General features: G+C 39.6%; 1 long non-coding RNA gene across 1 annotated transcript; it reads right to left on the bottom strand.

The window, feature by feature from the left end:
• Positions 1 to 20,371: 20,371 nt before the first annotated feature.
• On the bottom strand, positions 20,372 to 42,747 carry LOC122108736. Its single transcript, XR_006147620.1, has 3 exons — positions 42,564 to 42,747; positions 41,016 to 41,089; positions 20,372 to 20,519 (listed from the first exon to the last, which is right to left on the bottom strand). It is a non-coding gene; the product is annotated as an uncharacterized LOC122108736 (long non-coding RNA).
• Between the last annotated feature and the right edge of the window lie 29,342 nt (positions 42,748 to 72,089).

The raw sequence follows: 72,089 nt of genomic DNA, 5'->3' as shown, positions 1-72,089 counted from the left end.
TCCGGGCCTAGAAGGCCCACTTCATGAATGGGTTAATGTTAGTACACCAGTCTGATGCCAGTGGAGTTGTCGGGAAATTTGAGGACTTGAGATCAAGCCCTAGGAGTGGCCAATATATAAACAGATAGATGTGTAGATTGCAGTGTGTGTGTATGTGTATTTACATATGTATATGCATCTATAAATAAATTTATAGATTTTTCCTATAGATAGGAATGAGTAGGTGGCAGTCCCAGGATCGAACTCAGGGCCTAGGTTTCTGGTTTGGGCTCAGGCTTCACTGACAGCCCACCATCCTTCTGCTCTGCAAGGTCACATACAATTTTCAAGCCGATTCATTGAGGCCCAGGATGGTCACAGTACAAAGGAAACAAAGTAAAACTGTTGTGTAAAACTTCCTGGTTTAGTTTTTCCTCCCCCGTCTTGTTTTTTTTTTTGCCAGAGCTGGGAGTTGAACTCAGGTCCTAGGATTCCCGGATAAAAGCTGCACCCCAGCCTAGGGTAATGAAGGCTGAGGCAGAGTTGTGACGACCTGAGTTCAAGCCCTGTGCCTACCCCCGCAAAATGTTAAAGTCCTGGCTAGGAATTTGGGCCATTTTATCAGCCATACCTGGGATTTTAACTCAGGGACTGGATAACTCTATTGTGCTCTGGGTGAAGTGGAAGCTAACCTCCTGGAAGAAAAAAAATTCAGGGTCAATTCCCAGGGCGTGAATTCCAGCCCCAGACCTGGCAAAAATAATATTCATATACATGTATATTATGTATCATATATATGTATTTGTATAGATATTACGCATTTTACCTAGGACACAATATTTCCACAGAAAGGAAAACAAAAAATTGGCTTCTTACTCTACCTATTGCTTTCGGCATTGCTGAGATTTGAACTATGGGCCTGGAATGCCCAATTCATCAAGGGGTCAGTGTAAGCAAAGCAGCCTCAAACAAATTCACTGCCAGGCAGTTCCCAGGACCTTAATTCTAGCCCCAGGAGTGGCCAATATATAAATAGATAGGTGTGGAAATTGCTAAAATACATATACATCTATATATATATATGTATATTCCACTGTATATATAACTATTTACTTGCACTCTAAATGTTCTTAGAGTTCCTGAGCTATAGAAGAAGGAAAGAAACATCATTGACCCATCCTGGGTTCAAATGAAGTTCACAAGATCCAAGCCCTAGCCCTGTTAGCAGGATGAACTCCAGTGTAACCCTGTATTTGAAGGACAGAAAACAGTTTCAAAAGCCAGGCTAGGTAAGGAGACCAAGGCCTGCAGGATTAGGAGGCAGAATGTACACACTCAACAGGGAAATGAGTTGCAAAACCACTTCATTCATTCCAGGCACAGTCAGCAATGAAGGGAAACCTGAAATATTTGTTAGAGTTACACCAGGGTCAGGCTTTTCTCAGACTCTTCAAACAATGACTAATTAACCTTCCTTCCTCAGGTGAAAGGAACCTCAGGCTATCTTTAGGTTACCAATAGAGAGCCAGTATAGTGGGGGAGAGGGGAGGAACAGAATAGAAAATCCCTGATCTCTGGTCTTAGGGAGTAGTTTTTTGACTCTCCATCTGTCAGATATGAAGGCTCTTCTTTTAACTTTGCCAGTCTATTCTCCTTCCTTCATTCTCCACATCATTAATGCAAATCCCCAGTTCAAGGAGAGGCACGGTTATTTCTCTTCTGTCTCCAAGCAGCTGAATTAGAGCTTGGCTCTGCCCTCTTGTCTCTGGGGCCTTTGGCTACCTGAAAATTGAGAAAAAGACAGTTTTCCTCCTCTGTGGTTGTGTGAAGGCGATGCTGGTGGTCTGGCACATTGCAGAAGGCTTCGTTACTGGGAATTGTTCCCTTCTTTCCTGCTGATGTCCTAGACCAGATACATCTACCATTTTTCTATCTATCTATCTATCTATCTATCTATCTATCTATCTATCTATCTATCTATCTATCTATCTATCTATCTATCTATCTATCTATCTATCTATCTATCTATCTACCTATCTATCTATCTATCTATCCGTCTGTCTGTCTGTCTGTCTGTCTATCTATCTATCTATGTATCGATGTATGTATGTATGTATGTATGTATGTATGTATGTATCTATCTATCTATCTATCTATCTATCTGTATCTCTCTCTCTCTCTATCTCTCTATCTCTCTATCTATGTATCTCTCTCTATATCTATCTATCTATCTATCTATGTATCTCTCTCTCTCTCTCTCTCTATCTATCTATCTAATCTATCTATGCATCTATGTATCTATGTATCTATGTGTCTATGTATCTATGTATCTATGCATCTATGTATCTATCTATGTATCTATGTATCTATCTCTCTCTCTCTCTCTCTATCTATCTATCTAATCTATGTATCTATGTTTCTATGTTTCTATGTATCTATGTATCTATGTATCTATGTATCTATGTATCTAACTATCTATCTATCTATCTATCTATCTATCTATCTATCTATCTATCTATCTATCTATCTATCTATCTATCTATCTATCTATCTCTCTCTCTCTCTCTCTATCTATCTATCTATCTATCTATCTATCTATCTATCTATCTATCTATCTATCTATCTATCTATCTATCTATCTATCTATCTATCTATCTACCTACCTATCTATCTATCTATCTATCTGCCTATCTGCCTACCTACCTGCCTAAATAACTACCTACCTACCTACCTACCCACCTACCTACCAACATACCTACCTACCACCTTAGCTATCTCTTTGACAATTCTTAGGCTGAACTCAAGGCCTGAGCACTGTCTCTAACACTCTACTACTTGAGCCACAGGACCAATTCTGGCTTTTATCTGTGTATGTGCTACTGAGGAATCGAACCCAGGGCTTCTTGCATGCTAGGCAAACACTCTCTCACTAATCCACATTGCCCCCTCATCTTTTTTCTTAAAGGTAGTTTTACATAAGTATGCTAGCATTTTGCATAACACAGGTTATTCCTATGAACCCTGATCTTCTCTTCCCCTGCCTGATTTGTGACGGTTCCTGCATTGGCCTCAATAAAATGTAAATAAAGGCTGCTGAGAGCTTTAGTATGCATCATATAAGGACACAGGCCTGGAATCTGGGAAGAGAAAAATGATGAGGTTGAAAAGAACAGAATGATGCAGTACGCGCAATGAGCATGTCTGAAAAATAAATCAGTAAATAAAAGCAGAAGCATTGCATACAGCCTGTTTGCACTCAGGGAGGTAGTATACACATGTAAGTAGGATATTAATACATAAACTTGGCCTTTGCTTTTGGAAATTTTTTTGGTGGCCATCCCATGGCTTAAACTCAGGGAGTGATACTTTCTTCAGCTATTTTGCTCAAGGCTGAGGCTCTACCACTGCCACAGCTCCACTGCCAGCCATCAGGTCGTTCACTGAACAAAAGCGCCTCCCAGGCTTTCCTGACTGATCTGGCCTGTATCTCTTATTTGGCCTTCTCTTTCAAAGCTGGAGCTCTACCCTCTAGGCCACTGCTCCACTTCTGGTTTTCTGGTGGTTTATTGGAGACAAGAGTCTCACAGACTTTCCTGGTAGGGCTGGCTTTCAATCATGATCTCCTGAGGAGGCTTCAAGTGGTTTTCCTCAGGGATTCACCTAGGAGCCACTCCACACAAATCTTTCATCTAAATCTCGAGAGGTACTAGAAAAAAACGGAAACAGGAAGATGCTTCTAGTGTGTTCTAGATACTTAAGTTTGGAGACACAAAACACTCATAATTATTAGATCACTTTCTAGGCAAAAGGAGCAATGCAGACAGTATGAGGATTGTTCCAGCTTTCGGTCCTCATACCCTGAGACAGTAAATTAAGTGCATCACAATGCTAAGTGACAGAACTGGTATGTCTTGTGGACATTTTCTCATGAGTCTTGTGACACTCAATTCTCACTTTTGGTTTCAAACTTGTGACCAGAGGGGATGATGAGTAGAGAAAATCCTTTTCAGAGAACGTAGCTATAAAGAACATTGGGTAGTTGACTTATAAGTCCAAACCATTGGAATGACCCTATTAAGAAGTCAGATTGTCCAGATTATAAAACAAAGAAGAAAAGAAAGAAGGTGCCAGTGTCTGCTGACTGTAATCCGTGCTCCTCAGGAGGCTAATATGTAGAGAATCTGAGTTTGAATCCAGCCAGCATAAGAAAGTCCATGGCACTGTTATTTCAAAGAGATCACAGAAAAATCCAGAAGTGGAATTGTGACTCCACCTTAATGCACTACCCTTGAGCAAAAAGAGCTCAGAGACAAGGCCTAGGCTCATAGTTCAACCCTTGGACCTGTCCCCTCAAAAAGAACCTGCACACCTCCATGTCTTTGTGTATGTATAGATACATTCCTATAAGTGAAGCTCCTGAGTAGCTATGATAAATGGCACCCAAGGTAGGAAACTTGTATTCAATACAATGAGTTCATAACACAGAGATTGCTTTTATGACATTACATGTTCCAGGTCTCCCCTCATTGCTCCCAGTGTAGCCTGAGGGTTTCTCTGCATCCCAGGCCAACTGGGAGAAGTCTCTTTCATTGCCTGGACAGGCACACAAAAGGCCTCACTCCTGTAGAGCTGTGTATCAAACAACTCCATCTGGGCCAATTAGTGAGGAGGAGTGTGGGAGGGCTCTGAAGGTAAGGAGAAAAAGTCCTCTTTGTACAACAAGCTATCTCTCTACCCAGTGCTTTTTTTTGACAGGAAGCCTTCATTTGTGCCAACTCCCATGGCAGGCCAAGTTCTGTGCACTCATCTTGTCTTTGTGAGACTATATTCCAGGGCTCATATACAGTGCTCAATATAATTCAGGAGTCTTTCTGGCAGACAACTAGGGCACTGAACCTAATGAAATGTTCCACGGAGGGCAATGATGGGTCTATGATGCCTTTTCTAGTTTTCTGGAAGCTTTGGAAATCCAAGCACATGTTGTATATCACAAAGCTTCCAGTCATCTATGGCTGGTGAAACTCATCTGATTTTGAAACCTTTGCCTTCTCCTAGTTGGGCTCTGGATGACTAGGTTTTGGGGTTGAACACAGGGCCTGGGTGCTGACAATGAGCTCAGAATAGAAGTCTAGTGCTTTACCATTTTGTGTCACAGCTTCACTTCTGCTTTCTCTCTGTGTGTGTGTGTGTGTGTGTGTGTGTGTGTGTGTGTGTGTGTGTGTGTGTGTTTGTGTGTGCATATTCTAGTCCTGGCGCTTGAACTCAGGACATGAGCACTGTACCTAGTTTCTCGTCTACAAGGATTGCCCTCTCCTACTTGAACCACAGAGGCACTTTAGGCTTTTTCCTAGTGATGTGGTCCTGAGAAATCATATATGCAAAGCACTCTAACCCTAAGGCACATTTCCAGCCCTCTACTTCAGTTTGTTAGTGTGTATCTATCTTTTTTTTATTATTGTCGGTTGGAGGAGTGGAAAGCTGGGCCTGGGGGCTGTCTCTGAGCTCTTCAGCTCAAATCTTGTTGCTCTACCACTTGAGCCACAGAGCCACTCCTGGTTTTCTTGTGGTTCATTGGAGCTAAGTGTCTCAAGGGCTTTCCTACCCAGGCTAGCATTGAGCCATGATCCTCAGATCTCATCCTCCTGAGTAGGTAGGATGATAAGCATGAGCCATAAGCACCCAGCTATCACTTCATGTTTCTTAGTGGTGAATTGGATATAATAGTCTCATGGAACCTTTTGTGTCTGAGATAGTTTGGAACCCAGATCCTCAGATCTCAGCTTCCTGAGAAGGCAGGATGACAGACCTGTGCTATAGAACCCTAGGCCGTGACACTCTGTTGCAAGAGGTTCCTTGGCTCCACGTGGTGAAGTGCTATCCATGAGCCCAAGAGGTAAGTGTCAGTGCTTAGGCCCTGAGTTCAAGGTTCATGACTGAGAAAAACAAAACAAAACAAAACAATTGTCTGCAGGAAACAACTCACTAGTCTTCAGTAATACATAATTTTGCCCCTCCCATGGGGACATATCTGAGTGTCAATATTCTTGTCTGCATAATCATCTCAGTTGTGGAGTTCTTACAAGGACAAGATGAAAGAATACACCCTTTGATGTATATAACATATAACACTCTTTTTTATTCTGTCGTGAGGCTTGAATTTTTGGCCTGAGCTCTGTCCCTCATCTCTTTAGCTCAAGGCTAGTGTTCTACCATTTGAGTTACAGCACCACTTCCGGTTTTCTTGTGGTTTATTGGAGATAAGGTTTTCACCGTCTTTCCTGCCCGGGCTGGCTTTGAACTGCGATCCTCAGATCTCAGCCTCCTGAGTAGCTAGGATGACATGCATGAGCCACCGGTGCCTGCCTCCACATAACCCTCTTTACAGGGTTCAGCAAAGAGCATCCTGTGAAAGACTCATCATCCAGCACCCAATGCAGGACTCAACACACTGAACTCGGTGAAGGACTCAGCACATATCCTGTGCAGGATTCAGCACACAGCACCCTGTGAGGGACTCAGAACCCCAGGAAGGACTCATCACATAGCTGTGTCCCACAAGCTGTCATTAGTATTAGGGTGCTTTCATCAGTATCACCATTCTTTCAGAAACACATCACAAACTGCACAAAGTTCACATCTAATCATTTAGAGGGGTATTTTTTGGGGGGGGGAGTCACCCACAGGGATTGCACTAAAATGTTGGGGGTAATATCCTAAGATCTTTTGCTCAAGGCTAGAGCTCTCCCATTTTGAGCCACAGCTCAGATTTTCACAGACATCCTGCCAGGGCTGGGTTTTTAACCCACCAGTGTCAGGTCTCAGCCCCCATGTATCTTGGATGACAGGGGTGAACAAGCCAGCAGAATCTGGTTCCATGGCGCTTGGTTGCAGTGGTATACATCTGGCTATTCAGATTAGATTGCAGTTGTCAGCATCAGACACCCAGCTTGCTCTGTGATGAGGTATTTGAAGTCCTATTCTTATAGAGTTGCAGTCACAACATTCAATCTTTTTTGGTGCCCGTCCTGGGTCTTGAGTAAGGCTCTAGACACAGTCCCTAAGATTTTATGCTCAAAGCTAGTGCTCGACTGCTTGAGCGACAGCACAACTTCCGGATTTTTATGTGCATGTGGTAGTGAGGAATCGAATCCAGGGCTTTGTATGTGCTAGCCATCACTATAGCACTGAGCCACAGGAGTGATGTGTATAAACAGATAAATGTGTAGATTGGCATATATATATGTCTACATATATATGTAGATGTATAAATATATATATATATGTATGTATAAAACAAGAGAAAGATGAGTGTATATTATTAAATTACATAAATTATATTATTGCCAATTATTGAAAAATTATTCCTTCCATTTTTAAGTATCATGGTTGAATACATAGTAAAGTATTAATTGAAAATTAGTCAATGTAGTGTAGTTGTTGTGTATAATTTTATAGTATACTCATACACTAACTACTAATTTAATTGTTACTTTTATAACATTTGTATGGATGTATTTTGGAATGCGTTTCTTAGAATCTCCCGCCAATCATTAGTGGCAGTCCCAGGATTTGACGTCCAGGCTTAAGTTGAGGTTTCGGCTATGGCTATCATAATAGCCAGCCAAACATCAGCATATAAGATCATGTACACATTCTGGGCCATGTCATTTAGACCCAGGATGGTCACAATGCAAAGCAAAAAAATGTAAAACCACCTTCTTGAACTTCTCTGTTTTATCCTTCTCCTTTTTATTTTTTGCTAACGCCGAGATTTGAACTTGGGTCCTAGGATCCCAAGCTCAGCTGTGGCAGAGATGCCAAGACCTGAGTTCAAGCCCCATGTTTGGCCAAAAAACATAATAAAATAAAGCCCTGGATGGAATTTTTTTGGAATTTTTTTGAATTTTTCTGGCTGGCATGGGATTTGAACTCAGGGTCTGGGTAACTCTGTGGCATTGTGGGTGAAGGGGAAGCTCTCGGTCCTTGAAGACAAGAAATTCAGACCAGTTCCCAGGCTCTGAATTGACGCCACAGCACTGGAAAAAAAAATATTCATATATGATCACTATTTACATACATGGGTTTAGTAAGTATGACATTTATTACCCTTATTTATTTATTATTAGTACACATATAACATTTCATTTATTACATCCTATCACGAGTACATATTTGCATATGGATTATACATCATACTGAGACCCAGGATTTTTTTTTCAGGAAAAAAATGTGTCGAAAGTGGTTTCTTCCTACATGAATAAATTTTTGGCGATGCTGGGATTTCAACTCACGGCCTACAATGGCTAATCCATAAATGGGGTCACAGTCTTAGCACACCAGCCTCTGGCAATCTGAGCTGCCAGGAAGTTCTAAGGACCTGTGATCAAGCCACAGTAGTGCCCTATATATATATTGATAGATGTGTAGAAGGCTATATATATACATATACACACACACACACACAAATATATATATATATATACAGAGAGAGAATGTGAGGATATCATTAAATTATATAAATATAGTCACCCATTATTAGTTATTAAATTATGTCTCCATTTAATGAAGTATCATGGTTGAATACTTATAAAAATTTTAATAAAAATTAGTCAATATCCTTCCATTAGAGGAATCATACCATGGTGCTAGAATGGAAGATATAAATCCAATAATTTTTGTGTGGCATTATAAAATAGAATCATGAATTAACTGCAAAATTAATTGTTATTACACATTCCATTAACATTCACATAAATAGGAACTAGTCTTTTAGGATCTCTCTCCATTTGTGGGTGGCAGTCCTGGCATTCGAACTCCAGGGTTAGGTAGTTTACTTCTAAGGAAAACCATTGGAATAATACTGTGAAGGTTTCAGATGGTCACAATGAAAAAAAGAACAACAAGAAGAAAAGAAAGCCAGCTGTCAGTGGTTCCTGCCTGTAATACTAGCTCCTCAGGAGGCTGAGATGTATAGAATGCCAATTTGAATTCAGCAAAGGCAGGAAAGTCCACGACATTCTTATTTCTAAGAGATCACAGGAAAATATCCCCATGGGTTGGGGCTGTGGCTCAAGGGCAGAGGACTACTCTTGTGCAAGAGGAGATCAGACATAGGGCCTGGGCTCATATTTCAACCTCGGACCTGCCAAAGAAAAAAAAAGAAGGCAATAACTCCATGTCTCTGAGTATGGATGGATGATGTATGGATGTCACAAAGGATTTACAATATAATCATCAGTGTGATGTCACATTGTCATTATGACATCAGCTCATTGTGACATCACAAATATGTAATGACATCACACCACTATGATATCACATTGTCATTGTGACATCATATATACATTATGAATGCCAATTGTTTGATTTCATTATATTTCAAATGTGGCATGTGGGTTCATATAAAAAACACATTTTGACTTCATAATCATTGTGACATCACAATCCCTTTGTGACATAACATTGCCACTGTGATATCTCTAAACATCTGTGCCAACTCAAGCATGTCCTGTCCTCATGTTTTGTGACATGTTGCCACTGTGTTAGGCTCATTGAGAGCTCAATCTATTTTTGACATATTATTTCAGGTATGACATGAAATATTAGCAATATACTGTGACATCATGAACATTGTGACATCACACTACTAGATTTAATGACCATTGTGTCACATTGTCACATCACGAATCTGTTCTGACTTCATCACATTTGTGCCAACAAATGCTTTGGAATCGTCACAAGCCTGTTCTAAATTTATATACTCATTGTGAGTTAATGACAATTGAGGTCTGGAATGCCATTGTCACATCACCAATCTACTGCGACATCACAAAACTAGTTTGAACTCATGTCTATTATGGCATCATCAAATAATTGTGATATAACAACACTATTATGACATTATAATTTGACATCATATTGCAATTGTGATATTACATACTTTCACAAACCTATTATGATCTCATCACATATAAGAAAATTCATGGCCTTTGGGATATCAAGCTCCTTCTGTGAATTGTATCATTGTGAACTTCTAGCAATTCAAATGTGAAATAAGATGTCACATTACAAACTAGTTTGGACATCATTAACTCATTTATTACAAACTAGTTTGGACATCATTAACTCATTTTTATATCAATAATTATATCATTTTTATATCATTAACACTTGAACAAACGAAACCTGTTAGCAACTTTAGCACTTGTAACAAAAAACATGGCCTTTACATCATCATACTTCATTTGTGTATGTTGTGACTTCAATCTCATATCCTCACCATAAATTAGTGGCAATTAAGATCTGACATGCCATTGTGACATCACAAACCCTTTGTGACGTCATTACCAATGTGAAACCCGACTGTTGTTATGACACCATCAGCTCATTGTGACATCACCAAGCTACAGTGACATCATAGCATTATGACATCACATTGCCATTTTGCTGTCATAGACACATTGTGAATGTATATCTTGTGATTTTATTCTTTTTCAGATGTGGCATATCAGTTGATATCAGAAACAAATTGTGACCTCATAACTATTGTAACATTACAAACTCTGTGTGACGTCATAACCAGTGTGACATCAAAATGTTGTTATAACATCTTTAGCTTATGACATTATAGCATTTGCCATTATGACATTATGACATCATAGTCACATTATGAATGCCTAATCATTGTATTTGAAATGTGGGTTAATATCAGAAATTCATTGTGATATCATAACCATTGTCACATCAAAATCCCATTGTGACATCAATTTGGCAATGTGACATCACAATGTCAATGTAAAGCTACTAAGGCATCATGATATCACAATGGTCATGAACTCACAATGGGCTTCTGATATCAACTGACATGCCACATTAAAAATAGAATGAAAAACATAATAGGCAACCACAACGTGTGTATGACATCAGAATGACAATGTGATGTTACAATGCTATGATGTCATTGTAGTTTTACACGTCAAAATGAGCTGATGGTGTCATAATGCCAACATGATGTCACAATTATGATGAAGTCAGAAAGGATTTGTTATGTATATCAATGGTATGTCTGTCAGTTGTCATTAGTTCCCCATAAGAATATGGATACAAAAAAGGTTCTCTGATGTCACAGAGGCCATGTGTGTTTTCAAAGATGGTAAGAGGTCCTAATCTGAATGGCACAATGTGATTCATCATGTCACAATGGAAATGAGATGTCCCATTGTGTTTTTGATGTCACCGTGGTGGGATGAGATCACAACGGTTTTGTGATATCACAATTTGTTTGTAATATCAGAATGATATATCCAATTTCAATTACTTAGAATTCAATATGAGGATACCAGGAGAAAGAAGAAGCTTCATAGTATGAGGTCATATTATGAGAAAACCCAATGGGACAGTGATTTCACAAACACAATGTGATGTCTCAATATCTTGTTATAATAATGTTTTGATGTCACAATTGGTGACACCATACTGATGAGGTGGTCTTAATAGATTGGAGATGTCCCAAGGGGTTCATGATGTCACAATGGCATATGGGATCTCAATTGTCATTAACTCATCATGAGTATATGAGTTTGGGAAGGGATTCTGATGTCACTAATATATATGTAGTCAAAAAGCTGAAGAACTAAAAGATCTGAGATGTCACAAAGTGACACAATGCTTATGATGTCCAGCAGTGTGATATCATTATGTTACACTGGATTTTAGATATCTCATGTCGTATCTGAAATATGAGGTCGAACACAGACTTTCAACTCACAAAGGGCCTAAGACATCACAATAGCATGCCACAAAAGTTATGAGGAAAGGAGAGGTATTTGATGTCACAGTGAGTTAGTGATATAACAAAGGCAAAGTGCTGTGACAAAGAGATTTTGATGTCACAAAAGTTATGAGTTCACAGTGGTTTCCTGATATCAACCCACATGGCACATTTGAAATAGAATGAAATCAAAGAATAGGCATTCACAATGGGTCTATGACATCAAAATGACAAAGTGATGTTAAGACAGCAATGTTTGATAGGATAGGAACTCATTACCTTGCTCATGTAAATGTATTCCCTCTGTACACTGTACTTATAATAAAAAAGACACAGAAGAAAAACAGAGAAAAATGGTATGGTGTTATTGGGGTTTGGTGATGTCACAATGAGATGATGGTGTTAAGATGACAATGTGATTTCACAGTCATAATTATTGCAGAAAGTATTTGTGATGATACAATACTATGTGTGATCACAATTTTCATTAGTTCACTATGAGGATATGGCTACACAAAGGTCTGTGAAGCCACAGAGGTTATGTGTTTCTTTAAAGGTGCTAAGAGCTCACAATAGCTTTGTGATGTCACAATGTGATTGTGAAGGCAAAACAGCAATGTGATGTCACAATGGGGTTGTGATGTCACAGTGGTGATGAGGTCACAATGAGTTTGTGTTGTCAATATGAGTTTGTAATATCACCATGACATGTCCAATTTTAATTTCTACTAGTTCACAATGAGGATACAATTTCAAAGAAAGAATCTTAAGCTCCAAACACCATGTGTTTTTAGTCATAACTAGTGTAATATGCAGCCATTAAGATATTTTAGTCCTTCAGTAGGCTTAGAATCTGTTTTCAAACTCATAATAATTCAGGTAGGACATATGATATCTATCAGAAATTGACTGACATCATGACCATTGTGACATCATATGGATAGATATTAAGACCATGGTGTCACATTGTGAACTCACAAATCTGTTAGGACTTCAACACATTTGTGCCAACACATGACATTGAAGATAACACGGTCCCTTTGTCAACTCATATCTTCATTGTGAATTAATGACATTTGAGATCCAGCATGCCATTGTGACATTTCCAACCAGTTGTGACACAAACAAGACCACACTAAAGCTACCAGCACGACTATATTTATTTCAGCATTATTTACCATATCTAAGATATGGAATCAACCCAGATGCCCCTCAGTACATGAATGGATCAAGAAAATGTGGCATATATATATATATATATATATATATATACACATACATACAATGGAATTCTATGCCTCCATCAGAAAGAATGATAATGCCCCATTTGTTAGGAATTAGAAAGACTTAGAAAAAAATATATTCAGTGAAGTAATCCAGCCCCAAAGAAACATAGGTTCCAGGTTTCCCTTATTTGCAATCACTAGTATATGTCTGAGTCAAGCAGAAAAGGTCAGATAAGTTGATGTTACTGGAATGAACCCTAAGATAAGTATTCCAATTTTTTTTGTTTTTTTTTCCTTTCATGCAATTTTTTCTATCATATTTATAAGATGATTTCTATGTTGCTTTGTATGTCCCCCCCCCACAGTATAACCCATACTTTCACTGTATTTGATGTTGGTATAGTTTGTGGAGGGGAAGGGAAAAAAATAACAAATCATTTAACTAGGGATACAGGAGGACCCATTGCAACAATGAGATGTACAAGTCGTTTTGTCGAAAAACGAACTTAAAAACTTTGGTGGGGTTGATTCTGGTGCAGGGTTATATATAAGGATCTAGCTTTAGTTTTCTACATGTAGTTAACCAGTTTTGCCAGCACCATTTACTGAAGAGGCTGTCTGTCTTCCATTCTATTGTTTTAGCTCCCTTATCGAAGATTAGATGGCTATAGGTCTGTAGGTTCATTTCTGGGATTTCAATTCTATTCCATTGGTCCTGAGGTCTGTTCTTATGCCAATACCAAGCTGTTTTGATTACTATGGCTTTATAGTAGAGTTTGAAATTTGGTATTGATATTCCTCCAGCAGTGTTCTTTCCGTTGAGGAGCGTTTTTGCTATTCGGGGTCTTTTATTGTTCCATATGAATTTTTGGATTGCCTCTTCTATTTCCTTGAAGAATGAGGGTGGAATTTTGATAGGTATTGCGTTGAATTTGTAGATAGCCTTGGGAAGTATTGCCATTTTCACGATGTTAATCTTTCCAATCCAGGAGCATGGGAGGTTTTGCCATTTTTTAAGTTCTGTGTTGATTTTCTTGTTCAAGATTTTAAAGAGAAGCTTCTCTGAAGAAGAAAGAAGGATGGCCAATAGACACATGAAGAAATGTTCAACATCCCTAGCCATAAAAGAAATGCAAATCAAAACAACATTGAGATATCACCTCACTCCAGTTAGAACAGCAAAAATCAAGAACTCTAACAACAACAGATGCTGGAGGGGATGTGGACAGAAAGGAACCTTACTTCATTGTTGGTGGGAATGTAAACTTGTTCAACCACTTTGGAAAGCAGTATGGAGGTTCCTCAAAAGACTTCACATAGAACTCCCCTATGACCCAGCAATCCCACTTTTGGGCATTTACCCTAATGTATACAAAAAAGACCACACTAAAGCTACCAGCACAACTATGTTTATTGCAGCATTATTTACCATAGCTAAGATATGGAACCAACCCAGATGCCCCTCAGTAGACGAATGGATCAAGAAAATGTGGTATATATACACAATGGAATTCTATGCCTCCATCAGAAAGAATGACATTTCCCCATTTGTTAGGAAATGGAAAGGCTTGGAAAAAATTATATTTAGTGAAGTAAGCCAGGCCCAAAGAAACGTAGGTCCCATGGTTTCCCTTATTTGCAATATCTAGTATAGGTATGAGTCAAGCGGAAAAAGTCAGAGAATGTGATGTTAGGAAAACGAACTCTCAAATATGTATTTTAATGTTTTTGTTTCTTTCATGTATGTGCTTCTAACGCATTTATAAGGTTATTTCTTTGTTGCTTTGTATGTCCCTCCCCCACAGTGTAACCCCCGCTTTCACTATATTTGATGTCAGTATAACATGTGGAGGAGATGGGGACAAACAAGTCGTTTAAGGATTCAGGTGGACCTGTTGCAACAATGAGAAGTACAAAATGTCATGTCAAAACCAGCTTTACAATGTCGGTGTGTGGGGGGGAGGGGGGGTATGATTCGGTGGAGGGGAGGGGGGAGGCTGGGAAGGGAGGTGAAGGGTAAACAAAGGAGGAGGCTGCAATGCTTGGTAAGAAATGTATGCATTATCCTGCCCATGTAATTGTAACCCCTCTGTACAGTATGTTGTCAAATAAAATAAAATAAAATTACAAAAAAAAAACTTTGGTGGGGGGTGGGAGGAGGATTGAGTGGGGAGAGAGGAGGAGTATGGGAAGAGTTTGGAAGGGGAAACGAGGAGGCAATAATGCTTGATAAGAAATGTACTCGTTATCTTGCCCATGTAATTGTAACTTTTCTGTACGGTATTCTCACAATAAAAAAAAACACAAGACATTACAAACCCCCTCCCAAAAAAATTGTGACAGCACAAACCTATTATAGTAGAAACACATTGTGATCTAATAGCCATTGTTGTAGCACAATACCTTTGTGATCCCACATTTCCATAGTGATATCACTAACCCACTGTGAAATTCCAATCCTCTCACACCCAATCCAGGTATGAAATGTGATACCCGAATCCAGTGTGACATTTAGATCATAGTGACATCACACTGATAGATGTTAAGAGCATTTTGTCACATTCTGACAACACACACCTGTTAGGACTTCATCACTTTTGTGACAACGCATGCCTTTGGAGATACCACAGTCCCTTTATGAGCTCATATACTCATTGTGAGTTAATGACAATTGAGATCACATGTGTCATTTTGATATCACCAACCCATTTTGACATCACACACCTCTTGTAAACATCACTAGTGTGGCATCACCAATTGTGATATGAAAACCTTATTATCATATTGCAACATCACATTGCCATTATTATATCACTGTTCCATTGTGTTTTCTAAAACCTAGTATGTCTTCATAGCATTTTAGAAAATTCATGGTCTTTTATACTTCAGTCTTCTGTGAACTCATATCCTCATTGTGAAATAGTAGCAACTGAAATTGGACATGTGATTTTGAGGTATGACTTCACAAAACTATTTGATTTCATTACCAATTTGACATCCAAACCCATTGAGAACTTTCATTACCATTTGACATCACTATCACATTTTGACATCCCAAACCGATTAAGACCTCTTAGCACATTTGATAAAAACATATGACCTTTGTGACATCACAGTCGCTTTGTGTAACTATACCCTTATTATTAACTTCCAATTGGTATCAGACATGCCATTGTAATATCACGAACCCTTTGTGGCATCACCAGTGTGACATAACATTTTCATTATGACAGCGTCAACTACTTTTGATATCACAAAAGTACAATGACAAGATAGCATTATGAGATCACATTGTCATTTTGAAGTTACAGATAGATTGTGAATGCTTATTTTTAATTGTTTTTTTTTTTCCGGTTGTGGGGCTTGAACTCTGGGCTTGGTTACTGTCCCTGCTCTTCTGCTCTAGGTGAGCACTCTATCGCTTGAGCCACAGCACCACTTCTGGTTTTCTAGTTGTTTTTATTGGAGATGAGTCTTATGAACTTTCCTGCCTGAGCTGGCTTTGAACTGCGATCCTCAGATATCAGCCTCCTGAGTAGCTAGGATTACAGGTGTGAGCCACCAGTGCAAACCTATTTCATTCTATTGCAAATTTGACATATGTGTTGATATCAGAAACATAATGTGACCTCATAACCATTGTAACATCATAAATCAGCAGTGACATCAAATTGTCATTATGACACCATCAACTCATTGTGACATCACCAAACAACAATGGCATCATAGCAGTATAAATCACAGTGACATTGTTACATCATAGACGTAACATTGTAAAGGCTTATTGTATGAATTCATTCTATTTCAGAAACCCATTTTGCCAATATATAACCATTCTGATATCACAATACATTGTGACATCACATTGCCATTGTGATATCATTAACCTGCTGTGCCATCACAAACCAGTCCTGTCCTTATAAGTTTTGTGCCATGCTGCCCTCGTTATATATTAGGTCCTTGTGAGCTCATAATCTGTTTTCAATCTCATATTTCTGGTATGACATGTGATAACAGAAATCCCCTGTGACATCATATTGCCAGATTTCATGAATATTGTGTCACATTGTGATATCACAAAACTGTTAGGACAGCATTACGTTTGTGACAACACATGCTTTTGGAGACATTACAGTCACTTTTTGAACTCATATATTCATTCCCAATTAATGACAATTGAGATCTGCCATGCCACTCTGACATCATGAACTCATTGTGACATCACAAATTTATTGTGCTCATCACGAGAATGGCATCAACAACTAATTGTGGTATGAAATCATTATTTTGACATTATATTGTGGTATTGCCGTCGTGACATCATTGTTCCATTGTGTTTTTACAAACCTACTATGGCGACATCACATCTTAGAAAATTCATGGTCTTTGATATTTCAAGCTTTTTTCTGTGAACTCATGTACTTATGACCCCTAAAGCAAGGACACAAGCCATTGAGTCAAATTTAATATAATAAAACAATTTACAATAGAAAGGGGACTGTGATTACCTTATCCTGGACTGGATACCCAGGTCCAAGATCATCCTTGACCAACAAACCTCAGAAATTCAATGGGCAGCACCACCCTTTTTAATTGGTCTGCAAACCACCATCCAAAAAATTATGATCTCCAAAGCTCCAAACCTCAATGGGCAAGGCTTTTTACTTTTCCATTCCTCCCTCCTTCACTACAGAGCTGTCCTTCCTTCCTGGTCTTTCCCTTTATCCCTTCCACCACTTCCTTCTTCTCTTCCACTCTCCTCCACTCTCCACAGGCCTGCCCTACTCTGCCCCCGTGACCACTTTCCAACCTTCTGCTCTCCATCAACTTCCTCTCTTCTCAGATTTTTCTCTTTATTCCATCCAGGTAGCACCCATTTTTATTTCCCCTTCCAATGCTCTGAAAATGCAACCTATATATAGGTTTACCTCTCTTTACTCTAATGGGTCTTCTGCCTAACAGTTTTCAACAATCACTTCCCAAACTGCCCAATGCTCAATCACTCCTTGACAGCTCACCATGTGAGGCTTGACACTTCACCTTTGGCGGCATTCCCCACACTCTCCGGTGGGCCAGGCCAAGAATTTACAATGATTATCAGCTCAGACAGATAATTCTGGCCCCACTGGTTATTACATTATCCTCATAGTGAATTAGAAGAAATTGAAATTGTATACGTCATTGTTATATTACAATCTTGATGAGACATCACTAAACCATTGTGACCTAATCACTGTGGTGACATCACAAAATCATTGGGATATCACACTGACATTGTGCCACCATGATCACATTGTGACATCCCAAACCTATTATGACCTCAGAAGCTTTGAAAGAAAGCATGGCCTTTGCGAAATCACAGGCCTTTTGGTATCCATACCCTTATTTTGAGCTAATGACAATTGAGATGAGACATGTCATTTTAACATCGCAAAACCTTTATGACATCATCACCAGTGTAATATCACATTGTCATTATGACAGCATCAGCCCATCATGACATCATAAAACAATGACATCATAGCATTATGATATCACATGGTCATTGTGATGCCACAGACACATTGGAATGCCTATTCTGTGATTTCATTCTATTTCAAAAGTGGCAGGTTTGTTGATATCAGAAATACATTGTGACTACATAATGTTTATGACATCACAATACCTTGATGACACCATATTGCAATTATGATATCACTAACCCACTGTGACATCACAAACTTTCTTATTCTCATAAATTTTTGACATGCTTCCAGTGTGATCCCTTTGGCCTCTCTGAGTTCATAAATTGTTTAACTCATGATACTTCAGGTATGACATGTGATATCAGAAATCCACTGTGACATCATGACCGCTGTGACACACTGCCAGATATCATGACCACTGAGTCACATTGTGACATCACAAACCTGTTAAGACTCATGACACTTGTGCCAACATATGCCTTTGGATACATCATTAACCCTCCTGAACTTATATATTCATTGTCAGAGATCTGGCATGAGATTTTGACATCACCATCTCATTGGGAAATCACAAACCTATGTGACCTCATCACTTGTATGGCATCACCAACAATTTGTGACTTCAAAACAATACTATCCCATGTAATGGTAACATCACATTACCAATGGGGTTTTCACCATTGCATTTTCACCAACCAATTATTTCCTCATAATATTTTACAAAATTTATGGCCTTTCTGACTTGTAGCTCCTTATGTGAACTAGTATCTTCATTCTGATCTAGTAGAATGAAATTGGACATGTAATGGTGATATTACAAATTCATTGTGACACCATTATCCAAGTGTGACCTTATCACCACTGTGACATCACAAACCCATTGTGACATCACATTGCCACAGTGATATCTCGGTCACCTTGTGACATCCCAAATCTGTTGTGACCTCTTAGCACTTTTGAAAAAGCACATGGTACTTGTGACATCACAGTCCCTTTGGGTAACCATATCCTCATTGTGAACAAAGGACAACTGACATCAGACATGCCATTGTAACATTACAAACTCTTTGTCACATCATCTCCAGAGTGAGATCACATTGTTGTTATGATACCATCAAATCATTGTGACATCCCAAAATGACAATGACATCATAGCGTTATGACATCACATTTTCATTGTTAGGTCATAGAGACAATGTGATTGCCTTTTCTGTGGTTTCATTATATCTCTAATGTGACATATAGGTTGATTTCAGAAACCCATTGTGACCACATCACCATTGTGATATTACAATCCCTTTGTGACCTCATATTGACATTGTGATATTATTAATGCAATGTAACATCACAAACCTCTCGTCCTCATAAATTTTGTAACAAGTGTCTACCTTGACCTGGCTAGATGCCCACAGCTAAATGCAGCTTCAACCATGAACCCTCAGACCTCCAAAGAGCAGCCCAACCATTTGTTATCTGGCCTGCAAATAAGCAACCCCAAAAATAATGATCTCCAAAGCTCCAAACTTCAAAGGACAAGGTTTTTTTCTTTCTATTCATCCTCCTTCTCTACAGACCTGTCATAACTTTCAGGTCTTTTCATTTTTTTCCTTTCACCATTCCCTTCTTTTCTTCAAGCTTCTCTACTCTTGACAGGCCTGCCCTGCCCTGTCCAGGTGGCCAGTTGCCATCCTTCACCTCTTGGTCTCCCTCAATTTCCTCTCCTCCCAGGTTTTTACCCTCCTGCAGTCTCTTTACTTCTTTCCTTCCAGGCCTTTCCCTCTTTTCTCTCCCCTTCTGTTGCTCTGAACATGCAGCCTATGTATAGGCTGTACCCTTCCCCCACTGCAGTATGTTTCCTGCATAACAGTTTTCAATCATCACTTCCCAAATGTCCATGCTCAATCACTTCATGGCAGCTCACAATGTGGGGCTTGACAACCTATCTCCTTCAGCAGCATGTGCTGCTCCCTTCAGCTGCATGCACCCGCCTCTCCTGTGGTCCAGACCAGGAGGCCATGATGACTATCTGTTCCCATGGATGATAGGGTCACTGCTGGTTATTAAGTGTATCATGGTGATCTAGGAGAAATTGAAATTGGACAAATTTGTGATATTACAAACTCATGATATAACTAACCCATTGTGACCTCACCAACACTGTGACATCACAAACACATTGTAACATCACATTGCTGTTTTTGACACCAGGATCACATTGTGACATCCCAAACCTATTATGACCTCTTATAACCTTTGAAAAAAATACATAGTTTTGTGACATCACAGTCCCTTTGTGTACCCAAATCCCCACCATGAAATATTGACAATTGAGAATCAAACATGACATTTTAACATCAAAAAGTTTGTGAGATCATCACAATTGTGACATCACATTGTAGTTTTGACACCATCTGCTCATTCTGAAATCACAAAAGTAAAATAATATGATAGAATTATAACTTCACATTGTCATTGTGACATCATAGACACATTATGAATGCCTTTTCTGTGATTTCATTGCATTTCAAATGTGGCCTGTAGGTTGATATAAACAAATCTTGAAATCATAACCATTGTGACATCACAACCCCTTTGTACATCACATTGTCATTGTGATATCACTAACCTACCATGACATCACAAACCTATCCTGTCATCATAAATGTTGTGACATGCTGCAATTTTTTTAAGCCTTTTTGTCCTCATGATCTGTTGTGGACCTCAAATTCCCAGTGGATACAAATTCCCAGTGACATCATGACCATGGTAACATCACACTGCCAGATGTCATAACCATTGCGTCAAATTCTGACATCACAAACCTTTTTGGATTTCAATATACTTGTGACAACACATACTTTTGGAAAAACTACAGTCCTTCTGTGAACTCAGATACTCATTGTAAGTTAAAGACAATTGAGAAACATTATGTCATTTTGACATGCCTCACACATTGTGACATCAGCAATCTTTTGTGACCTCATCACCAATGTGGCATCGTCAACTAATTGTGACACCAAAATAATATTTTGACATGATGCAGTGAGTTGACATTGCCATGGTGATATTAATGTCCCATTGTGTATTCACAAACCTAATATGGCCTCATAACATTTTTAAAAATTCATGTCCATTAGGACTTCAAGCTCCTTCTGTGAACTTGTATGCACATTGTGAAAAAGCAATTGAAATTGGACATGTGTTTAAGATATTACAAAATCATCATGACATCAAAAACCTATTGTGAACTCATCACAACTGTGTATCATGAAGCTATCATGGCCCCTAAATACTTTTGAAAACACACATGACATTTGTGACATTTCAGTCCCTTTGTATACCCATATCCTCATTGTGAACACATGACAATTGTATTCATATATGCCATTGTAACATCACAAACCTTTGTTACCCCATCATCAGAGTGACACCATTATCTCCTTGCAACATCACCAATTTACAATGACCTCATAGCATTATGACATTATATTATCATTGTGATGTCATAGATACCTTGTAAATGTCTATTCTATTTCATTCTCTTTCAAATGATGTGGCCTGTGGGTTGATATCAGAAAACCATTGTGATCTCATAAATGTATGGCATCACAATCACTTTGTGTTATCACAGTGCCATGGTGGTATCACTAACACACTGACATCACAAACTTGACCTGTCCTCATAAGTCTTGTGATGTTCTGCAATTGTGATGTCTTAGGCCCTTTATGAGTTCGTAATCTATTTTCAACCTTATAATATTTCAGTTACGATATGTGATATCAGAAATCCACTGTGACATCATGATCATTGTGACATCATACTGACAGATATCATAAATATTGTGTCACACTGTGACATCACAATCCTCCTAGGACTTCATCACATTTGTGACAACACATGCCTTTGGAGATAGCACAGTCTGTTTTGGAACTCATATTCTCTGTGATTTCATGATAAATGAGATCCTTTATGCCATTTGGATATCACCAACCAACTGTGACATCATAGACCTACTCTGACCCCTTACCTGTAGGTCATCATCAATTAATTGTGACATCAATACCTTTTGTGATGCCACAATGTGACACTATGATCATTACATCTGTCAGTGTGATGTCACAATGGTCATGATATCACAGTGGATTTCTGGTATCTAATGTCATACATGAAATATGAGGTTGAAAACAAATTATGAGGGCAAAAAGTCTGATATCACAATGTCAGCATGTCACAAATGTTATGAGGAGAGAAGAACCTTGTGATGTCACATTGTGCTAGTGACATCACAATGGCACTGTGATGGCACAAAGTGATTATGATGTCAAAATGGTTATTTAGGCACAAAAATGCGTTTCTGATAGCAACTCTCATGCCACATATGAAATACAATGAAATCACAGAATAGGAATTCACAATGTGTCTATGATGTCAAAATGAGAATTGTTGTCATAATACGATTATGTCATTGAGTTTGATTATGTCACAATGAGGTGATGCGCTTATAATGAAAATGTGATGTCATACTGTTGAGGATGTCACAAACACTTTTTGGTGTTATAATGGCATGTCTGCTTTCCATTGTCATTAGTTAACAACAAGGATATGGGTACACAAAGGGACTGATGTTGAAAAGGGCATGTGATTTTTCAAAGAAGCTAAGAGATCATAATAGGTTTGAGATGTCACAAGGCAATCATGTTGTCACAATGACAAGGTTGTCAACATGGGTTTGTGATGTCGTGGTGGTGATGATGTCAACATGTGTTTGTGATGTCACAACGAATTTGTAATATCACAATCAAATTTCCAATTTCAATTGCTACTAGTTCACAAGGAGGATACTGTAATAATCAGCAGGGCCCCGATAATCTACAGGCTTAGACAACCAGTGTGGCCCCATCTCCTGGCCAGCTGGAGAGGATGAAGTATGCCACCAAAGACGGTGGGGCATTCTGTGGGAGGGGCTGGGGCAATAATCATCACGTGTTGAGCTGTGGAGAAGTAATTTGACTGTGGGCAGTTTGGGATTTGACAGTTGAAAACTGTTAGGCAGTTGGAGTGAAGAAGGGGTACAGACGTTATATAGGCTTCTGGTTCAGAGCAATAGAAGGAGAGAGAAAAAGGGAAAAGTCCTGTAAGGAAGGAAGTGGTTTGATAGCAGAAGGAGAAAGACCTGGGAGGAGAAGAAGTTGAGGTAGGGCAGGAGGTAAAGGATGGCAACTGACGACCCATTCAAAGCAGTTCAGGCCTGTGGAGAGTGAAGAGGCCTGAAGAGAAGAAGGAACTGGTAGAAGGGAGAAAGGGAAAGACCTCGAAGGAAGTATAGTTCTGTAGTGGAAAGACAAAAGAAAGGGTAAAAAAGGCTGGCCCTTTGATGTTTGGAGTTTTGGATTTCATAATTTTGGGGGTTGGTGGTTAGGAGAACATTTATGATATTAAATGTGTCTCTATGGATTCTCTTGAACTATAGAGATCTTAATTTTTGGAGACCCCCATCGAGATAATCCATTTGGATGGCATCAGGCCTTGGCCTCAGGGAAATATCCCCATAGGTGAGAGTGTCAGCACTCAGGGTTGAGAGTCTACCTCAAGTGTTTGTCTCCGGAGGAGAATCATAGACAAAAAGTCATTTAGGGTCCTCTAGGGGTGTGTGGGCAAGCTTGCCAGCCTGATTGGGGATCCCCTCTGGAGGTCATCTGTTGCTTCCTTGGGAAGCCATCTGGGAACTCCTTGAGAGGTCATGCAGGGCTTCTTTGGGAAGCCATCTGGAACCTCCTTGAGAGGTCATGTAGCCCTTCCTTGGGAAGCCATCTGGAACCTCATCAAGAGTACATCTGCAACTTCCTTGAGAAGCCATCTGAGACCTACCCTGGAGGTCATCTGGAGCCTTCTCCTGGGGCCATCTTGCACTTTCTCCAGAGGTCATTTGGGGCTTCCCCAGGAGGTCAGCTGAGACCTCTATAAAAGTAGTGATTGGGAAATAAGGGAAACCATGGACCTAAGTTTCTTTGGGCCTGGCTTACTTCACTTAATATAATTTTTTCCAAGTCTTTCCATTTCCTAACAAATGGGGCAAAGTCATTCTTTTTGGTGGAGGCATAGAATTCCATTGTGTATATATACTACATTTTCTTGATCCATTCATCTACTGAGGGGCATCTGGGTTGGGGCTTCCTTAAGAGGCAATCTAGGACCACCTCCTGAGGTCATCTGGAGCTTCTTTTGGAGGTCATCTCAGGTTACCTTGATAAGAAATAGATGGCTGTCTTCGGACATCATCTGGAACTTTCTTGAGAAGCCATATAGGATGTCATCTGTGGCTTTCTCAAGAGGGTTATCTTGAACCTTCTCTGGAGTTCATATGTGGCCTCCTTGAGTGGCCATCTGGGAGCTACTGGTGAGGTAATCTCAGCCTCATTGAGAGGACATCTGGGACCACCTTTGGAAGTCATCTGACACTTCCTTGGGAAACCATTTGGAACATCCATGAGAGGTCATCTAGGGCTTCCTAAGGAGGACATATGTGACATCCTCCAGAGGTCATCCGCAACCTCCTCAAGAGGCAATCTGGAATGTCCTCTCTGTCATCTGGGACCTCCTATAGAGGTCAACATTGAGAGGTTTGGGGCATGTGGGTTAAGTGTCTGTGGCTATTGTTCTGTGTGTGCATGCTGATAGTTCTGTGTCCTGTATGACCCTCTGTTTACTCCTTTTCTCAGGATGGGAGAACAAGGCCTAAATTTGTCATATCCAAAAAATATTCTCCCCCAGGGTTACAGAATCCCTCAGAGGAAGATGCACTGATGTACTCTTTCTCCTATTCTTTGCCATCAGCACCTCTAATGTTAAGTCCTCCTATGCGAAAATTGGTTACTTGTACCATCCTGAGGTGGTACAGTATGGTGTGTTACCGTTATTACCCTTGAGACGGGAACATGGAGGAGATGGTGGGCAGGTCCCCTTTTTAATATATGTTCCCTTTACAACTAGTGACCTGTATTACTGGAAACAGCAAAATCCATCCTTTTCAGAAAAAACAACAACCAGGGCTCATTACCTCATTAGAGACAGTAATTTTCACACACACGCACAACTGGGATGAGTGCGAGCAAACTTTACAGATGATTTTCACCTGGTAGAAAAGGGAGTGAATACTGCTCAGTAACTTGAATGTGGTCCCTGGACCGGACAGTAGCTCCACTATTGAATCAGACCATTTGGATCAAGTCTTTCCCCAGATTTATCCAAGCTGAGACTAACAGCAATTGAGGTATGGAGGTGCTTACCAATTATTGCCAGGTTTGGTTAGCAGTGATACCGCAGAGGCTGGAAAGCCAGAAAGGTGAGTGAGATGGGAGAGTTCCCCAGTGAGTACCCTAATGCTTTTCTGAAACTTCTCCCAGAAGCCTATAGGACCTATAGGCCTATAGATCTTGAAGCCTTGGAGAATCAAAGAGCCCTAAATATGGCTTTTGTTAGTCAGCCCCATATCTTAGAAGAAAGCTTCAAAAGTTATAAAGTTTTGAGGGAAAGGTGTATTTTGAGTTGGAAGTGGTTGCCCAGTGGGTGTTTGACAACAGAGGTACCCTGGAAAAAAAAAGAGTAAGAAAGGAGTTTGAGTTTTGGTAGGAGCACCAGAATAGGGATCAAGAAACCCTTGGCAAAGACAGTACAATTCATTTGCAAATGGCAGTAGGGACCCTCTAGGACTAGATCAGTGTGCTTATTGCAAGAAAAATGGACATTGGAAAAAGGAATGTCCAAGGGGGAGAAAGATTGAAAATGACAGGTTATGTAATCCCATTAACACCTGGAAAATGTGATTGTATCTCTGGAGAAACATGCAAAGGAGCTTGAGGCTCTGAATTCCAACTGTGTTCAATTTAAAAACAGCCCTATAAAATTAAGAAGAAATGTGGCAAAGAAAAAATTCACACACTTCTATCTCAAAACACAGTTTATAAAATACTGAATCTCCAATATGTGCTAAACAAAACCCACTAAGAGGTTAAAAGCAAATAGAAGAGTCCACTGGAGAAACCAGAGAATTATTGACGTGAAGAAAAGCTTTGAAGATATAAATTACGAACTTGTGAGAGTCAAAAATGAGAAGAAAATCCTCAAAAGGAACCTAGAAAACAGTCAGAATTAAATGAAATTCAAGTACATTAGCCTGGGTGAGCATGAGGCAAGTTAGGGGACCACAGGTCAGAGGCCAACAGAAGCATAAGACAGCAATGCTACCATCCTTGCTAACCACAAGTGAGGCCAAGAAGAGATACTGATGCTTCATTAAGAAATAGTGGACATAATAAAAGAGCTGGACCTGATATAAGAATGTATTAGGCTGAAGTACATGTTGATTATAAGCTTTGAAGAGTGTCACCAGATATTCAAAACAACAGAGAAAGAAGATAAGAATAGATATAGAGAAAGACGAGGAAGTGCTATGTCATAGAAGATGAGGCCAAGAAAAGTGAACAGGAAATATCAGGCTCAAGAAAGAGATTGTTACTCTTCAGTAAGAGTTAAAGGACCACATGGTCTGATAAAGAATGCCGGGGAAAGGAAAAGAGAATTGGGAAGAAAAACAGAAGCGCTAAACAAACAGTTGAAAGATCTGTCACAAAAATACAGTGAAGTGGAAAACTAGAAAGAGAAACTACTAGAGTAAAAATCCAAAAAGACTGCTGAGATCTTCACCGTAAATGTAATGCAGAAATATCATGTCCCAATGGAACAGGTGGAGGTGGGAAAATTTACCTCTCAATAGCACCTTTGTGAACTTAAGGAAGGAGCTGAAGAGCAAGCAAAGGGGTTGTGAGAAGGAACAGCAGTTGGCCAGTCAAAGGAACTCTCATGTGACCCTGCCAAAACATTTGCAGGTTAAGGAGCACATTGAGAAGGAGAGTGGGATCATGAAAGCAAGTTTGAGAGAAAAGGAGGAGAATAAAATGGAAGAAGTATCCAAGGTTCAGAGTACTATACAGGAGTTAAAGAAACTAGAGACCCTAAGATACAGAGAAACATCTGAGCTGGTTAGGTAGCTTGGGAGACCACTCTAAAACCAACGGGGTCTCTAGAGCTACTAGTTGTTAACATTAAAGGAAGAAGCAAAAACAGTGGTAATAAGTGTGCAAATTTTGAAACTAAACTTGGGAAAAATGCATACAGGCTTAAGCTGTCAGTTTATATGTATATATTTGCACCAAGGTAAATTGCCCGAGGCTATTGCCTAAGACTGTTCTGAAAACCAGTAGGGCCTCAGCCTGACAATCCCTTGTAATGTGTGTAGGTAATTTCCAACAGGTAAAAGCTGAAAAGCTGGAACATATGGAAAGAATTCATATGTGAGGAACCTCAGATGGTGAATTGGGCAAGTGGACTTCATAGAGGTAAAGCCTGGAAAGTATGGGTATTGGTATCTATTATAATAGTGGACACTTTTTCAGGCTGAGCTGAGGCATGTAATAATTCCTTGATTTGACTTACCCTTAGGTGTGGGGTCTGAAGTTGGCACTGCATTCATGGCCTAAGTTCTCAATTATTAACTAATGCCCTAGCAATAAATTGGAAGTTACAATCCATATATAGACCTCAGAGTTCAAGGCACTAGAAAGAATGAGTATGACCTTAAAGGAAACTTAACTAAATTAAATACAGAGACTGGCCATGGCTATGCAAGTCTCCTTCACTTTGCTCTTCTTCAAGCAAGATGTAGCCATTATGTTAAAGAATTTAATCCCTTTGAAATACTTTAGGATAGACCACCCGCTTTGTTCCCTAATCTTGTGAAGGCTATATTAACAGAAATGTCTAACTACAAATTGCTGGCTTTACAACATATTCTTTTATGTACCTATCCTTTGGTAACCAAGGCCCACTTGCCGCCTAAGAAAAATTCCACCTGACAAGGAGGGGCCAAGATGGCAATGGAACAGCAGGGAAACACCACAGCTCTCTCCAACCAAAAACAGTGTTTGGCTTTCAATGCTCTGTTTCACCAAGTGACACCCTCCCCCTCCCAAAAATGCAATTGCTCAGAGAGATATAGGAAGTGATAAAAGAAAAGGGAAAAACCTACACAGACAGTAAAGTGGGAAGACCCTTCCCCCACCCCTTGTTGGTGATGGGGCTCTGTGCTGAGCAGCTTAAGTTGTGGGGATTCGTGCCAGGCTGCTTAAGTATCCTGGCTCTGGACCCTCCAAAGACCACACACAGGCAAGCATCCCAAGGCTCCCAGAAGACTCCCAAGGTACAGTGCCAACCCAGAGAATACAAACAGAAATCTCAAATGCAGAGCCGGCATGAAGACTTCCCTCAGTGGCCCTGGCACGGCGCCTCTGCCTGGTTGGTGCAAGCAGCCCAATCCAGTCTGGAACAGCAGCAGCTTTCAGCAGTGGTGAATGACCCTAGACTCACACTGTGGTACTTCTGTCCTGCTGGTGTAAACAGCCTAGCCTAACCTGGAGCAGCAGCAGCAGCAACTGGCAGTGGCAGCAAACCACCAAGACTCCGGGCACGATGCCTTTTGGCACTAGCCCACAGGAACAGCCCAGACCAGCCCAGGGCGGCAGCGGTGGCTAAGGTGGCGGCAGCTGCAGTGAACAACTCCAGACCCCTGGTGGTTTGTGCCTCTCCATACTGACCCACATAAGCGGCCCAGCCAAGCCAGAGGCAGAGCAGTGTCTAACACCTGACTCGTGGTGGAGTGTCTGGCTTGCATATGTGGCCCAGCTGATCCTGGGGCAGTGGCAGCAGCTCAAGCAGTGCATCAATTGTGGCAGCAGCAGTGGCATCGACAGCGGCTGTGAACAACTACAGACGTGCAGTGGGGTGCAGCATCTCTCCATACTGGTTTGCATAAGCAGCTCAGCCCAGCCCATGCTGGCAAAGGTGAACAGCCACAGAATTGAGGCAGGGTGTGGTGCTGAACTACCCAATAAAATCCTCATGAACATTCTTGCCTGGGATGGCTTTAAAACTGAATTCTCAAATGTGAGCCTCCTCAGTAGCTAGAATTACAGGCATTCCCACCAGCAGGGTCTTATTCTTGCAAACTCCCTAACTTTTTCTCAAATAGATCATTTGTTAGTTCATACAAGGAATTTAAGCAAATACAAGAGGATCGACATAGTACCCTGTATTCTATCTGACCATACTGGAATCAAACTGGTTCTCAATAACAAGGCATAAAGTAGATAAAACTTAAACATATGGAAATTAAACAACATTCTTGGAACAATACATGGGTTACATGAGAAATTAAAGAAAAAATTAAAAAGTTCCTACAATTCAACGAAAATGAAAATACATCAGAAAGAAACCTATGGGACCCAGTGAAAAGAGTCCTGAGGGGCAAATTTATTGCTCTCAGCATGCATATCAAGATCAATAGAAAGCCTACGGATTGGGAGAAGAACTTCACTAGCCATACAACGGACAAGGGTCTCACATTTAAAATATACTTGGAACTCAAAAAATTAAATCCCCCAATAACAAATCCTCAAAGAAACAACTGCCCAATAAATAAGTGAGCTAAAGACTTAAACAGAAACTTCTCTGAAGAGGAAAGATGGATGGCCAATAGACACATGAAGAAATGCTCAACCTCCCTAGCCATAAAAGAAATGCAAATCAAAACAACATTGAGATACCACCTCACCCCAGTTAGAATGGCTAAAATCAAGAACTATAATAATAACAGATGCTGGAGGGGATGTGGACAGAAGGAAACCTTACTTCATTGTTGGTGGGAGTGTAAACTTGTTCAACCAGTTTAGAAGGTAGTATGGAGGTTCCTCAAAAGACTCCACATAGAGCTCCCCTATGCCCCAGCAATCCCAATTCTGGGTGTTTACCCAAATGATCACAAAAAAGACCACACTAAAGCTACCAGCACGACTATGATTATTGCAGCATTATTTACCATAGCTAAGATATGGAACCAACCCAGATGCCCCTCAGTACATGAATGGATCAAGAAAATGTGGTATATATACACAATGGAAGTCTATGCTCCATCAGAAAGAATAACATTGCTCCATTTGTTAGGAAATGGAAACACTTGGAAAAAATTATGTTACGTGAATTAAGCCAGGCCCAAAGAAACATAGGTCCCATGGTTTCCCTTATTTGCAATATCTAGTATATGTCTGAGTCAAGCAGAAAAGGTCAGATAAGGTGATGTTAGGGAAATGAACCCTAAGATATGTATTCAAATGTTTTTTTTCTTTCATGCGATTGTTTCTAACACATTTATAAGAATATTTCTTTGTTGCTTTGTATGTCCCTCCCCCACAGTATAACCCCTGCTTTTACTGTATTTGATGTCGGTATAATTTGTGGAGGGGAAGGGGAAAAACAAATTATTTAAGTAAGGATACAGGTGGACCCATTGCAACAATGAGATATGCAAGTCGTTATGTCGAAAACTAACTTTACAACTTTGGTGGGGGAAGAGGGGGAGCAGGGGGGATTGGGTGGGGGGGCAGGGGGAGGATGGTAAGGGATGTGAAGGGGAAACAAAGGGGGAGGCTACAATGCTTGATAAGAAATGTACTCATCATCTTGCCCATGTAATTGTAACCCCTCAGTACAGTATTTTCACAATAAAAATAAATTAAAAAATTAAAAAAAGAAAACATAGACCAAGTAAACAATGTTATGATGCAACTAAAACTGCTAGAGGAGCAAGAAAAATTGAACCTAAAGTTGCTAGACAGAAAAAGATAACTGAAATGAGAGCTGAAATTAATGAGATACAAAGAAAATTATTAATAAAATTAATAAAACCAAAAGCTGTTTAAAAAAATCTCAATAAAGCTGACAGACCACTGGCAAGAGTAATGAACAAAAGAGAGGAGACCCAAATCAATAATATCAGAGATACCACAGGAAAAATTACAACAATCATCCACTCAAAGCACTAGCTTTGAGCATAAAGGCTTAGGGACTGTGTCTAGACTCTTACTCAAGACCCAGGAATGGCACCAAATAAAGATAGAATATTTTTACTGCAACTATATAATGATAGCACTGCAAATACCTCATCATAGAGCAAGCCAGGAGTCTGTTGCTGACAGCTGCCATCTAACCTGACTTAGCCAGAGGTAAATGGCTCCACAGAACCAGATGCCACTGGCTCATTAACCCCTGTCATCCAAGGTACGTGGGGACTGAGATCTGACCCTGATGGGTTTAAAATCCAGCCCTGGCAGGAAGTCAGCAAAACTCTGAGCTGTGGCTCAAAGTGGTAGAGCTCTAGCCTTGAGCAAAAGATCGTAGGACAGTACCCCCAAACTTTCAATACAATCCCTGTGGCTGACTCCACCTCCTCCAAAAAAAACCCCACCCCTCAAAATCATTAGATGTGAACTTTGTATGGTTTGTGATGTGATTCTGAAAGAATGGTGATACTGATGAAAGCACTCTAATTCTAATGACAGTGTGTGGGATACAGCTATTTGATGAGTCCTTTATGATGTGTTGTGTGCTGAGTCCTTTACACGGTGCATATTTTTCATCTGGTTCTTATAAGAGTTCCACAAGTAAGATGATTGTGCAGATGAGAAATTTGAGGCTCAGATATATCCCCATATCAAGGCCAAAATTATGTATTTCCTAACTCTAGTGAGTTGTCTCCTACAGACAATTGTTTGGGTTTATTTTTCTCAGTCATGAACTTTGAACTCAGGGCCTAGCCACTGTCCCTTCCCTATTGGGCTCATCGCTAGCTCCCTATCACGTGGAGCCAAGAACCCCCTTGCAACAGAGTGTTACAGTCTAGGATCTGCAGCTTAGGTCTGTCATCCTGCCTACTGAGGAAGCTGAGACCTGACGATCTGGGTTCCAAACTATCCCAGACACAAAAGGTCCTAAGAGACTACTATCTCCTATTCACCACTTAGAAACACGAAATGGAAGCTGGGCGCCAGTGATTTGCACCTGTCATCCTAGCTACTCAGTAGCCTGAGAGCTGATGATCACAGCCCAAAACCAGGCTGGGCAGGAAATTCCTTGAAAGGTTTCTCTCCACTGAACTACCAAAAACCTGCAGGGGTGCTGTAGCTCAAGTGATAGATCACTTGGCTTTAGCTGAAGAGCTCAAGGACAGCACCCAGGCCTAGAAATCAATTCCTCCAACTTCCAAGAGAAGAAAGAAATAAACCTGAATTTGAGGGCTGGGAATGTGCCTTAGGAGTAGAGTGCTTTGCATGTATGAATCCCTGGGTTTGATTCCTTAGTACCACATCACTAGAAAAAAGTCTGAAGTGCCTGTGTGGCTTAAGTGGTAGAGTGCTATCCTTGTATTGGAGAAACTCAGGTACAGTGTTCAGGTCTTGATTTCAAGCTCCAGGACAAGTGTATGCACACGCACACACACACACACACACACACACACACACACACACACAGATACCAGAAGTGAAGCTCTGAAACCAACTGTTAAAGCACTGAGCTCCAGTTCTGAGCTCATGGTCAGCACCCAGACCCTGTGTTCAACCCTGAAACCTAGCCACCCAGAGCCTAACTCGGAGAGGTCAAAAGTTTCAAAACCTGATGAGCTTCACCAGCCCTAAATGACAGGAAGCATTGTGATATTAAACATGTGCTTAGATTTAACAAGCTTCCAGAAACCTAGGAATACACCATTGCAAATAATGAAGCATTTTATTAGGTTAAGCTCCCTTGTTGTCTACCAGAAGGATGCTTGAATTAATTGTAGCAGGTTATTTCAGCACTGGAACATAGTCTAACAAAAAGACAGGATGAGTGCAGGGAACTTGGCCTGCCATGGGAGGTGGCACAAATGAAGGCTTCCTGTGAAAACAGCACTGGGGAGAACAGATGGCTTGGGGTACAAAGAGGCCTTTTTCTCCTGGCCTTCAGAGCCTGACCACACTCCTCCTCACTAATCGGCCTTGATGGAGTTGCTTGTTACACAACTGTACAAGAGTGAGGCCTTTTGTCTGCCTGTTCCAACAATGAGGCAGAGTTCCTTCAGCAGTCCCTGGTGCCGAGAAAACCTCAGGCTACAATGGGAACAGTGAAGGGAGCCCCGGAACATGCACTGTCTTGAAAGCACTGTCTCTGCTATGAAATCATTCTATTCAAAGCAAATTTCCTAGCTGGGTGCCTTTCATCTTAGGGACTCTGGACCTTCACCGATAAAAATACATCCGTTCATATATGGGGAGACATGGAGTCACTTGATTTTTTTGTTTGTTTCTTTTTAGGCAGGTCCGGGGGTTGTATTAGGAGCCTAGGCACTGTGCCTGAGCTCCTTTTGCCCTTGAGCCACAGCTCCATTCATGGAGATTTTTTATTCCTTTGATAACTTCGAATAAGAGTGCTGTGGACTTCCTGTCCAGGCTGAATTCAAACTGGCATTCTCTACCTCACAGATTCCTGAAGAGCTAGGATTAAAGTCAGGAGTAAATAACACCTGGCTTTCGTTTATTCTTGTTCTTTTTTTCATTGTGACAAACTAAAATCTTCACAGTGTCATGCTAATGGTTTGCATTTCGAAGTAAACTACCCAGGCCTGGAATTTGATTGCCAGGACTGCCACCTACAAATGGAGGGAGATCTTGAGAAAATCTTTCCTATTCATGTGAATGCTTAATGGATTGTTATAAAAGTAACAAATAAATTTGCAATTAGTTCATGATTCTCTTATAGAATGCCACACGAAAAATATTTGATTATGTCTTCCATTCTAGCTCCTTTGTATGATTCTCCCAATTAAAAAATACTGACTACTTTTACATTAATGCTACTTCATTAAATGGAGGCATAATTTAATAATAATTCATAAAATGTATAATTTAATATCCTCACATTTTCTCTCTCATATATATTGCAAACTACACATCTATCTATCTATCTATCTATCTATCTATCTATCTATCTATCTATCTATCTACCTCTCACTCTCCCTCTCTGTCTGTCTATATATCTATATCCACATCTTTATCTATATCAATCAGCCATTACTATGGCTTGTTCCACAGAACTGGCTGGCAGCTCAGTTTGCCAAAGGCTTTTGTAGTACAACTGACCCTTTCATGAATTGGGCATTGTGAGCTGTGAATTAAAATCTCAGCATTGCCAGAAGTTTATATGTGGAGTCAAAAGACAATTTTGAAACATGTTTTTCCTTCTCTGTGAAAGTCCTGGGTCTCAGTATGATCTATAATCCTTATGCAAATACATCCATGTGATAAAATGTAATAAGTGAAATAAATATTATATATGTAATAATACTAAATAAAATAAAAAACAAGGGTAATAAATATCATATGGAATAAACCCATGTACGTAAATAGATCTCATATACGAATATTTTTTTTTCAGTGCTGGGGCTTGAATTCGGGGCCTGGAAACTGGGCTGAAATTCTTGTCTTCAACGACGGTAAGCTTACTCTTCCCAACAGTGCCACAGAGTTACCCAGACCTTGAGTTCAAATCCCAGGCCTGCAAGAAAAATGGTGCAAATTCCAAGCCAGAGCCTTGATTTTTTTGGCCAGGACTGGGGCTTGAACTCAGCTTGTGACAACTCTGCGTCAGCTTCGATCATCCTAGGCTGGGGTGCAGCCTCTGGACACACAGCCCATCCTGAGATCCTATGACCAGAGTTCAAATCGTTGGACTGGCAAAAAAGGAGAAGTGCTGGGAAAGAAGCTCAGTAATAGAGTGATTGCCTTGCATGCATAAAGCCCAGGGTTCGATTCCTCAACACCACATAAGCAGAAAAAAGCCAGAAGTAGCGCTATGGCTTAAGTGGTAGAGTGATAGCCTTGAGCTGAAAAGTTGAGGTACAACACCAGAGCCAGAGTTCTGGCCCCTAAACCAAAAAAAAAGAAAAAAAATGCAGAGGGGAAAAAAAAGGAGAAGTACAAAACTGGGAAGTTCCAGAAGGTGGTATTACATTGTTTTATCCTTTGCATTGCAACCATCCTGGGTCTAAATTGACAGGGCCCAGATAGTGTACATGACCTTGCACTGCTGAAGTTTGGTGGGCTATCACGGAAGCCATAGCCCAAACCAACAACCTAGGCCTGGGGTGCGAATCCCAGGACTGCCACCTATGAATGGAAGGAGATCCTAAGAAACACATTCTGATATACATCCATACGAATGGAATGTTGTAAAGTAATAATTACATTAGTAGTTAGTTTATGATTATATTATAAAATTATACACAATAATTATAGTACATTGACTAATTTTCAATTAATACTTTGTTATGTATTTAACCGTAATATTTAAATAAATGAAGGAATAACTTATCAATAATTGGTAGTAATATAGTATATAAAATTAGATAATATACAGACATCTGTGTCTTGTTTTATACATATATATATGTGCTTACATACATATATATATATGTAACAATTTACATTTGTATTTCTACATTTGTCATTCCTGGGCTCAGTGGTAGAGGGTTTGCCCCATATATATGAAGCCTTGGGTTCAATTCTACACTATCACATGCACAGAAAAATCTGGAAGTCTCATGGCTGCTTGTTTTAAAACAAATACACATTAAAACTTTTAAAATCATATGGAATTTATTCTTAATGCAAGAATTACAATCACAATTCGCCACACAACAGAGCACCTAAAATTATGCAAGAAACACTATTTTCCCCCAAATCCCAATATCTCCAAAGACTTGAATTGTTGGGGACGTTAACACACCACTTTCCCCACTAGATAGATAAACTCAGAAAAACTCAACAGAGAAAACGGAGATCTAAAAAACTGCATAGATCAACTAGATTTAACAGATATCTATGGAATATTCCACCCAGCAGCATCAGAATATACGTTTTTCTCAGCAGCACAAGGAATATTTTCCAAAATAGACCACACTTTAGGCCACAAAGCAAACTTGTCCAAATTCAGAAACATTGAAGTTATACCTTGCATTCTCTCACACCACAAGGGAATAAAATTAGAACTCAACACCAAAAGCCACCAAAAAAAATCCTGTAACACATGGAGGCTGAACAACACACTGCTGATTCACGAGTGGGTCATGGAAGAGATGAGAAAGGAAATTCAAATGTTCATGATATTCAACAACAATGAACATGCAAATTACCAGCTTCTCTGGGTCACAGCAAAGGCAATACTCAGGGGCAAGTTTATAGCTCTGAGTTCCTACATCAACAAAATGGAGAGATCTGAAACCAACAATTTAATGAGACATCTGAGCTTTCTTGAAAAAGAGGAGCAAGATAAACCCCAATCCAGTAGATGGAAAGAAATAATTAAAATTAAATCAGAATTAAATGAATTAGAATCCAAAAAATATAGAAAGAATCAACAAACCAAAGAGTTGATTCTTCAAAAAAAATTAATAAAATTGACAGACCCTTAGCAAATCTTATCAGAAAAAGAAGAGAACGCACCCAAATAAATAAACGCAGTGATAAGAATGGAAACATCACCACAGAAACAACCAAGATACAGAACATTATAAGGGAATACTTCTCAAAATTTTATGCTAATAAGTTTGAAAACTTGGCAGAAATGGGACTTTTCCTAGCAAATACTGACATGCCAAAAATGAACCAAGATGAGTTAAACCATTTTAACAGGCCCATATCAAGGATTGGCATAGAAACAGCAATAAGAGACTTCCCATCTAAGAAAAGCCCAGGACCAGATGGTTTTTTAGTGGAATTCTACAAGGCCTTCAAAACAGAGCCGACACCAATATTTCTCCAACTCTTAAATAAAATTGAAAGAGAAAGTTCATTACTGAACTCATTCTATGATGCTATGATAACTCTCATCCAAAAACCAGGCAGGGACTCATTAAAGAGAGAGGACTGTAGACCCATTACTTTGATGAACATTGATGCAAAACTTCTCAACAAAATTTTGGCCAGTCGTCTTAAACAACGCATCCAGAAAATCATACACCACGATCAAACAGGACTCATTTCAGGGATGCAAAGCTGGGTCAATATTCGCAAATCAATTAATATAATTCATCACATAAGCAAGAGCAAGGATAAGAACCACATGATTATCTCAATATATGCAAAAAAAGCATTTGACAAGATCCAACACCCCTTTATGATGAAGGTTCTGGAAAAATTAGGAATCCATGGAACATTCTTCAATACAATAATGGCTATATATGACAAACCTACAGCCAGCATTATACTTAATGGTGAAAAACTAAAGTCATTTCCTCTTAACTCAGGAACAAGACAAGGATGTCCACTATCACCACTTCTCTTCAATCTAGTATTAGAATTCTTATCTACAGCAATAAGACAAGATGCAAACATAAAGGTGATCCAAATAGGGAAAAAAGAAATAAAACTCTTCCTCTTTGCAGATGACATGATCTTGTATTTAACGAATCCCATAGACTCCACTCCCAAATTACTCAAGTTGATTTAAAACTTTGGCAAAGTAGCAGGTTATAAAATTAACCCCCAAAAATCAATGGTTTTTCTGTATGCCAACATTGAGTAAACTGTTGCCGAAATTAGGAAAGCAACTCCATTTGTAATAGCCCCACAAAAAAATAAAATACCTAGGAATTAACTTAACCAAAGAAGTGAAGGACCTCAATGATGAAAACTTTAAAAACGAAAAAGGAAATCAAAACAGAACTTAGAAGTGGCAAAAACTCCCATGCTCCTGGATTGGAATGATCAACATCGTGAAAATGGCAATACTTCCCAAGGCTATCTACAAATTCAATGCAACACCTATCGAAATTCCCATCTCATTCTTCAAAGAAACAGAAGAGGCAATCCAAAAAGTCATATGGAACAATAAAAGAACCAGAATAGCTAAAACTATCCTCAACAGAAAGAACAGTGCTGGAGGAATATCAATACCAAATTTCAAACTCGACTATAAAGCCATAGTAATCAAAACAGCTTGCTACTGGCACAAGAACAGACCTCAGAAGCAATGAAATAGAACTGAAAACCCAGAAATGAACCTACGGACCTATAGCCATTTAATCTTCAATAAAGGGGCTAAAAAAATAGAATGGAAGAAAGACAATCTCTTCAGTAAATGGTGCTGGCTTGGTTAACTACTTGTAGAAAACTAAAGCTAGATGCTTATATATCACGCTGCATGAGAATCAACTCCAAATGGATCAAAGACATCAGAGTCAAAGCAGACACTGAAAACATTACAGGATGGAATAGGAGAAACCCTTTTTCTCCTTGGCACAGGCTGAAATTTTCTTAATAGAGACCCAGAAAGACAACAAATTAAAGAAAAGTTGGACAAAATGGGATTGCATGAAATTGTAGAGCTTCTGCATGGCAAAGGACATAGCTTGCAAGATCAATAGAAAGCCCACGGATTGGGGGAAGATCTTCACTAGCCATACAACAACGGACAAGGGTCTCATATTTAAAACATACCTGGAACTTAAAAAATTAAATCCCCCAACAACAAATCTTCAAAGAAACAATTGCCCAATAAATAAGTGGGCTAAATACTTAAAGAGAAACTTCTCTGAAGAGGAATGAAAAAGGGCCAATACATACTTTAAGAAATGCTCAACCTCCCTAGCCATAAAAGAAATGCAAATCAAAACAACATTGAGATACCACCTCGTCCCAGGTAGAATGGCTATAATCAAGAACTCTAATAACAACAGATGCTGGAGGAGATGTGGACAGAAGTAAACCCTACTGCACTGTTTGTGGGAGTGTAAACTTGTTCAACCTCTTTGCAAAGGAGTATGGAAGTTCCTCAAAAGACTCCACATAGAGCTCACCTATGACCCAGCAATCCAACTTTTGGGCATTTACACAAATGTTCACAAACAAGACCACACTAAAGGTACCAGCATGATATGTTTATTGCAGCATTATTTACCATAGCTAAGATATGGAATCAACCCTGATGCCCCTCAGTAGATGAATGGATCAAGAAAATGCGACACACACACACACACACACACAATGGAATTCTATGCGTCCATCATAAAGAATGACATTGCCCCATTTGTTAGTACATGGAAAGACTTGGAAAAAATTATATTAAGTGAAGTAAGCCAGGCCCAAAGAAATATAGGTCCCATGGTTTTCCTTATTTCCAATAAATAGTATATGCCTGAATCAAGCAGAAAAGCTCAGATAAATTTATGTTAGGGAAATGAACCCTAAATATGTACTCAAATGCTGTTTTCTTTCATGCAATTGTTTCTAACACATTTATAAGATGATATCTTTGTTGCTTTGTATGTCCCTCCCCCATTGTATAACCCCTGCTTTCACTGTATTTGATGTTAGTATAATTTGTGGAGGGTAAGGGAAAAAACGAATCGTTTAAATAGGGATACAGGTGGAAATATTGCAACAATGAGATGTACAAGTCGTTATGTCGAAAACGAACTTTACAACTTTGGTTGTAAAGTTTGTGGGGGGTGATTGGAGGCTTGAATGGGGGGATAGGGAAAGGATGGGATGGGAAGGGGAAACAAAGGAGGATGCTACAATGCTTGATAAGAAATGTACTCATTATCTTGCCCATGTAATTGTAATCCCTTTGTACAGTATTTTCACAATAAAAACAAATAATAATCTAGAAAAAAAATAATTACAATCACCATTTTTATGCCAAGAAGCTAGGCTTAACACCTTTATAACTTTTAAAAACATCCTAATTGTAGAACATCATTGAAAGCAAGTTACATTATACAAATAAACTTTTTAACCCTCTTTTGAAGGCCATTTTAATTTTAATTTTAACACATACAAGGGGCAGTTTTAGCAATACTAATCAGATCATCACATCACTCATTTTAACCATCATGTTTTCAGGGTCTATCTGCAGGGAAAAGGGACAGAACAAAGATGGGCAACTCAGCCCCTCCTATGGAATGTGCCTGCACCCAATCTGACTCTTTAAGGTTAGATGAACTGCGTTTGTGCCAGCTTGCCCTCTTTTACCATGTGTGGACTCCTCCCAGGGCCAGTCCCACCATCTATGAAGCACCCCCCCCCCTAGGTCGGTCCCACCACGCATGACCAGCTTAACTACACTTCTGCCTATTCAGCCTCACCCCTAAATATAGATCTTAGGTAGTCTTCTAAATTTTCCCTTTTTTGGGGGTAGGGAGGTTTGAATAAAATACAGTTTTAGACAGACAGAACATGTCATGTTTTGTAACAGTGCTAAATTGACCTTTCCATTTAAATTTTTAATATTTATCCTGAAATTTTAGCCAAGGGAACTAAATCCCAAACTGCCAAAGCATTTAAAAATATTAAAATTTAAAATAACAGATTTTCTAATTTTTACGTTAAAGAATCCTTAAAAAGCCATTTAAAACAATGTGAAATTTTTTTAAATTTTTAGTAATGTCTAAACCTCTTAACCTTTTACATTTTAAACTTAAATTCACCCAATTTTTACAGCATGTTGACAATTTTTATCTTGAACATGTTTACAAACACATAGAAAACACACAGATCTTAAAGCGTGCATAAATCAAAATCAGTTTTACATAGATTTTTTCAAAGTTTTTTTAACAAAAATTTAAGACAGTATTTTTTTAAACTAAGTACCTTTGTTAAGCTTCATTTTCCCAGGGCTCGCTTGTTTAGCAAGGCAATTCATCAACGGATCTTTTGAATCCCACCTGTTGGAGAAGGGCTGGTTGAAGGGGTCACCTAAAACTAAACTGGCCTGAATTTTATCCAATTTTAGACAAGAGCACTTTACAAATTGTTACATTGTCAGGACTCGCTGAAAAATCCAAACCAGGTACATAGCCTTCCACACTCTCTGCTCAGGCAGCCTCCACAAGGAGAAAATTCAGCCCAAGACCTGAAAGGAACCAGACTAGTCCAGCAACCTTACATACCTCACAGTGACGCGAGCCTAGCAGGTCTGTGGCTGAGCCCAGCCAGAGGCTAGAACTTTTATTTCCTCAGAGATGTTCAAATAAATAACAAAAATATAAATAAACACAAAAACCAAGAATCCACACTTAAAACAGGTACCAATTCTAAAACAGAACTAGAGAACAGCCAAAAGCTGAGTTGGGGACTCATGGGCCCTCAGTTCATTCCTACTAGAACTGCGCCATTCTCAATCAGCAAGCTGAATTCAGAATCTGTTGAGTGAGGTGGCCACCCTCACCCAGAATTTCCCCACCTCAAAAATAGAACAGAAACGACACCAAAGTAAACAAGACAGACAAGTGGACACAAAGACAAAATCAGATCTCCATGAATTGGGCAACATCTTACCACCAGAGGATTTCTTTTTTTCTTTTATTTTTTTAGATTCCTGCAAATGTTGATCCAGAGGCCTTCCAAGGTGGAGGAGAATTCTCAGTCATCTTGGGGCAAGGGAAAAAAGACCCTGGAAGCCATCCCCTCAGACTGACAGTCTCCCCCCCATACTCAGACCCTCTGGGCCAAGGCCCGAGGCTAAGATCTTGCTGGTGGCACTTGGTGGTCAGTGGCAGATTCATCTGGCTTAGAGTTTTCCCTGCAGGTCCCTTTCAAAGTTATTGCTAGATCCTGCAGGTTCTCCCTTCCCCCACTGCCTCCTCTTCTAGAGAATAAGTCAACCTTTGATGTCATTCTAAAATTCCAAAAGTATTAAAACGGGAGAGCGGCTGAGGTGAAAGGAGCGTCTGGCCACCCCATTCGGGGGGCTCCAGGATGCCCGCTGATCCGAAAATGAAAGTTAAATGAACAAGGAAAGGAAAGAAAGAGAGGCGCTGAATTAAAATGGCAACTACAAATGAGACAAAGAGAGCATGCATGTTGATCTCGAGCTCGAATCCACCCCTAAGCCACGGTTGTGGAGGCCAGACGAGTTCCTGTCCCATAGGATGGCGGAGGCCAATGAGTCCCTACCCGGGAGGTGGATAATCTACCCTTAACCCAGAGTAGCAGAGGCCGGACAAGTCATGGTCCAAAAGACGACAGAGTGAAGCGAGACTCCACTGGGGAAGGCTTCCCCAAGGGCCCAGGGAATTTCTTCAACTCGCCTGCTGGCTACCTTGTAGCACATATACCAACGTTTCTTGCCAGCTCTAAATCCCTACTTGCAAATCAAACACATAACACGCAACATAAAGCAGCTGCACCCCCTCTTACCGGCTAGCTGGACGACTCGCTGATCAGGTATCTGTGTGGCTTATGGGGGGGCTATCCCGGACAAGCTCCCACATAAAGTGCTCAGATTTCGGACGCCCCCTCTCAGACCACCGGAGACCATGATCAATGCAAACAGCAAAGAGTCATTTATTGCAAGCTGGAGCTTGGTCCTATGTGTACTTGGTAACTGGTGATGCTAAGAGGCCCCAAGCATAAAATTGACACAGCTTTTATAGTATCAAACAAACAAGTTTAGGGGGTTTCCACACAAGCAAGTTCACAAGTTCAGGGGGTTTATGTCCACCCTGATCACACTTCCCTTTTTCAGCTGGAACACCTGGGCAACTGTTCTGTTCTTTAAAGGTGGGCAGGGTTGGTGGCAACCTGCGGTTTTTCTGAGAACTATTTTTCTCTTTGGCAGCACAGCTCTCTTTGCGGGTTACTTTGAGGGCAGCACAGCTCAGGGGGCTTGATCTTAAAATGGAATTACTTTAGCTCTTCAGTTAGGTCCTGAGTTCAAACACCAGGAATGGTGTATGCACACACACACACACACACACACACACACACACACACACACACACACACACACCCCACATGGAGGCACCTTTGCCAATAATATATCATTCCATTATGTTCAGCTCCCTAATTGTCTGCCAGAAGGACTCTTGAATTAATTGTAGCAGTTTGTTTCAACACGGAAATATAGTCTTACAAAGACAGGATGAGTGCAGGGAACTTGGCCTGCCACAGAAGGTGGCACAAATGAAGGTTTCCTATCAAAACAGACCACTGGGGAGAGAGATAGCTTGGGGTACAAACAGGCCTTTTCCTCCTGACCTTCAGAACCTGCGCACATTCATCCTCATTAATTTGCCTGGATGAATTGTTTGTTATGCAGCTTTACAGAAGTGAAACTTTTTGTCTGCCTGTTCCAATAATGAAGCCGACTTCCTCCGGCAGCCTGGGGTAAGGAGACCCCTCAGGCTACACTGGGAACACTGAGGGAGCCCCGAAACATGGATTGTCTTGAAAGCACTCTGTGCTATGAAATCATTCTATTCAAAGCAAATTTCCTAGCTGGGTGCCGTTCTTCATAGCAACTCTGGATCTTCACTGACACAAATGCATGCATACATACACAGACACATGGAGTTACTGGCTCTTTTTTTTGTGTCAGGTCCTGGGCTTGAACTGTGAGCCTAGACATTTTCCCTGAGCTCCTTTTGCTCAAGGAAACATTTTATTGTGTCTTAAGCCATGATTACCCTAGGCTGTGGTGCAACTTTTACACCCACAGATGATCCAGGGATCCTAGGACCAGAGTTCAACTCCCAGCACTGGCAAAAATACATTAAACCAACAAAAATGGAGGAGGAAAAACCAGGAAATGTTACACAACAGTTTTTACTTTTGTTTCCTTAGCACTGTGACCCTCCTGAGTCTCAATGACTTGGCTTGAAAATTGTATGTGGCCTTGCATGGATGATGGCTGAGGGGCTGTCAGTGAAGCCTGAGCCAAAAGAGACACCTAGGCCCTGAGATCGATCCTAGGACTGCCACCTACACACAGCTGAAGATCCTAGGAAACTCATTCCTATCTATAGGAACATTAATAGAATATTTGAAATTTATTAATTGAATTACTAACTAGCTAGTCATTCCAGTATAAGATTGTATGCAATAAATATAGGTCATTGATTAATTAATACTTTGTTAATTCTTCTGCCATGATAATTGGAAGCATAATTTTATACCAAATAATTGGTAGTAATAGAATATATAAAAATAAGGTACAGACAACACTCTTTATATTGGGTTATACACTAGATTCTACATAAATGTCTATCTGTCTCTCTCTGTATATATTTATAGATGCATATACATATGTAAATACACACACACATGCACGCACACACACAAACAAACACACACATACACTGCAATCTAAACATCTACCTGTTTATATATTGGCCATTCCTAGGGCTTGATCTCAGGTCCTCAAATTGGCCTGCCAACTTCACTTGCATCAGACTGGTGTGCTAACATTTAACCATTCATGAAGTGGGCCTGCTAGGCCCTGAGTTCAAGTCAGAGAATTGCCAAAAACTTAATCCTGTTCGAAAAGCCAATTGTTCCACTTGTTTTCTGTATCGATGAAAGTCCTGGGTCTCAGGAATGATGTAGAATACATAGGCAAAGCTATGTCTTATGTAATAGGATGCAAAATATTATATGTGTAATCATGCTCACTCTCAAATACATAAGAAATAAAACACAAAATAAAATGAATACACTAACTGCAATATGCAATAAACATGTGTATGTAAATATGAATCATGTATTTCAAATATATACGAATATTATTTTTTCAAGTGCTAGGATTTGAATTCAGGCCCTGGGAACAGGCCTGACTTTCTTGTCTTCCAGCCCGGTGATCTTTCCATCCCCCACAGTGCTACAGATTTACCCACATCCTGAGTTCAAATCCCAGGCCTGGCAAAAACAATGGCCTGAATTCCAGGCCAAGGAGCCTCATAATATTTTAAATATTAAAATATTTTAAATATGTATGTATGCATGTATTTTTATTTTCTCAAGCACAGGGCTTGATCTCAGGTAGTGGCAATTTTGCCTCAGCATTGATCACTCTAGGCTGGGGTGCAACCACTGGATCCAAAGCCAAACCTGGGTTCCTGGGCCTCAAATGCTGACAGGAAAACAATAATAAATAATGCGACACAGAAAAATAAAAACTGACAACTTACCAGATTTACATTTGTTTTCTTTGCAAAGTGACCATTCTGGGACTGAATGACACTGCTGCAAAATGTTGGTAACCTGGCATTGCTGAAGGCTGGTGGGCCACCAGGGAAGCCTTAGGCCAACACAGCAACATAGGCCATGTGTTTGAAGCACAGTCCTGACCCCTACCAATGGAGGGAGATACTAAGAGTCTCGTTCCTATTCATAGGATTACCGATGGAAGATTATGAATGGCAAAGTTGAATTAGTTGTTTCTGAATACTACTATACAATTAGATGGAGTGATTTTAGGTGACCAATGGATTTTAATGAATATTTTTGACACATTCAAAGAATAGTATTAATTACATGGATTCAATAGTTTTGGGGCAGTTGTTGCTTTATTAATAATTCATTAAGGATGAAAACAAGAATACTAATTACATGGAGGCATAATATATACCCAAGAATTGGTAGGAATGCAGTCTATATACAGGAATAATGTATAGACATCACTGGCACTCTGTAAAGATCTATATTTACTTGTGTACTACCATCTGCATGTCAATCTGTTCTTATTTTGTCAACCCCTGGGGCTCAATCTCAGGTGCTAGAAATGCTTGTTAGCTCAATATGCCCCAGGCTGGCATGCTGACACTCACCCATTCATGAATTGGGACTTATAGGCTTTGAGTTCTAATGCCAGCACTCACAAAAATTGAATCGTGGAGTAAGAATCCCATGGTGACACATGTTTTCTGATTCTTTGAAAGTCCTGGGTGTAAGGTATGAAGTTTCATACATATGCAAATCTATATCTTATGTAATATATGGAGCAAATATTTCATGTGTAATAACAGTCAATAAAATAAATAATAAATAAATTAATAAAAAAATAAAACGAATAACTACACTAAGTGCAATATGTGGTCAACATATGGGGCTCGATCTCAGGGCCTAGGAACTGCCTTGCCGATGAATTGGCTAGAGGCTTCTGTGCTGACAGTCACCCATTCATGAATTGAGCCTTCTAGGCCCTGAATTTAGATCCCAGTACTGCCAAAAATGTAATCGAGGAGGAAGAAGCCGAGCGTGACACATGTTTTCTTTTCTTTTAAAGTGCTCAGTGACAGAATGTATAATTCAGATGCAAATATATATGCTAGTAATAGGATGCCATAAATGTAAAAAATGTCATTGGTGGAAGAATTGTCACTACAATAAATGAAAAACAGATTGAATTAGTAGTGAATCATTCTAGGATAAAATTAGACACACTAATTATAGGACATGGATTAAGTTTAATATTTTGTTAAGCATTAATAGAAAGAAAATTGCATGGAAACATAAATACCTAATAATTGGTAGTAACACATGATGCATAATTTAATTATATAGACATCTGTCGCATTCTATAAAATATGTAATTTATGTACAGATGTATGTACTTATAATTTTAATTAATGCTTTATTAATTGTTAACTGAGACACATGATTAAATGGAGACATAACTTAATACCTAAAAATTGGTAGTAATATTATCTATAAATTAATAATGTACAGACATCTTTTGTGTATAGAAAATTATACACAGCAGCCTCTATCTATTTATAACTCTTTCACTCCTGGGGCTTGTTGGTTAAGTGCTTGACTAGTAAGCACGAAACCCTGGGTTCGAACCCTCAGTTCCACATAAAAAGTAAATCTAGAAGTTCTGCTGTCTTTCAATCAACTGAGTGCTAGCCTTGAGCACAAACACTTAGGGACAGTGTCAAAGCCCTTACTCAAGTCCCAGGACTGCCAAAAGATAAAAAAAAAAAAGGTAGAATATACTCACTGCAACTATAGAAGGATAGGACATCAAATACCTCATCACAGAGAAAGCTAGGAGTCTGGTGCTAACAGCTGTCACCTAACCTGACTTAGCCAGATGTAAACTGCTGTAACCCAGCTCCATGGGTTACCCCCATCATTTTGGCTTACCCTGGCTTACCCCAGACATCTTGGCTGCTTGGGGGCTTTAAATCCTGGCAGGAAGTCTGCTAGAATCTTTGAAATATGGCTTGAAATTGTAGAGCACTAGCCTTGAGCAAATGTTATTAGAATAGTATCCCCTTGTTTTGAGCTCAAGCGCCATAACTAACCTCCCCCAAAATAAAAACACCCCACTTAAACCAATAGATACGAAATGATCCTCGAAGAATGTGAAACCACCTTAATTCTAATTATAGCTTGTGGAACAGAGCTTTGTGCTGAGTCCTCCATAGGGTGATCTGTGCTGAGTCCTGCACATGCCATGGTGCTATATGCTGAGTCCTTCACAAGGTGGAGTGTGCTGAGTCCTGCATTGGGTGCTGGGTGCTGAGACTCTCACAGGATGCTGTGTGCTGAGTCATGCAAAGAGTGCCATGTGCAGTGTCTTTCACAGGGTACATTCTTTCAACTTGTCCTTGTAAGAGCTCCATAACTGAGATGATTATGCAGACAAGAATATTGAGGCTCAGATAGGTCCCCATGGCAGGAACAAAATTATTTATTACTGAAGACTAGTGAGTTGTCTCCTGTGGACAATTGTTTTGTTTTGTATTTTCTCAGTCATGAACCTTGAACTAGGGGCCTAGGCACTGACCCTTACCTCTTCGGCTCATGGCTAGCACTCCACCATGTGGAGCCAAGGAGCCCCTTGCACCAGAAGCCATGGCCTAGGGGTCTATAGCTGAGGTCTGTCATCCTTCCTTCTCAGGATGCTGAGATCTGAGGATCTGGGTTCCAAACTATCCCAGGCAAAAAGGTACCATGAGACTATCTCCAATTCGCCACTAAGAAACCTGAAGTGGAAGCTGAGTGCTTGACGCTCATGTTTGTCATCCTAGCTACTCAGGAGGATGAGATCTGAGGTTCATGGTTCAAAGCTAGCCTGGGCAGGAAAGTCCTTGAGACACTTTGCTCCAATGGACCACCAGAAAAGCTGAAATGGCGCTTTGGCTCAAGTAGTAGAGCACAAGACTTGAGCTGAATAGCTCAAGGACAGCACCCATGCCTAGATATCAACTACTACAACAATAAAAAATGATAGAAAGAAACTAACAAACCTGAAATAGTGGGCTGGGAATGTGCCTTAGGGGTAGAGTGCTTTGCATATATGAAACTCTGGGTTTGATTTCTCAGGACCACATCAATAAAAAAAAAAAAGCCTGAAGTGGTTCTGTGGCTCAAGTAAGAGAGGACTATCTTTGTACAAGAGAATCTAGGTACAGTGCTCAGGTCCTGAGTTCTACTTCCAAGAATGGTGAATGGGCCCACATGCATGCGCACGCGAGTATATACACACACACACACACACACACACACACACACACACACAGATTATGAGTGATGCTGTTACACAAAATGGTAAGGTACCAGGCTTCTTCACTGAGATCATGGTCAACACCTTAGCCCAGTGTCCCCAAGAGCTAGCCACCCAGCGCCCAACTAGGAGAGGTGAAAAGTTTCAAAACCTGATGAGATTCACCAGCCCTAGAAGACAGGAAGCTTTGTGATATCAGATATGTGCTTGGATTTCCCAAGCTTGCAAAAACCTAGGAAAGGCATCGTAGGCCCAACATTGCCGTCAATGAAACATTTCCTGAGCTTCAGTGCCCTAGTTGTCTGCCAGAAGGACTTTTGAGTTACATTGAGAACTGTATCTGAACACTGGTATATAGTCTCACAAAGGCAGGATAAGTTCACAGTATTTGGCCTGCCATGGGAGGTGGCACAAATGAAAGCTTCCTGTCAAAACAGAGCACTGTGGAGAGAGATAGTTGCGAGTACATAGTGACCTTTCTCTCCTGACCTTCGGAGTCCGCCTGCACTCCTTCTCACTATCTGACCCGGATGCAGTTGTTTGTTACACAACAGTACAGGAATGAGGCCTTTTTTCTGCCTGTCCAGGAAATGAGAGAGATTTCGTCCACAAGGCCTGGGATGCAGAAAAACCCACAGGTTTACTGGGACCAGTGAAAGGAGCCCTGGATCATGCAGTGTCATGAAAGCAGTCTCTGTTATGAAATCATTTTATTGAATACAAATTTCCTAGCTTGGTGCCGTTCATCATAGCTACTCTGGAGCTTCACCTATAGGAATACGTCCATACATACACAAAGATATGCAGGTACAGGCTCCTTGATGGGGCAGTTCCTGGGGTTGAACTATGAGTCTAGGCATTGTCCCTGAGCTCCTTTTGCTCAAGGATAGTGCATTAACCTTGAATCACAGCCCCACTTTGGTTTTTTCTGTGATCTCTTAGAAATAACAGTGTCATGGACTTTCCTATGCTGGCTGGATTCAAACTAAGATTCTCTACATCTCAGCCTCCTAAGGAGCTGGGATTACAGTCAGCAGCCACTGGTACCTTCTTTCTTCTTCATTTTTTAATCTGGACAATCTGACTTCTTAACAGGGTCATTCCAATGTCTTGAATTTATAAGTTAACTACCCAATGATCTTTATGGCTGTTTTCACTGAGAAGGATTTTCTCGCCTCATCTTCCCCTCTGGTCACAGGTTTGAATCCAAAAGTGAGAAATGAGTGTCACAGGAATTGGGAGAAAATATCCAGAGGACATGCCAGTTCTGTCACTTAGCATTGAGTTGCAGTGAATTTACTGTCTCAGGATGAGAGGACTGAAAGCTGCAACGATTCTCATAATGTCTGCATTGTTCCTTTTGCCAATAAAATGATCTAATAATTATGAGTGTTTTGTGTCTCCAACCTTAAGTATCTAGAACACCCTAGAAGCATCTTCATGTATCTCTTTTCCTCTAGTGCCTCTTGAGATTTACAATAAGGTTTTGTGTGGAGCAGCTCCTCTGTATATCCTTGAGAAAAGCTGCTTGAAGCCTCTTCAGGAAATCGCCATTCAAAGTCAGCCTGAGCAGGAAGTCTGTGAGACTCTTATCTCAAATAAACCACCAGAAAACTAGAAGTGGAGCAGTGGTCCAGAGGGAAGTGTTCCAGCTTTGAGAGAGAAAGCCAAGCAGGAAACACAGGCTAGAACTGGCAGGAAAGCCTGGGAGGTGCTTATGTCCAATTAATGACCAGATGGCTGGAAGTGGAGCTGCGGTGGTGGTAACACCTCAGCCTTGGGAAAAACTGCCAAGGAACGCATGGGGCCCTGAGTTTCAGCCATGGGATGACCACAAAAAATTTTCAAAAGAGAAGGCCAAGTTTATTTATCAATGCCCTACACACTAATGTGTGTATATTACCTCCATGAGTACAAACAGACTGTATGCAATGCTTTTTCTTTTATTTACTCATTCATTTTTTCAAATATGCTCCTAGTGCATACTGCACCATTTTCTTCATTTCAGACCCATGGCTTTTCTCTTCCAGGTTTCCAGTCCTGTGTCATTATATGATGCACACAGCAGCTCTTAGCAGCCTTTATTTACATTAATTATGAGGCCAATGCAGAACCAGTCACAAATCAGGCAGGGGAAAAGAATATCAGGTTTTGTAGAAGTAACCAGTATTCAGAAAATTAACCTAGGGGACTTAAAATGGTAGCATACTTATGTTTAAAAACTACCATTAAGGAAAATATGAAGGGGCTGGGAATGTGGATTAGTGAGAGAGTGCTTGCCTAGCATGCAAGAAGTCCTGGGTACGATTCCTTGGTATGACATACAGAGAAAAAGCCAGAATTACTGCTGTGGCTTAAGCAGTAGAGTGCTACAGACAATGCCCTGACCTTGAGTTCAACCCAAAAACTGGCAAAGAGATACCTATGTAGGTAGGTAGGTAGATCAGATAGATAGATAGATAGATAGATAGATAGATAGATAGATAGATAGATAGATAGATAGATAGATAGATAGATAGATAGATAGATAGATAGATAGAAAGTTGATAGATAAATCTGGTCTTGGATATCAGGAGGAAAGAAGGGAACACTTCTCATTCATGAGGCCTTCTGCAGTGTACTAGGCCACCAGCATCACCTTCACACAATTACAGAGCAGGAACACTGTCTCTTTCCCACTTCTAAGGTAGCCAAAGGTCCCAGAGCCACGAGGGCAGAGCTAGGTTCTAATTCAGGGGCTTGGAGACAGAAGAGAAACAGCCCTGCCTCTAGTTGGTCTGGGGATTTGCATTAAGTGGAGAATGAAGTAAGGAGAATAGACTGGCAGAGGTAGAAGAAGGGCTTCAAATCTGACAGATGGAGAGTCAAAAACCAACTCCCTTAGACGAGAGAGCAGGGTTTTTCTACTCTGTTCCTCCCCTCTCTCCCACTAAACTGGCTCTCTATTGGTAACCTAAAGATAGCCTGAGGCTCCCTTCATCTGAGGAAGGAAGGTTAATTAGTCATTGTTTGAAGAGGCTGAGAAAAGCCTGACCCTGGTGTAACTCTAACAAATATTTCAAGTTTCCCTTCATTGCTGGTTGTTCCTGGAATGAATGAAGTGGTTTTGCAGCTCACTTCCCTGTTTAGTGTGTACATTCTGCCTCCTAATCCTGCAGGCCTAGGTCTCTGCACCTAGCCTGGCTTTTGCAACTGTTTTCTGTCCTTCAGATACAGTGTTACACTGGAGTTCATCCTGCTAACAGGGCTAGAGCTTGGATCCTGAGAACTTGATTTGAACCCCAGATGGGTCATTGATGTTTCTTTCCTTCTTCTAAAGCTCAGGAACTCTAAGAACATTTAGAGTGCAAGTAAATTCTCATCACCAAGGGAAACACAAGAAGCTCTTGAATATCTGACCTTTCAGAAGTGGAAGTCAGAGTGTCATAGACTTCCCTGCCCTGATTGGCTTCACCCTGTGTTCCTGAGACCTCAGCCTCTGGAGCTAGGGTGATGGGCATGAGCTACTCGTGCTCTGGTAGGTTCAGAACTGTAATGACATTGACAGTGGAAGTCAAATGCTTATCGCAAAGTGTTTGGCGAGCATATTATGCCTTTCAACAATGGGCCGTTCAGAACCCTGTAGGACACAAGGTTACAATGCTGGAGTCTGAGAGTCTGGGTATATGGATCTGCTACACTTGAACCTGGAGCTCTAACTCCAATTCTGGTGTACATCAGTGTTCATTTTCCAGAGAATGTTCTCCTAATTAGTAATTAGGAAAAGTACTTTGATAAACCCTCATTTTTTTTTCCAGGTGTATTTCTCGAACTCAAGCCTGGGCACTATCCCTGATCCCTTCAGCTCAAGGCTAACACTCTATCACCTTAGCCACAGCACCACATGGGGTCTTTGGGTGGTTCACTGGAGATAAGAGTCTAACAGGCTTTTCCTTGCCTAGGTTGTCTTTGAACTTTGGTCTTCAGCTCTCAGTCTACTGAGAAACTAGGGTTCCAGGTGTGAGCCACTGTCATCTGGCTTATTGTTTTAGACACTTCTGGGGCTTTATCTTAGGGCCTGGGTACTGTCCCTGAGCTTCTTTTTCTCAAGTCTAGCCATTTGAGCCACTCCACAGCTTCTGGCTTTTTCTGAGTATGTGGCACTGAGGATTCAAACCCAGTCATTCATACATGTTGAGCAAGCTCTTTATCACTAAGCCACATTTCTAAGCCACCCTTCCAATTTTATCCCTCACCTGCCTATCCTCAAGAAAAGGTTTCTGACTATAAACGTTCTAAAGAAATCCCAATGGGAAGATGTCCAAAGATAAGACAAAGCTCATACTTGGGGCAGACTCTAAACATGTGAAGACTGTGACAAATGCTTCCATTTAATTATGTACTGTGTTTCAACACTTAATAAAATATTAATGAAAAATGAGTCAATATCCTAAATTATTGTTTAATATTATAATATATGTGCAAAATGTAAAAAACAATATGTATATAATAATACTAAATACAATAATCAATAAATGAATCAAAGAAAAATAAAATACAAAATCAATAATAAAAATCATAATATGAAATTAACATACATATGTAAATATATATCATATATTACATATGTATAGAAATATTTTTTCTCTTGCAGGACCTTCATTCAGGACATGGCAATTCTAGCCTGAATTTCTTTTCCTCAAGGACAGTGAGCTCTGCCTTCACCCATGCTGCAAAAGAGTTACCTAGATGGTGAGCTCAAATCCTAGCAATGGCAGAAATACTGGCCCCAGTTCCAAGATAGTGACTTAATTTTTATTAATGGAAGCAGTTATGTTTTTTCAGTTCCATACTGAACATTTAAAAAAAAAAGCAGTGTAGAATTTTGTACAGCTATTCAGACATCCTTCCCTGAGTGCTTCTCTGAGGATTATATTGTTTCCCTTTTTTAAATACGTTTTTTTATTGTAAAAATGTTGTACAGATAGGTTACAGTTACAGGAGCAAGGTAATGAGTACATTTTCTATTGAGCATTGTTGACTCCTGCTTTGTTTTCCCCATACTATCCTTTCCTTCCCATCTCCATAACTACCTCCCCCTGCCAAGGTCAGTGACTTAGTTTTCCATTTTTGGTTGGCACAGGCTTTGAACTCATGTAGTGGCAACTCTTCCCTCACATTGCTAAAGATTTACGAAGACCCTGATTCTAAATCCCAGGCTAGGAAAGAAAACTGGCAGAAATTACAAACCAGGGAGCTTTATTTTTTAAAATTTAGTTAAATGATTAATTAATTAATTAATTTTTGGCCAAACATGGGGCTTGAAGTCAGGTCGTGGAAACTCTGCCTCAGCTTGGATCTCCCTAGGCTGGGGTGCAGTCTCCAGACCCATAGCCGATCCTGAGATCCTAGGCCCAGAGGGATTTTAGGAAGAAAAAAAAGCTGGAAAGCACAAAAAGGGGCAAGGTGCAGAGTGCTGGCGTTTTACTTGTTTTTTTCTTTGCATGTTGACCATCCTAGGTCTGAATGATATGGCTGCAAAGTATACTTGACCTGTCATTGCTGATGGCTGGTGGGATATCAAGGAAGCCATAGGCCAACCTGTCAACATGGCCCTGGATTCAAATCCCAGTCCTGACACCAATGGCAGGAGATTACAAGAGAGTCATTCCTATTCATAGGAATACTTACTGAAAGTGTAGTTCATGCACCGGTCTAGTCTAAAATTGGATGCAATAATCGTAGAATGCTGATTGATCTTAATTAATAGTTTATTAAGCATGAAAAGAATAATATTCCTTCAATGGCGGTATAATAAATATCTAAGATTTGGTAGGAAAGTTGTAGATGACATTTAATCATAGATAGACAGCCCTGACACTCTTTACCAATATATAATTATTTGTATACCACCATCTGCCTATCCATGTATCACTGTTTTGGCCAAACCTGGGGGTTGATCTGGGAACCACCTGACAGCCTTATTGGCTAGAGGCTGCCATGCTCAAACTCACTCATTCTTGAATTGAGCCTGCTAGGCACTGAGTTCAGATCCTAGCACTGCCAGGCTTGATGGAGAACACATCTAAAATCTAGATGCTTTGTGATGGGATATAAACAATGTAATAAATGGTACATGTATCATCAGAGTCAATAAAATAAATGGTAAATAAATGAGTAAAACAAGAAATAAAATGAATAACCACAGCAAACACAATATGGACTGAACATCTGTACGGAATTACAAATCCTAACTTTAAAATGTATGTAAGATGAACTTTTCCAGGTCTGAGGCTTGAAGTCAGCCCCCCCCCTACAAGGAGGGATTTGTGGGAGACCCTGAGATACTATTTTTTGAACCTATGAGGAGTCATGGAAAGCAATCGATCTCATCCCTGAATGAGTAGTTCCTGCATGATGCGAGTAGGAAATGATAGGCAAGACTCATGGAGTATTGATTATTTGTAGAGAAGAGCTGATGAAGCATGATAATTATCATCACAGTCATGAAATGGAGGCATCCAGAAAGATCCAAGAAACGGTAGTCACACAGAATGGATTCCATTACAAGTCACCATCTCTCCTACTCTACACAAATATGTACTTATTTGCATACTATCTTCAGCTTATGAGTGGGTGACTATTATCCTCCCCAGTTTCCCCCTGCCGGAGGGCTCAATCTCAGGTCCTGGGAATGGCCTAGGTCCTTCGTGGCTCACAGGCTGGTGTGCTCATGTGGACCCATTCACTAGTTGGGCCTCCTAGGTCCCGAGTTCAGATCCCAGGCCTGCCGAAAGATTCATCTTGATGTCAAAAGCCAATCGTTGCACCTGTTTTTTTTTCCTGTGCAAGTCATGGGTCTCAGCTAGGATGGAGAATAAATGGGCCACCTTGTGGCTATGGGAATAAGTTGTTATCCATGTCAGTGAAGGTATACTTGTCATTATATACTCAAGAAAATACACAATATATCCACGAATAGCATGCAAAATAAAGAGAATAACTACACTCAATGCACGATGAAGTCCACACACAGATGTGAATATACGTCCCTTGTTTCAATGATGCATTGAGGACTATTGAGGCCTCCCTGGGGCTCGAACTCAGTTCCAGGGAATGACACAGCTCCTTAGTGGCTCACAGTCTGGTGTGATCATGTGAACCCATTGGGAATTTGGGCCTTGTAGGCTCTGAGTTCGAATCCCAGCACTGCCAAAAGTTCACCCTGATGTGAGAGGCGAGTTGTTGCATCTGTTTTCCTAGGCTGTGCAAGTTCTGTGTCTCAGCTAGGATGGAGAATGTATAGGCAAGTCAATACTCATGGGAATAGGTTGTCATCCAGTTCACCAAAGTTATATCTGTCATCCTATACTCAAGAAAATACACAATACATCAATGAATAAGACACAAAATAAAGAGAATGACTACACCGAACACAAGATGCCGCCCACCAATGTTTAGAAACATAGATCCTCTGTTTAATTATGAATTTATGGCTATATTGGCCCCCACCAGGGCTGGATCTCAGATCCTGGGAATGGCCTAGCTCCTTAGTGGCTCACAGGCTGGTGTTCTCAACATGTCCCTTTCACTGATTGGGCCTGCTGGCCCTTGAGTTCAAATCCCAGCACTGACAAAATATTCAACCTGATGTGAGAATCCAATTGATCCACCTTTTTTCCTGTCCTGCGAAAGTCCTGGGTCTCAGCACAGATGGAGAATGCTATATAGGCAACTCTATAGCCATGGAAATAGGTTGTCATCCATGTCAGCACTGTTATATCTGTCACCATACTCAATAAAATACACAATACATCCATGAATAAGACACAAATTAAAAAGAATAACTACAATGAACTCAAGATGCATACCTCTCCTGTAGGTAAAGAGAGATCTTATGTTTAAAAAAGGTGGGCTTATTTTTTTGTCCAGTGCTGAGCTTTCAAATCAGGCCCTGGACCATGCCTGACATTCTAGTCTTCAAAGATGGCGAGCTTCAATTCTCCCACAGTGCAAAAGAGCTACCCAGACCTGAGTTCAAATTCCAGCACTGACAAAAGATTCATTCTGATGTCAGAAGCCAGTTGTTGCACACGTTTTCCTCTCCTGTGAAAGAAGAGGATGGAGAATGCATAGGCAACCCTATAACCATGGGAACAGGTTGTCGTCCATGTCAGCACAGTTATACCTGTCACCATTCTTAGTAAAATAAACAATACCTCCATGAATTAGAGACAAAATAAGGAGAAGTGGACCAAACACAAGATGCTGTCCACACATGTATGTCAATGTTGATCCTATGCTTAAATTATGAACTTATGAAATTATGAACTTATACTGGACCACCCTGGGGATCAATGTCAGATCCTGGGAATGACCTAGCTCCTTGGTTGCTCACAGGTTGGTGTGTTCACCTTGATTTATTCGCCAATTGTTCCTTCTAGGACCTGAGTGCAGATCCCAGCAATATTAACAAGTGGATCGTCGAGTAAGAAGCTGAGTGTGAAACTTGTTTTCCTTTTCTCTGAGAATTCTAGGTGTCAAGCATGATGGAGTACATTTCTACAAACCTAGTGCTCTGTGATAGGATGTCATCAATGTAATAAACAAAATGGGTTTCATATAGTAAAATCAATGGTAACTAAATGAATAAAACAAAAAATACAAGGAACAACCACACCAAACATGTATGGACTGAACATCTATAGGTAAGTATAAATCCTATCTTTACAATGTATATAAATAGTATGTTTTCCAGGGATGGGGCTTGAATTCAGGACTAGTGAACAGGCTTGACTTTCTTTTCTTCAAGTACGGTGATCTTCCCCTTCATCCACATTGCTGCAGATTTACCCTGATCCTTAGTTCAAATCCAACACCTGGCAGAATAAATAGCTGGAATTGCAAGCCAGGGAGCTAATTTTTTTAAAACTTTTTCTCAGCACGGGGTTTGAACTCAGGTCGTGGTAACTCTGCCTCAGCTTCGATCACCCTAGGCTGGGGTGCAGCCACTGGACTCACAGCTGTTCCTGGGATCCTCGACCCCCAGGCCTTGCAGGGAAAACAATGTACAGAAAAACTGTGGCCTTTTTAGGTTTTCTTCCTTTGCACGTGACCCTCCTGAGTCTGAATTACACTGTTGCAATGAGTACTTCACCTTGCATTGCTGAAGGCTGGCAGACTATTGGGGAAGCTTTAGGCCCACGTGGCAATATAGGCCCTGACCATCCAATGGCAGGAGATACTAAGAAACAGGTTTCCAACCATAGGAATAACAATGGAATGTTGTCAGTGTCACAGAATGAGTTGTTCGTGAATAGTGCTCCTATAAAATTAGACAGCATGATTTCAGAAGGCTGATTGATTTTATTTAATATATATGAAGCATTAAAAGATTATTATTACTTACAGGAACACAATAATTTCAGGACACTGATTTCTTTTAAGAAAGAAAACAATTACATTACTTACATGGACACATAATAAATACCCAAGAATTGGTAGGAATGTAGTCTATATAACTAAATAATGTATAGACATCTCTGGCACTCTATAAAGATATATATTTATTAGCTTACTGCCATCTGCATGTCAATCTGTTCCTATTTTGTTAACTCCTGGGCTCAATCTCAAGTCCTGTGAACAGTCTGTCAGCTCAATTTGCCCCAGGAGGGCATGCTGACACTCACCCATTCATGAATTTGGCCTTGTAGGCCATGAGTTCAGATGCCAGTAAGAAGCTGATGGTAACACATGTTTTCCTTTTCTGTGAATGTCCTGGGTGTCAGGTATGAAGTGGAATATATATGCAGACCTATATCCTTATGTAATCAATGTTCTATGTGCCATAATAGTCAATAAAATAAATGGCCAATACATGAACAAAACAAAAAAATAAAATTACTACACTGAGTGCAATATAGTCAACATATGTATGTAAATATAAATCATATATGTAAATTGTACATGAATAGGATGTTTTCTAGTGCTTAGGATCGATATCAGGCCTAAGGAACAGACTTGAATTTCTTGACTTGAATTTCAAGGAGGCAAACTTCCACTTCTCACACAGTGCAACATAGTTACCAGACAATGAGTTCAAATCCCAGTCCTGGCAGAAAAATAATGGAACCTTTATAGTATGTGTGGCCCAATTCTTAGGTATTTCATTATATCACCATTTTATGAATTTGATTGTTTAAATGCTTAATAAAGTATTAACTAAAATTGATTAGTGTCCTATAATATAATTGTGTATAATTTTATCATAGAAGCATTCAAGAACTGCCCATTCAATCGTGACATACATAATATTCCATTGGGTATCATATAGATAGGAACAAGTTTCTTAGGATCTCCTGCCATTTGGAGGTGGCAGGATCAGGATTCAAACTGTGGGCCCCAGCTCCCACCACTTCACCACGAGAATAGGGTACTCACCAGTCTGTCCAAGAACATCAGCAAGACCAATGATTAGGCAGGCACCAGTGGCTCTCAGCAGTCCTCCTTGATACTTACAAGACTGTGAAAGGAGGATCATGGTCAAAGTCACCCAAGCCAAGAAAGTCCTTGAGACCCCTTTCCAACTTCAGTGCCAACATATCAAGTGTGGAGGGCCAGCCTTGAGCAAAAGCAGCTCACAGACTGTGTCCAGATCTTGAGTTCATGGTCCAGGACTGGCAACAAACAGGCATACACAACAATCTGTGCAGCCATCCAGCTAAAGCAGGTTACCCTTTTGTCCCCAACTGCATTGGACAGAGTTCCCTGGGGAAAAGGCTAGGGGAGCCGCTGTCATCTTGCTCTGCCCATACTGCTTGCATCACTGGATTCCAGCCACACCCCCATTCTTTCATGTTCCTTTCTGACCAATGGGATACAAGAATGGTGACCACGCCCACATTCCATGATGCTGGGGAGCACCAGGATTCCCATTGTTTGTTTACAACACTACCAGAAGTTGAGGAAGGTAGAGGTGGTTGAATGATCAGCAAGAGACTCCAGGAGAGTTTGGAGTATAGTAGGAAATTGATGCTCCCACCAGCGCCCCAGCTCCCTCCCCGCTTCTTGCGGTGCTGGGTTTCAAACCTCAGGCAATGGCGCACTGCCAGCAGTCATAAGGCCCCAACCAGGTCTCTGCCCCTGGTCTTCTGCTCTGTGCCCATGTGTCCACAATGCCACTTCCATCACTGCTATTTCCACCTGGAACAGCTGCCAACAGCTTCTCTGAGCAGCACAGGTGAGTGGCTGACCCAACACTACCCCTGCCGCTGGTCAGACACTCTGCTGGGGTCCCCATGACCCCCTACTTGTTTCCTTTCCCTGGCTCTGAGGAGCCACCTTTCTGTCTTGGACATTTTTGAGAAAGAGACTCAATACTCAGGCTGTGCTGGATCGGGATCCTCCTATCTGGGACAGGTATGCTCCACCAAGCATGGTCCTCTCTAGTTGGGATGGCAGACATGTAGTGCCATGCTCAGTTATTGGTTTAGATAGATTATCCCAAACTTTTAGTCCATGCCAGCAGATTCTTGACCACAGCTGAAGTTCTGGATAGTGCCGAAACCATCAGACCTCAGTCTCCTCAGAGGGCAGTTGTGAGGAAACAAGGGATTTATACAGAGGGTTCTGTGGAGCATGGCTAGGCAGAGAGGGAGCATACCTCAGATAAGGTTATCGGCAATTCTGTGAGCATATGACAGGAAGATACCCGGAAAGGGCTCAGGTGGGGTCTGTTATTAATTGTGCAACAGGTGTGGGATTATGAAACAAAACATGGCTCTCATCATTACCCTATCCCCATGAGGAAGGGGATCCTTCACTCTGTTGAGTTTTGCAGCTGAGAAACAGATGCATGGAGAAGCTGGGTGACCTACTTATGACCTCAAGGTCACAGGAAGCTCAGCCTAACTTCTCTACCATGCTCCTTGGGACAATGGGTGCTATTCAGTCCACTTCATGTGAGAATCCACTTCTTGTCAGTTGTGGGTCTTGAATTCTAGGCCTGGGCGCCGTTCCTGAGCTCTTCAGCTCAAGGCTAGTGCTCTACCACTTGAGCGCACTTCCGGTTTTCTGGTGGTTGTTTGAAGATAAGAGTCTCACAGACGTTTCTGCCCGGACTGGCTATGAACCATGATCCTCATATCTCAGCCTCCTGTGTAGCTAGAATTAGAGTTCTGAGCCACTGGCACCCAACTTAAGCATAATTCTGATTTTCTTTCTTCGTCTCTCGCATAGTAACTGGTTGAATGTTTTCTGGATGAGGTGGCCCAGTGTCCCTATGTGCCTGGAACCCAAGGTAGCCTTCTCATTCAGGAGGTGGGCTGTGGGTCAGGAGCTGTCTAGCTCAGAGTATTGAAACAGTTCCATGACGTAAGCCCCTCTGTGCCCTGGGTAGACCATGACGGTTATTCATTTTCCATCCAACCTTCCTGAACTTATTGTATTGTATTGTTTTTACATCATTTCTAGCACCTGTCCAAAATTATGATATAGTTATGGAATGAAAATATAATGCCATCTTAAGAAAGTCATTTAGGACTTTGTGAATGTGGCTTCATGGTTAGGTGATTGCCTAGCATGCATGAAACCCTGGGTTCAATTCCCCATTACCACATAAACAAAAAGACACTGGAAGTGGTGCTGTGCCTCAAGTTGTAGAATGCTAGCCTTGAGCAAAAAAAGAAAGACAGAAAGAAAGACAGAAAGAAAGACAGAAAGACAGAAAGAAAGAAAAAGAGAGAAAGAAAGAAAGAAAGAAAGAAAGAAAGAAAGAAAGAAAGAAAGAAAGAAAGAAAGAAAGAAAGAAAGAAAGAAAGAAAGAACGAAAGAAAGAAAGAAAGAAAGAAAGAAAGAAAGAAAAAGGGAGAAAGAAAGAAAGAAAAAGAGAAAGAAAGAAAGAAAGCAAGGAAGGAAGGAAGGAAGGAAGAAAGCCCTGGGTTTCCCTTATTTGCAATAACTAGTGTATGTCTGAGTCAAGCAGAAAAGATCAGATAAGGTGCTGTTAGGGAAATGAACCCTAAGATATGTATTTAAATGTTTTTTTTTTCCTGTGATTCTTTCTAACACATTTATAAAATTATTTCTTTGTTGTTTTGTATGCCCCTCACCCAGAGTATAACCCTTGCTTTCACTGTAATTGATAATGTTATAATTTGTGGAGGGGAATGGAAAAAACACGTCATTTAAATAGGGATAGAGGTGGACCCATTGCATCAATGAGATATGCAAGTCGTTATGTCAAAAACGAACTTTACAACTTTGGTGGGGGGGTTGGGAAGGAGGATTGGGTCTGGGGGCAGGTGGAGGATGGGAGGGGGTCAGAAGGGGAACCAAAGGAGGAGGATACAATGCTTGATAAGAAATGTACTCATCTTGCCCCTGTAATTGTAACCATTCTGAACAGTATTTTCACAATATAAAAAGAAAAAATTAGTAAATGCAAAATAAAGAATCCCTACTTTGAATATATAATTGCTCCTTCCAAACTAAAACCTGACAATAGTCCCTAATTCATGTATTTTACTTATAATACTGTGCTGAAAAAAAAGTTTTGTTCATTAGGTCACAGCAATTAATGCCAGTAATGTGCTTAGATGTCAGGTGAAGATTAATTCTGGAAATTCAAAGATTCCAGGATTTTGTGTGGTCAATGCTAATCACAAAGAGAAGGGTAATCTAAGTGACATTTGGAAACCTTTATGGTCAATGACTGCAACAAAAAGGCAGAGGCTAATTAACAGTTGTGACACAAGAGAAAAAATAACTCCAGATGGAAGGAATAAATGATAGTAACTAGGGTATACCAGAAATTGTTCTAGAAAACAATTTTGGTTATTGAAGAACTAGTTTTCAAGTAGGGTTATTCCTCATTGCCTTTAGCATTCTAAATCTCTTAGGCTAGTTCTTAATCTTTGTGTGATAAATGTATCACTCTCTATGCTGTTCTTTCATACTCGATATCCTTTGCTTTCTAAAAATCTGTCTTTCTATATTTTCCTATGAACATTTCCTGATACTAAATACACCTATACAGACGGTAGAGGATGCTAATGGAGGGATCCCATAGCTAATGAGTCATATTATGAGGACATATTATTGCTACCTCAAATTTTCTGAAAAGCTGCAATGGCATCATTTGGTTCAAATTTCCATTGCTTGTCTACATAGTGTCATTCAGAGCACATAAATGCAAATATGAGCCAGGTGCTAGTGGTTCACGCCTATAATACTAGCTACTCAGGATGTTGAGACCAGAGGATTGTGGTTGAAAGCCAGCCTGGTCAGGAAAGCCTATGAGACCCTTATCTTCAATTAAGCACAGGAAACCCGGAAGTGGTGCTGCAGAAAAAGTAGTAGAGCACTCAACTTGACCTGAAGAGCTGAGGGACAGCACCCAGGATCAGAGTTCAAGCCCCATGATAAACAAATAAAGTGAAATATGACTTTGTTTCCCCCAAAGGAACGACAAGATTAATAATCTTCCCAAGCATTAAAATAAATTCCAAAACGATTCAGTGCACCTACTTTTGCTGAATTATTTACTTTATGGCTTCTTTGCTGGACATATTCTCTACTTTTAAAAATAGTCAAATATTACCTTTACAAAAAATTTCATCAAATATTAGTTGTTTCAAAAGAGAAGTCCATTCAGTTGATGTCACTTAGCTTTCTTACTATCTTAGTTCAAAGTTAACCCAGGCAGGTTAGTCTGTCAAACTCATTTCTAATTAAACACCAAAAAAGCACAAGTAGAGTTTTGGCTCAAGCAGTTGAGTACTAGCTTTGGGGACAGGTGGGCAGGAAAGAAAATTGTTCAGGGACAGGGTCCAGCATCTGGGTTCAAGCCCCAGAACCAGCACAAACTAAACAAACAAGCAAACAAAATAACCCAGATATTTCTTTGGGACTCTCCTTAAAGGAGTACTCATTTGACAAGAGGTTCCTTTTGGTGATCATACTCACTGGATCCTGCTTTTTTGGAATCCGTATTGCTCTGGAGAACTCAGGACCAGACTAAAGGAATTGATAACTGACTCCTGCAAATAGAGATTCCTCTCAGGGGTGAAATAACCATCCATAAGGCACTTTAAACCTCCGTGTCTTTGTTTCTTTGCAGTAGAACACTTTTAAAACAACGTTATTTCCTTTTGTTCTATGATGGCTTTCAAATGGCACATTATTTCTTTTTGTAATACTCTCAACTAGAACTTTACAGAAAAGTTTTATATGAGTAAAGAACATACTCGAAAAAGTCCAGGACAGAGTTTTCTTCAAGCCTTGGGATTCTTTTCTTGTACAGTAAAAACGAAAGCACAAGTTAACTTGAACTTTGTCATTCCTCTATTTTCCATTCCTCTCCTGGGATCAGTTTTCACATCCAGTTACCATTACTTCCAGTAACAATCGATGGTGTTGTTTGAGGTATAATAAATGTTTTCTGGCTTCACTGAAATAACACAAGGACACCTTTGGACATGAGGTAACACGTGTTTCAGAAAAAAACTTAGTAAAGAGAAAATATGAAATTTATATTGCTTATAAATATATTATCCATGAGTATATTGAGTTCAAACTTTTTATGGTCTCTGTAAATTAAAGTGAATTGTAAATGGGAAGAAGGTTCTCAGATCATTCTTTTTCTGAGTGTATGTACAGCACATTATTTCCCAAGTGTATATGAGTTAACAGTAAGGGAAACTATAGCAATAATAGGAGAAAGAGACGTTCTGTGTTAAAGTATATGGGTTCAGTACACTATAGAAGACTCTACAAATAAGACAACATTGAAACAATAAAGCCAAGTCCAGTGTGTAGATTTATGGGAGTGATATAGAGAAAGCATTACTCCTAGGTGGAACACGAAGTATGAGGCCACTCCTCTTCTAAATCACACTTGCTAATGACACAACTCTGTAGAAAGTAGAATGGAAGTATAATTCTGGTTCCAATGCACGTCAGATATAAGAGCATGGACTTAACTGGAAAAAAATCCATCTTGAGAGAACAGGGCTTATACTAGCAATGAACTGCTGGCTAAGATGATATTTCTTTTTCTTTCCTTATATATTTATTGTTGTTGGTGGTGGTCTTGGCACTTGAACTCTGGGCCTGGGCACTGTTCCTCTGCTATTCAGCTCAAGGCTAATGCTCTACCACTTGATCCACAGTGCCACTTCCAGTTTTCTTGTAGTTAATTGCAGAAAAGTGTCTCCAGAACTTTCTTACCCTGGCTGGCTTTGAACCCCAATACTCAGATCTCACCACCACTCAGCTTACGATCACATTTCTAACAGTGTACATTCAGGATATGTAATGTGTATATTAATCTGTGTTTATTTGAATTCTTGAGTTAAAAACCTGGGCTACAGCATAGACTTTACACTCACAAAAATGTTTATAGCTTAAAAGTTGATACTCCTGGAGAAATAAAACCTAAGAATGTAAAGGAGTCTGGGAAGTTCAGTTTGCAACCAGCTAGGGCAGAACAGTCTTTGCAACAGTACCTATAATTGAGGAGCCAAAAGCTGGGTTGGAAGAATGGCTCAGGTGATGGAATACCAGTCATGAGCAAGATTGATGAATAAGAGCTTGAGGCTGTTACGTACATATATACAAACATACACATACACACAGAGGCACTTATATGTGCACACACAAATACACAAATGAAAAGACTCTCATAATATGTAGAAAAATTACAAAACAGTAGAAAATATGTCCTGAGTAAGACTAGAATCATGTGATAATTTTTAATATTAGAAAGTCCTAAAGTTACTTTTTTCAAAAGTGTTTGAGAATATTACATAGGTAGGGACCAGAGATAGTAAGAGAGTCAAGTAATCATTATTAAAGGTATCATATCCATTGAGGAATGAATCAGAGACCCCGCAGGTGCATCTGAAAATGTTCATATCCTGTGTCAAATGTTAGAAAATGTTTGAAAATAGTACAGGAACAGTCTGAGCAGTGTAGTGGGTAATATCACTGGAGAAATTCAGAATTGCTAATCTGTATCTAGATTAAATAAAATAAGAAACTATGGCAGGGCAATGTGATATAAGCCTAGAATTCTAGCACTCAGACTAAAACAGAAGATTAGAGAGTGGAGTTACATAGTGATACCTTCCCTGGAGCAGGTAGTATAATTTTGTCTTAATAAAACAAACCAAACAAGAAAGGAATACACAGTTGGAAGGCTGGGCTAATTTTGTCATTTTTTGAGAAGTCAAGTTTCTTATTGAAATGCAACACATATATAATCCTCACTTGTGTTTTAAATTCTCTCTCCATTACAGAACATTCCTAGATGCAAAATGACTCATGATTACCTTCCAAAATTTGAGAAAGTAAGTAAACATCATTCTGTTGGATTCCAAAGAAATGATGAAGGATTACAAAAGCTTAAGACTGGAGAAATAGCAAAGTTTGTCTAATGTAGGACTTTGTAAGTGCTGCTAAATTAGAATTGAGATTTAAAATAAATATTTTGGTTTTGTTTGTAATTTCATATTCTATTGGATACTACAAAATTCTTTCTTTTTTTGTCAGTCGTGTGGCCTGAACTCTGGGGCTGCACACTGACCCTCAGCTCTTCAGCTCAAAGCTAGTGCTCTACTACTTGAGCCACAGCACCATTTCCGGGTTTTTACACTTATGTGATGCGGAGGAATCGAACCCAGGGCCTCATGCCTGTAAGGCAAGCAGTCTAACACTGAGCCACCTTCCCAGCCCCAAAATTATTTTTAAGTAGACGGTTTAATAGACAAATTCACAAATGATTCTTGCAGTCTACTTGCCTAGAATTTTCTTTCAAGAGAGATATAATTAGAAATTAGTTAATAGATAATTCCCACAATTCATGTATAAAATGTTAATGTGAATAATGTAGACAGAGTTGCCAAGAAATGTATGATATTAATTTATAAATTTATCAAAAGCAATTTTTTGAGGCTTTGGTATAACATAGTATGAGGAGAATAATTGTGTGACATCTTCTTTCTTCTACCTATGTAACACAGGAAACAATTCCCTTAATTATGTGCCTCTGTATACAACGAGAAAAATGCTAGGTTGGGGGTTTGTTTTCATTTTTGTTTTTGTTTTATTGGTTTGTCCTAGTGCTTGAACTCTGTGTCTGGACACTGTCTCTGAGCTTGTTTATGCTCAAGGCTTGTTCCCTGCCACTTCAATCTCAGTGCCACTTGTGTCTGGCTTTTGCTGAGAAGTTTATTGGAGATAAGCATCTAAGGAACCTTCCTGCCTGGGCTTGCTTTGAACTGTAACATTTCGCTCTTAGCATCCTGAGTATCTATGACAGTTAAAAAAGTATTAATATAAGTAATATTTGCAAATGGTCTGATCTCAAGAATACTAGGGGGGAAAATGATCCAACCCACTTTATTGTGGTGTTCTTTCCAGAACATGGAGGGCATCACATTAGCAGAGTTGTAGTATTTTTTTCACAATAAAGATAAGCTATTCGTGTTGTTAATTAAGGGAACTTTGAGGTGCACCTTACACCTTGGAAACTGTTGGGCTAGGATGACTTTATGGCATAAGTCTTCGGATTGATGGTCACAGAAATAATAGCTTACTCTGATAAATAATTGCTTACTCTTGAATAATTAATTATTACAGATGCTTCATAGTTTTATGCTTTACCGGAATGTGGCTATTTTTCTGTTTACTTCTCAATCTGTAGCAACCCCTTGGAATATGAATCTATTGCAGAATTACATAATATGCAAACAGGTATTCTTTTGAAGCTCTCAGGTAGGAATGTTCAGAATTTGAAAATGAGTAGTTATTAGTCATAGGAATTTTGAAGAACACATATATTCTGTCCTCTTAACAACTTATTTACTTTTAAAAGTTATGGGTTTCCATTGAATGAAACTGTTTACTGTTTTAGTATGAGAAAGTTTAAATTTATTCTTTTTTCAAAATATTGGCAAGTATATTGTGAAAATATTGTCCTAGTTGGATAACATTCAAGTTGATGGCCCTCTGATTAAAAAGGGGTAATTAATTCAAATTGAATGCCAAATAGTATTGATTTTTAAAAGTTACTAAAAAATAATAATATTTACTATGCCAATACAGTGAAATTTTATTTCATGTAGCTTATTTATTTAATTTAATTTTCTTGTCAAAGCTATGTACAGTGGAGTTACAGTAATTGTAAGGTAGTGAATACATAATGTTTCAAACTTGTTATCCCCTTTCTTATTTTTCTCACAGTTTTCCTTCACCACAATACCCCTCGCAAGTTGTAATGTACATTTTCATCATATTGTCTTGTGAGCATTGCTATTGCCTTGGTTTGCCCTTTGTCCTGTTTCTCACCATTTTGTTCTTCCTATTCCCTTCCCTAATTAAGGTAAATGTATACAAATACACAGGGTATCAAAATCAAATACAGCAGGGAATAAACCATAGGGAAAAATGTCAAAAGAAAATAGAAATCACATAGTACGTTAAAAACAACAACCGCAAATAAAAATCTCTGTTTCCATATCTTGGATTTCATTTTGCTTAGCATCAGCATATATGGTCATATATATAACATAACAAAGGCCCTGGAAAATAATAGTTGCATGGACACGATATCATGAAAACAACATGTTAACTGTTTAATATGGTAAAGATGGAATTAGGATTGGTGAATTCGTGATTCTGTTAAAGGAATTTCAAAAGAGTTTTAAAGTTATGACAGGTAAATTTTAATTGTTCAATCTTTTTAAAAACTTAGCCTATTTAAAAAAAATTTAAATTGGCTTGGAGAATAGCCTTTCATGCAAAGAAATCCATGGAGACTTAGCTGAGAGGGAGCAATGTGGGTGAAGATGGCTCTTTTTCACACTAAAAAAAACAAACCTCACAAACCTTGCTATAAATCCTGTAGGTTACCTTGAGAATTGTCCTTACCCAAAAAATATACTCTTACTGTGTGAAACAAAGTTGTAGTGGAATTTAAATTCAAAGTTCTTTAAAAAAAAGATATCAAAATTGTGATTTGACCTTTACTTACTAAACAGTAATTCTCTGAAAAAGATAATTGGAGTCAAACTATTTAGGGCGAAAGTGCCCTCCACAATGAAAGAAGATATTGGATTTACACTTTTCTGCTTATAATACTTTCCACAATGTCTTTGCACGTAAAGCACTGAAACACAGAAAAAATCTGATTGGATACTTCAAACGAATGATTTCACATTTCTAAGTGGCTCAAAAATATAATATCATTATTAACAAGAGACTGTGAAGACTTCTCTTATTACATAAGCCAAAAAGTTTTGGGATCAGAAAAGAAGAGCAAATGGAAAACGTAAGAAAACAGTGTTCTTAGAAGCCCTAGCTAAGCATATTAGCTTCAGCAGTGGAGGGAGGCCAAAACTTTTTAAAATAGATTGTCCTAATATTTTTGCTACATAAGGTGGTTTTACAGAGCCCATGTGGCTCACTTCAATGCACACTAGATCGAATGAAGACATAAAAATAAGTTCCACATCTAAATAAAATAGTTTTAAAAGAGAAACCATGAAGACATAGCAGTGGGGGAGGCCTTATAGTCCTTCCACTTCACTAGACTTTAACCCAAGAAGCTGTGATTAATTGGAAATCAGGTAAGAGCTAAGAGGAGGACATAGAAATAGGACATAGAAGTATTGTCCTTTGTAACAGACACTGTCATCCAAGGTATCGGTGATTTAACTCTATTCTTCTCCATACATCTTGTTAAACAAATGCAAGACCAAGAGAAAAATAATCTATTGAAGTAAATTTGCAAAGAATAACTTCACTGTTCCTGATATGGTATCTAACGAGAGTCTTAAGTGAGAAGATAAAAGTGGAGTATTCTTCGGTTTCCTCTAAGCATCTTGTTAGCAAACTATATCTTTGAGGTTAGAAGTAATTGAACCAAAAAGTGGTGGAGTACTTATTTTTGTGGGCACTTTAGACATAAGAATACTTTCAAGATAAAAGAAAAAAAAGTATAGCTAAATATTTGTGATCACAGCTTCTTGGACTGGTTCTTTGGAGACAACGTTTTACATGAGAGTTTGTCCTCATTATCATAGATGTTGGGTTTTCGTGGCAACCAAATGCAAGAGGGAAGTTTAATGGATTCGCTTGGACAAGTAAACAGCGTAATAGAAAAAATGGCAAATAATCTTTAGTGAATTACTTTGACCGATTACTTTGCCAGAACAAAGAAGGAAAGATATAATTCAAAATCACTTGACTGAAAAGTATGAAAAAGAGTAGTAAAGAGAGAAGAGAGAAAACATAGAGGACTGTTTTCTCTCCAACGGAGTAATGAGTTTTGATCTTGTTTCTTCCATTCTATATTCACCAGCTATCAAATGTATCTCAGGACTGGAATATCCAGTTCAGACAAAGAGATCTCCCATTAGAAAATATTTGCTGCAGATGTAAGTGATTTATAACCTTAGACAATCTATTTAAATCTGTTCAAAATTCTCCCCTACCCCAAACTGCCCTCTTTGAACAGTTGGTTTGCTTTTCCCATACTGCCCTTGATTAACTATTTAAAATTTTGAGAGGTCATATTCATACTCTCTAGAGGTTGCTGTTTGGTTGGGATTTTTGTGTGTTTGGTTTTTGTTGTGTTTTTAACTAAATTTCAAAAGTTTGTGCAATTGTGTTACAATTAAATATGTCCATGTAATTGTCCAATGCTCCTGGATCAGAGTCACTCCTTCTATCATTCTCAACCAATCCCTTCTCCAAGATTTATTTCAGATTTACCACTTCCTTTATCACATGTGTACATTGAGTATTCTAGTTGTACTTGCCACTTTTTCAGTTTTCATTCATTCTATGTTTTTACTAATATTCTTCTCTGGTCTCAACTTTTTGATAGTCATTCTGTTTAACTGTCTGTTCATACTTCGACAGGTTTATATACATTCTATGGCATTTCTATCCTGCATATACTTGAACTGATATCAGCTTATATTTCCATAATTAATTCATCTGCAATAACAATTTGCAAGACTGAAGTCGTGAAGCACCTATACATGATTTTATTCTCATCCATTTGGAAGATTAATATTTAGTCAACAAGAAAGTTTAAAAATGGCTTAGAATGTTTTCCTAACTACCAGTTTTTATAAATGGCTTTGTACAATGGTTTGTGATTATTTTATTTTACATGAGATAATATTCTCTACTATGTATAACTTTTGGGAAAAGAAGAAAACTAAAATTTATTACTGTGGAGGAATATGATAGAAATAGAAGACAGATTTTATGTTTGTCACATCTCTGATGAGTACCCATATTCAAGACTTAAAGTCATATTTCTTAAGGAAAACATCAAACAACATGATAAGGCAACTATTTGTGATCTTTTAAAATGTACCTTATTATTTGATGAAATTTACTTTATTAGCTAAAGTTTAGGCTTGAAATATGGAAGGCTGATCTATATAACACATTTCTGGAAGGCATCTACTGAACAACACAAATGGTGGGGGCTACTATTTCTATAATTTAAGGAATAGTTGAACCTGTTTGGTGTTAGTGCTGGATAATAAATCAACTCTATTTTAACTTGCTCCTTCCACTTGAAAAACTTGTAATGTTACTAAGTATCATCTAATCGTCAAATGTTATTTTGGCGAATGTGCCTTTAAAAAGTTTATTTGAGGCGCTGGGAAGGTGGCTCTGTGGTAAAGCACTTGCTTGCATGCATGAGGTCCTGTGTTCAATTCCCCAGCATCACATGACCAAAAAGAAAAAAATCTGGAAGTGTGCTGTGGCTCAAGTGGTAGAGTGCTAGTCTTAAGCTGAAGAGCTGAGGGAGAGCGCCCAGGCTCAGAGATCAGGCCCCACGCCCGGACCCCCTAAAAAATTATTTGAATAGGAATATATTTTCAGGAGATTAAATATAGGTTACCATTGGTTTGAGAATGACAACCTTTTTATACTACATAACCAAGTTTTACTGAAGTACCAGTGTTTTGAAGCACTAAGGATCTTCTCAATGTTTTTCTGAATTATATTTGACTTCTAAGTCAAGTTTTCCCAGCCTTGGTAGAAAAATTATGGATCTATCCTTCCAGGAACTATTTTTTGGCCTACTTATACTGGACTGAAATCTTTCATTAATCATTAGGAGAGGGGTATTAAAAATATTCTTGTGACATTTGTGATCTTGTTCACTAATATGGGCTGGTCATATGTAAATTGAAAGTGTGAATTACAGAAGTTTCTCTCAGATTTTGTGATCTCATCTTTCATTTTAAGTTGCCTTGCATTTCACAATTGCTTACTGCTAAATCCTATGTAATTGGGGCCCTGCATTATTATAGGAAATGAGAAGTTGAGATGAGTCTTCAATTACTTTCTGTTGGCATGTGGCATGGGCCTAGGTATGAGGACTTGCCCTTGTTATCTGATGATACAGATAACTGGGACCTGGG

Source organism: Dipodomys spectabilis, unplaced genomic scaffold (assembly GCF_019054845.1).
Source record: "Dipodomys spectabilis isolate Male_0828 unplaced genomic scaffold, ASM1905484v1 ptg000065l, whole genome shotgun sequence".
NCBI classification, from domain to species: Eukaryota; Metazoa; Chordata; class Mammalia; order Rodentia; family Heteromyidae; genus Dipodomys; species Dipodomys spectabilis.
This window is presented reverse-complemented; position numbering and strand designations above follow the sequence as displayed.